Source organism: Sorex fumeus, unplaced genomic scaffold (assembly GCF_029834395.1).
Source record: "Sorex fumeus unplaced genomic scaffold, SorFum_2.1 ptg000034l, whole genome shotgun sequence".
Classification (NCBI taxonomy): domain Eukaryota; kingdom Metazoa; phylum Chordata; class Mammalia; order Eulipotyphla; family Soricidae; genus Sorex; species Sorex fumeus.
The window spans coordinates 14,811,986-14,884,074 of record NW_026606091.1 but is presented as its reverse complement, the minus strand read 5'-3'; positions in this window follow the sequence as shown (position 1 = coordinate 14,884,074).

Genomic DNA, 72,089 nt, shown 5'->3' with positions numbered 1-72,089 from the left:
ATTTTAAATGAATTACATATGTTTCTTACATTATCCATCATAATATTACTCATGAGATTCATAGCATACTTTATCAATTATTTTTTAAAACCTGAGAAGTATACATATTAAGCTGATGACACAATAGTCACTTAAATTTATATAACAGATGTGTTTCTAACTTTAATCTGTATATTTTTCAAAAGTAAGAAAAAAATGTAACAAAAATGCATCAATCTCTGAAATGTTTATGTGAAATATACAGTTTCCTTTATGTTGATTCATCTGGATAATGATATCAACTCTTCATTCCTCTGTCTTATATTAAATATTAATATATAATATAAGAGCAAAGCAACGAGGAGGCAAGATTCTTTCTCTTAATCTCTCTCATTATAAACTGCCATACTGCTTAAGAGGATTTATTTATTCTGATTTCATCCAGGGAAATAAAAAAAAAAGGGTGGGACACATGCCTTATGCACATGGGATTCTAATTTTTTCTGCAGCATCACAGTAAGCAAACCAAGTGTCTTTGTTGTAGTCTGAGTGGACTCTGCGCACAGTTGGAACGATTTCAGATGTTCAGACACTCCAGGACCTGAACAATGCTTCATTCTCAGGACCTAGTATTCAACAATCTAACTGTATTGGCTGAGTATCACTAATAGTGAGCACCCATATTACTCCTGAGCACTACTTGGTAGGACAAAAATAAAAGCTATGTAACTATGTATTTATGTATGTATGTATCTATTTATCTATTTATCTATCTTATCTACCTATCTGTTGTTGTTTAGGTATATTTTGGTATTGCAAAAGTTTTCTTTAGTGTTTGAAAATTTTCCTAAATCATTCTAATGTCTCAGTTGAAAAATACTCTGGAAAATTGATATGTACCAATAAGAGACTGAAAAATAAAGAATTAACTCCTTGTGACCTTTCATGGTTCAATCACACACACACACAGAGTATGGTCAATTCTTTCTAATGTTACATCGAGTAACTTCCTTGCTAGATGTTGGTTCTGTTTTTAAACCCCTATCATTCATATTGGCATATTTGATACACTAAATACAGTAATGACAACAGGTCTCATTTCCCTGACCCTGAAAGAGCCTCCAATCCTTGGAAAAAGAGGAGTAAGAGGCTGCTAAAAATCTCAGGGCTGGGAGGAATAGACATTAATGGCATCTGCTCGAGTAATTCAACGATGAATGGGATGACCGTGATACAGTGATCATTCATATTTCAGTCTCTGTATTCAACATTATATCAGAATTATATCTCAATTCTCATTACTAGACTCTGCTATAGTTTTTATTTAATCTAGCATTTATACTTCCCTATTATATTAGATAGGAATTCCCTGCTCAAACTAAACTGGAATTCATTCATCTCCATAATCTATATGGTTCATTTCGGGACTCAGTGCAAGGCGACTTTAGAAGTTTATTTTAAAAGGCTTCAGAAGGTTGTTTAGTGTATTCAATATACCAAACCCATGACTATCTTTACAAAAAATATAACTACCATATAGATTAGGAAAAAAGACAGTCAACCCTCTAGATGAACTTTATACCATAGCATTATGTAAAGGGGTTTGTCATTAAAGTAGACTATGTGGTTATTTTAACCATGGACTAAAAAGTGCTACTGATAAATAGCAATAATTTTACCTCAAGAAATATGACACTAAATGATCACTAAAATTTACTGTAGAAAATAATGTTTGGTTACTTTTTTTCAAACAGTGCTTCATACATAAAAGATTTTTTAAAGCCTAGTTAAATGTTCCTGGCAAATTCTGATAAAGAGCATAATTTCAAAAGCACAATATTGTATTTTGGAACAGTTTACTGATCAAATATTACACAATGGCACCACTAACATCACTGACTGAGTGCTTATGACATTTGCATTCAAAATAAATAGCTTCATATCAAAACTTGAATCATAGCTGGAAGCCAAATTAAACTGAAGGACAGCTTGCAAGAATCCTTAAGTTATATATTCTTCCCAATTCCCTCTTAGAACTGCCTTTATCATTTTAATCCACATAATAGTTTCCACCATTATAAATTTATTAACCAGATTATTATTCATATGCATGGCATGCATAATTATAATTGATTTGCTGAAGGCTCGTTTTGCTGCTTCTATTAATTATGATCCTATGGTTCTGAATAAATCAGGGAGAAGGGGAGAAATACCTAAACCAGAAGAATATAGTAAACTAAACCAATAAATTGAGTTACACAGATGACACTCCCTGATGCTGTCAGGGAGATAAGTTAATGATATTTTGAACATCAGTCCTGAATTAAAAATTTAACTAGTAAATTTAACACTCAATGATTCAGTCCTTTTCTCTCTTCCAGATCAGTTTCTAATAATAAATATCCAGACCACAAAAAAAGGAACACAAGGACTAAAATATGGCAATAAAAAATGAATAGTATAAATTATGATTCTCAAGAAATTTAATAAGACTTTTCAATTAAAGCAAGATGAATTTTTCTCTTTAATTAAATAAATAACCTCTATCAACCCCCACACCCACCAAACACAACACAACAGCAAAGCCCTTTCACTAGCTCTTTACTGTTGCTCACTTTGAAAGATAAAACTCAACCAAATAATCATGATAGGAGAAAACCAATATATCCTAAAAAACTGCAGGGAAGATATTTGATAATGTAGTGAAGTCATTTTTTAGAGTATGTAGCCTTTGATCATGAAAGGCAATTTTTGAAAAATGCCTAATAGTTTTCAGTAGTTTTAAAAAGTGAGGGTTGTTTGGGAATATTAAGTAACACAGCAGTTCTAAATGCAGGTTTCTGAACAATAATCTCAAAGGAATACATTGTATTCATTGCATTATAGCCCTGGGCCATCCCTAATTCACATTTTCAGGGACTCTTTGAAATATAAATTCTCTCACTTACATAAAAAGATTTGGGGCTGGAGCAATAGCACAGCGGGTAAGGCATTTGCCTTGCATGTAACCGACCCGGGTTCAATTCCCAGCATACCATATGGTCCCCTGAGCACCGCCAGGGGTAATTCCTGAGTGGAGAGCTAGGAGTAAACCCTGTGAATCACCGGGTGTGAGCCAAAAAGAAAAAAATAAAATAAAATAAAAAAATGAATAAAATAAAAGATTTACTTGCATTGGAAATCAAATAAAAGTAGTACATGTTTCAAGTTTCTTAGGAAGCCCTAGGAATCTTCAGATAAATATTTTGGTAAGGAAAGTTTTAGAACTGCTTCAGAATCTCCACATTCACAATAAAATAAACAAAAAATCTTTGTAGTAGTTTTTCTACTCATCCATATTGATTGTTTCAGAGTAATCATTAATTGTATACACTGACACAGTCAAAAATGACTTCATTTAGAACATAAATTATATCGTGACATCAAAATCAACAAAATAAGTAAAAATTTGCAATTTTACTCTTCTGTGAGGTTCAGTGGTTTAGAGGTTTTTTTCACTATTTTTATGCTACATTTTTTTTATCATCTGAGATAATTGAAATAAGTATTTTAATGACATTCTCATAGAATTACCCTCGTCCCTATTTTCACTTGGTGGTGCTTAGTTCCCCTACCCCCACAGCCCTATCCATTGACTCTCTTCCAGGCCCCAGGTACAATTTCCATTTACATTAGCTTCCTGAGTCTGTCTGTGATGGAACTCTAAAAACAGCATTCCAAATTATATCAACTTTCTCACAAGAAGGGATTTGTATGTAGATAATTAATATCCAGACATAATATGTACATATATGCAATATAATGCCATAATTTGGAAATCATTGAGATACTAGGATCGTAAATTAAAGTTTAACAATGCAGCAACAGTGGATTAAACTATCACTATAAGATGATAGGATAATACTATGGAATTCAGTCCATTAGCCTTTTATATATGTGTTTGCCACGAAGCTAAAATATCTACCTGCAAATATGTCTAGCTAATGACTGATTTCATGAAAGTGACTCTGGTATCTGGGTGGAGATTGCTTTTGAGAAATAGTACTTGATTTAGCTAAATGTCCCAGTTGCCAAACTATAAATTCCTGTAAGTGATACTAGCTTTGATTATCTTGTACCTATTAGAACCCACTTGCCCTGACTTTTATAGGGGACCAGTACATATGTGTTGAATAAATCCATTAACAAATTAATAATATTCCATAGTGTCACTGCAGGGCATAATACAACTTAATATTGAACATAGTAGGTTTTACTTTTAAACCGGGATCGTGTTCGATAAATTTTCTATTAATCGTAAGTCACACTACTGATATACTATACACATTAGAGAAAATTGGTATCTTAAGCAATAGATAAAATGAAAGCAAAAATTTGACAAGCATTTTCATGATACATACATATGCATGCATTTTCCGTTTCATAAAAACTATCCTAAGGTATAAAATATGTACAACAAAATCAATATAGTCCAAATAAATCGCACATTAGCATACATTTAAATATCATAATTTGGTCCATTTTGCACAATTCTAGTTTGCTAAAACATGTTACATGGTAAATTTCAACTCACTACTCCAAAGAGTTCCAAATGGAAATTTTCTGCATGATAAAATAACATAAAGAAACAAGGACTAATGTAATCACTACAGGATATCTACTTTAAAGATCATATATATGTAAATGCTTGAGAAAACATTGCTATTAATTCTGGAAAAAGTTGACTGCTGTCTATAATTTAATGTTTAAAAATTCAACAGAAAGCATTTTAGGAGAATTTAAATAAAAATTAAAGTTGCTGTATATAAAATATTTTTAAAGAAGTGTACTATTGAATTTAATATGAAAAAGTGATAAACATCCATAAACTGTCCACCATTAATCTACTGATTATACTACTGACCGTTCTACCGTTCTACTAAATAATTTATATAAAGATATATTGTACTTCATTAAGTATATCGCCTTTATTATTTATTACATATGTGCACTCATGCATATGTACAACTAACACAAAATCTCACACTTTTTTTTTTAGTTTCTGAGTTCACAAAACAGTTAAAAATTCATAAAATAAAAAAAAAGCAAAACAGAGGTAAGAGAAAAAAAGCTTTGTCCTAAAGTCAATCTTAGCTGGAATAATAACTGAACTTCATATATGATCTTTATTTTTCAGGTTTAGATAAAGTGGAGATAATAAACACTATCTATTCATCCAAGCTTGGCAACTTAGCAGTCAGAATTTCTACTATATACACAGATTTCTACATTATATCTCTTCTTTGTAAATATTCAATAAGACCCTTTTTACCACCCAGAGAAGGGGAAATGTGTATATTAGTTTTCTTTATCAGGTTATTTTAGATATTAACTTGGCTGGGCCATGGGGACACACATATTGGTTAAACATTATTTTAGGTACATCTATGGTATTTCTTAATGATATTTATATTTTAATCAATAAACTAAATAAAGCAAATTGTTCTGCCTAATGTGGGTAGGTCACATCCCATCTGTTGGAGACCTGGAGAGAATAAAGATGAAGCGATAGGAATTTACTTTGGTTTTGAATGGAGAGGTCTGTCTTCTGCAATTAGACTGCAAGTGACTGACTTTATAAGCTTTCTGTTTCTCAAGTCTTTGGCCTTAAGCTAGTAGTCACACCATTCTGATTCTCAGTCCTTCAGACTCAGCCTAGAAGTATGTCACTGATAGTCTTGGATCTTTAGTTTGTTGAGGGCAGAACATGAGACTTTTTAGACTTATAACCACATGGAGTATTTCCCTAAAATAAATCTCTTGGTAGATAAACTAAAAGATATAATATATGAAGTAAATAGAGATGATATATAGATATAATATCATCTCATATATTTATACATACATGAGTGTAAATGAAATGAAAAATAAAAATAGATAAATGTAGACTAATTTGGAATTAATTTGAGAAAGGTTGTATGATGAAGAGAGTAAAAAGCAAAGAAGAGAAGTAGTAGAAGGATATTACTAAGCAGTTTTGAGTAACTAAGCCCAAGGACACCAATCACGTAAGGAATCCTTTAGGACATGTTTCAATATCTAAGAATAATATATCATGTTTGCTGCAGAGAGGAAGATAGGGGCCCTAGTAATGTGTTTTGGGGAAAACGTTGTCTAAGACTAAACCAGCTCAAAGGCAAAATGACCTTTGACACAAGAGACCTATCTCAGGATCCCTGATGATCACTGAGAAGCAGAATTCCAGTCCAAATTATGGATAGCTCCCCAAGAGTAGAGTCCCCAGGAATTCAGGGGAAAAGGCTGCGATGGGAACTCACCAGAAATTTAACTTCTCCTTGGAAAAGTTTCATTAATTTCTACTTGTGTAAAGGATTTGGAACAAAGCCCCATGAACAAAACTATACCTAAAGTTCACTCATTCCGCACAACATGTGGATGACCTCCGCCCCAGATTTCTGGAGGTGTCTTGGACTCAGGCTGAGAGAGGAATTAATCTTTTCAGGAATGAAAAGTCAGTTCTAAATCTTACCCAAACATCAGAGTCCGTTGTCTTTTACACACACACACACACACACACACACACACACACACACACACAATTTAGGAGGTGTCAAATCATGAAGTAAAACTATCTTAGTTAGAGATTATGAGGAAGAGAAATTATAATGTTCCTAGATAACACAGGCTTCTCCATAGTTAGAGAGACCTGAGAGTACACATCTCAGGTGAAAATATCCATCACACCCCAGAATGGGAGGTGTTCTGCTTCCCTTTGTAGAGCTGGTTTTAAAGGTTTTCTTCCTAAATCAGAGTTCATGCTAAGACACTACCAAGAAGAAGTGCTTGAAACTTCAGGTGGTCCACCTTGGTGTACTCACACATTTTGTTCCTGCTGGAACTTCTCTGCAGACCAGTGCTGGTGATAGTTAGACTCGTTAGACTCAGTTCCTATGTGTGGCAAGTGCTCTGACCATAATACTTTTAGCTGCATTTAGCTTTTAATTTAGCTTTCAATGCTAGTGGCAGAGCAACCTCTTAAATTCCATATTGGTTTTATTGCTTCCCTAGAACACAGTACCAGCCTACTGTATCCCTTTCCCTCTAACTTCCTACTTCAAAAGAATAGTTTAAGATAAAAATTACCTCCCCTTATTAAGATCGACCTGCCTTTGGTTTGTAGAACTTCTATGCTACTAGAAAAAATTTACTGTTGGAAAAATAGAGAGAACCGGACCTTTCAGTTGAAGACCATCTAACTGCTAGATATTGTTGTTATCTATAGGTGAACTTTATTGGACCAAGGATCTTTGAGGAGAGTCTGGAGCACAGCATTTGTAAAATACTGGAAATACAATAAAATTTGTTGGAGTACACGGAGCTTAGGTATATCAGATTGTACCCATCACAGTGCTCCCGAGTCACTCCCATTACTTTGTCAGTCTGTAACCACTTCTATGCTCTCTTCCCCAACCAATTTGTAAGGTCTCATCCTTCTTAGACACTGAAGCTGTACTGTAAGTTAATATTGCCTTTCTCCTCTCCTTATGTCTTTTGAGCAGTTTACTTTAATGCAATGCCCTTTTGTGTAGATACAGGAAGACAATTAATTAATATGTTCTGTAACTTAGGAATTGATTGGCTTTGAATATTATTCACTCCTGGGCATCTGCCTTCTCAACTTAAGCCTCAGTTGCCCTCACTTCCTAGCACCCCAAGGGCAGGGTCCCGACGTGGGACTGGATGGAACCAGGGCAAGCCGGTAAGTTATGTGCTACCCTGGCATCGCGATGGGCCAGGCCAAGGTGCCACGATTCTTAACTATAAGTTAAGAGGTTGATCATAGGCAAATGATGTCATGATCCAAAAATAACGACGAGACTAGGGCCCTGCTGCTAGGAATAGGAAAGATATCTGGCCTGAGCACTGCAGTCTGAGATCGAGATGGCCCTAAGAGAGCAATTCTATAAGCTCAAAGTATTTCTTACTGTGTCCATACAAAATGATTAATATTATGTATGCTTATATGTTGGTTGGACAAGGAGAGGAGAAACACGTCCTAGAAGCAGTTTTCCTGTGTGTCCTGACTAGCTTGGATGAGACTGCTTTCTCCCCTTCAAACTGTCTTCAGTAAATGATTTCAGTATATTGAGGCAGTTTCCCCTTTCTCTCAGAACCCTGGCTGGTCTTAGATATGCAGATCTCAGGTGCTAGCCAGGCTGGTCTTTGGGATGCAAATCAAGGTGCTTGCAGCTTGTGAAAGTGCTTGTGAAAGGTTTCAGTTTGGCTTTGTATCCTCTGAGGCCAGTATTACCAGCCTGCGATGTAAGGAAACAATGTGGATGTAAGGAAACTATGTATGTTGCTGCCTCAATGTTCTTTCTGTAACTCCTTTTGATGACATCACTATATTGCGCCCTTTAGAGGTACTATGATCTATATAAGGGAGATTTCAGGGCTCTCTGGGGAGACACGTGCACCAGAGAACCTGGGAAGATGGGGCTGAGGACAGAAGCTGAGAGAACAAAGGCGCACGTGCTCGAGGATTTCTGAGGCCTCCATGACATACATCTCTTCCATGTAATAAACGGCTACTAAGACCAACCAGCTTGGCCTCGTTTCCTTCCTTCACCTGACCATCGCCATCGACCTCCCTGGAGAGGGGAAATGGCCTGACCGCTGCCCCTTTTATTTTTTGTGTGTTTACACAACGGATCATGACATCATTTGCCTATGATCAACCTCTTAACTTATAGTTAAGAATCGTGGCACCTTGGCCTGGCCCATCGCGATGCCAGGGTAGCACATAACTTACCGGCTTGCCCTGGTTCCATCCAGTCCCACGTCGGGACCCTGCCCTTGGGGTGCTAGGAAGTGAGGGCAACTGAGGCTTAAGTTGAGAAGGCAGATGCCCAGGAGTGAATAATATTCAAAGCCAATCAATTCCTAAGTTACAGAACATATTAATTAATTGTCTTCCTGTATCTACACAAAAGGGCATTGCATTAAAGTAAACTGCTCAAAAGACATAAGGAGAGGAGAAAGGCAATATTAACTTACAGTACAGCTTCAGTGTCTAAGAAGGATGAGACCTTACAAACTGGTTGGGGAAGAGAGCATAGAAGTGGTTACAGACTGACAAAGTAATGGGAGTGACTCGGGAGCACTGTGATGGGTACAATCTGATATACCTAAGCTCCGTGTACTCCAACAAAAATTTATGATAAAAATTCTTCTGGAGAAAGTGTCTTTCCAAATAACAAAAATTAATTAGAATATTAAGTTCAAATATATATAATTTTCAATAAAACTGTCAAAACACAATAAGAACGAGACAAACAGTAAGCAAAATAAGAGGAAATTGTTATATCAAAAATATAAAAACAATATGCATAATATGTTTAAAAATAAGCAGGAATGGCAAACAAAAGTAGAATTAGAAAAATATGTTTCTGGATAAAATTGAAAATATATTTACATATATAAACCAAGGCAGTGAACAGAAAGTACAGCAGATGCCTTGCACACAGCAGACCCAGACTCAATCCCTGGCACCTCCTGTGGTCTGCAAGTCTACCAGGACTGAAGTCTGAGCATCAAGTCTGAGTTAAGTCCTGAGCTCAGCCAGGTTTGGCCCATAGAAACCAAAGAAACCAAGACAAAAGTATATATAAAGCAAAAGTCAAAATAAGAAATGTAAGGATTTGGTTTCTGACCAATTTGAGTACCTAATGGAGTAACACCAATGGAGCAGAATGGATTAGCTTTTCTTTTTTACCTAAATTATCAAAAGAAACTAGAAAACATGCTAAAAATAATGGATTTTGAGGTTCTTGCTTTTAGGAAATAAGGAAAAATAATCATTGAGAATCAAGATAAACCCTAAAATTCCCTTAGATAGTTTCTTAAAGAATTTCCAGCCATAATTCAAGAAGAAAGATAAGAGAATACTGAAAAACTTCACTTTCAATATCATTTTGAATAAAGATACTGAGGGTAGTATTCTCAGGACAGAACGATAGACATGAGAGTTTCACATAAAGACAACTTTGAACGGTGACTGATTCAACTTCTTTGGGAAATAAAAACATGTAGAGTTCTCAAAAGTTGGATTTAAATTTCTAAAAGAACCAATAATACCATTTTGGGGATATTCAACCCAAGGGTCAAAAACCATATTTCAAAAAGACTTTTGTGCCCTTATACATATTCTAGCATTATTCACAATAACCAAGTTATGTAAACAACCCAAGTATACAGGAACAGATGGCTGAACAAAGAAATTATGGTATGTATACACTGTAGCACTATCCTCACATTGTTAATCGATTCACTTGAGTGGAAACCAGTAACATCTCCATTGTGAGACTTGTTGATACTATTTTTGGCATATCAAATACACCACAGGGAGCTTTCCAGGCTCTGCCATGCGGGTGGGATACTCTCGTAGTTTGCTGGGACCTCCAGTGTGATGGAGGAACCGAACCCAGGTCGGCCATGTGTAAGGCAAACACACTACCAGCTGTGCTATTGCTCTAGCCTGGGTATAAGTAATTTGAAATTATTATTACTTGATTTTATGATTTCCCTGGAAGATATATATATATATATACATATATATATACACATACATATATATATCACTTAAATCACTTAATCACTTAACTTCCCTTTAGTCGTCGAGTTGCTCAAGCGGGTGCCAGTAACATCTCCATTTGTCCCTGTAGCATGCTAGTGTAGCCCAATGGCATCTGTTTGCTCTGGAAATATGAACTGCCTCAAACCGATCGTACATACTCTTGATGAAGAAGTCTGACCATCTGGTAGGTGGACGGCCACGCGGTCTTTTGACATCCCTTGGAATCCAGTCGGTAACAGCTCTAGTCCAGCGGTCATCTTTAAATCTCATTACGTGACCAGCCCATCTGATTTTTGACACCTTGGCAAACGAGACAGCGTCCCTGATTCTTGATTGACAACGGATGTCAGAACTCCAGATTCTTTCTCTCATTTGAGTGAAACGTGATATTCCAAGCATAGCTATTTCTATTCTTCTTTGGGAGACCTGAATAGCATTCTCATCCTGGTTGCGTAGGGCCCAGGTCTCTGAGGCATACGTTAATGCAGGAAGAACAGTGGAATCAAAGAGATGTGCCCGGAGCCGAAGGTTCTTCGTCCTCTTACCTATTTCTTCAACGTTCTTGTAGGCGTTCCAAGCTGCTCTCTTCCTCCTGCGCAGCTCGGGTGCCAGGTCATTTGTCATGTTGACTTCTCGACCTAGGTACACATAGCTGTTGCATTCAGAGATGGTCGTTCCGTTGAGAGCGAATGGGGAATCAGGAATGAGGCTGTTTCTCATAAACATTGTCTTTGTAAGATTCAGCTGTAGTCCTACCTTTCCACACTCACGGTCAAAGTCGGCCAGAATTTGTGCCGCTTGGCTGATGTTTGGTGTTATTAAAACAATGTCATCAGCAAAGCGGAGGTGGTGTAGTTGCCAACAATCTATCTTCACTCCCATTCCTTCCCATTCCAGTCATCGCATGATGTTTTCGAGGGTGGCACTGAAGAGTTTTGGTGAAATGGTATCACCCTGCTGAACCCCTCTCTTGACATCAATGATTACTTCTTTGTAGAATGGTGAGATCCTGGTAGTGAATACGCAATACAGCTCACGGAGGAACTTGATGTATTGGTCTTGAATGCCCTGATTGGCTAGGGCTTCTATGACCACTTCCGTCTCAACAGAATCAAAGGCCTTCTTTAAATCAATGAACGTTAAACAGAGCGGCTTCTTGAACTCCTGAGAAACCTCAATGAGCTTGGTTATTGTGTGAATATGGTCGATGGTGCTGAATCCTTTTCAGAACCCTTCTTGCTCGCATGGTTGTCCTTCATCTAGTGTTCTACCAATCCTATTTAGGATGACTCGAGTGAACAACTTGTAGATGACAGACAATAGGCAGATCAGGCGATAGTTGCCAATGTCATGGATGTCTACCTTCTTGAACAGTAGTACGGTCCTGCTGGTTTTCCATTGGGACGGAACCTTGCATTCAGACAGGTAGCGTGTGAAGAGCCGAGCCAGTGTATTGATGAGTACTGACGGCAGGTTCTTTAGGTGTTCAGGTCTGACCTTGTATGGGCCGGGTGCTGTTTGTTTCTTTACCGACGAAATGGCGTGTGGATATGGTCGATGGTGCTGAATCCTTTGCGGAACCCGGCTTGCTAGCATGGTTGTCCTTCATCTAGTGAAGAGCCGAGCCAGTGTATTGATGAGTACTGGTGGCAGGTTCTTCAGGTGTTCAGGTCTGACCTTGTATGGGCCGGGTGCTGTTTGTTTCTTTACCGACGAAATGGCGTGTCGGATTTCGGAAGGGAGAACATTGGGAACGATATTTGCATCCTGTGGAATTTGGTATTTTGGCAAGTGGACATGGCTATCGAAAAGATTTGAGTAGAAGTCATGTATAATCTTCTCCATTGCCATTCTGGAGGATGTGATGGATCCATCAGGACGTTGGAGAGCAGTCACATTGGTCTTGTATTTGGCAAAAAACAGGCGGGTGTAACGAAGACTTTTCCCAGCTTCTGCCGCATCTACCAGTACTTCTGCTCTTCTCTCTTTGAGGTCTTCCTTGATCGCATCTCTGCACTGCTTTGCAAGCTTGGACATTTACTTGCTGTTGCCTGAGGCATGCGCCAAACCACGCTGCCGAATTAGCTCAAGAGTTTTCAAAGACAGGGATTTTTTGTGGCTATCTCTCTCTTGGCGTTCCTCGCACATTCATGGAGGTGCTGAACCAGTCGTTCGTATTCCTTGTCAATGTTGTCAACAATGGCATCTTCCTATGTTGCCGCAATAGTGCCAAAGAGTTCCCAGTTGGTGGTCGTTCTGGGAGTTCTATTTTTGAACTTTGCAGCCCTTTCTCCCCGCTCGGTAAAGTAGAATTTTGCACGATAGAGACGGTGGTCCGATCCTGTTAGAAATTTTGGGACAATAGAGACATGGTCAGGCAAAACCGTCAATTGAATATGTTGTGGTCTATTTCTTTGTGGAATCGTCCACCGGGACACTCCCATGTCCAACGTTTAGATTCTGCCTTCTGGAACTGTGAGTTACCATGGATGGTCTTGGTCGACATGATGAACTAAGACAGTTTCTCACCTTGTTCGTTCCATTCTAGGCCATGGGTCCCGATGTGAAGTTCTCTGCTGATCTTCTCGGTTCTATCTTGGCATTAAAATCACCCACGATGATCTTGTAATAGGTGTGGTCTTCTTTATAGTACTTCTCCAGCTCCATGTAGAACTTCTCAATTTCTCTTTCATCATAATGAGATGTTGGTGCATAGACAAGGAAGACAGAAACTGCTGGCAGTGAGCCACATCTATTCAAATGTAAACGTCTGATTCGGGTTGTTAGGCATTCTAATGAATCAATGCTCTTGGCCAAGTTTGTGTTGACAAGGACACCGACGCCTCCGACACCTCTTTTATCGCATGTTCTGAGGAACAATTCTTCTCCAGTGTCGAAAACGGCATGGTGAGATTCGTGCCTTCTTGTCTCAGTCAGACCAATGATGTCGTACTTGATCATTCGCGCTTGTACCATCAGGTCCTCGATGGATGTATCTGATGCTAGCGTACGTGCATTGAAAGTACAGACGATCATTTTTGTCTTCCTTCGTTGTGGCAGCCTAGTTCGGCCTTGAGATTTTGTTGGCCTCTCCTTTCTCGTCCTTCTCAGTGCTGCCATGTCGGTGAAGCCTTCAGGGTCAGGTGAATGAGAACAGTTGTAGTTACTGGTTTTGGCATATCGGATACACAATGGATAGCTTGCCAGGCTCTTCCGTATGGGCGGAATACTCTCGGTAGCTTGCCAGTCTTTCCGAGAGGGATAGAGGCTTTTGGGGCAACCTCTAATCACCCTTGTAGGTGTTACCATATTGGAACCCTATCCAATATGGTACGACAATTCCGGAAGATGGGTATTCAGTGTTTTATGATGTGTTGCGCGGCCACTTTGTGGCCGCGTGGGTCCAGAAGGTATCCTGGAGTGTGGTGACGACTGGGTAGTGTAGGTAGTGTCCAAAACCTCCACTGAAGAGCATCAAACCGATCATTCATGGTCTTAACAAAGAAGTTCGACCAACTCTTAGTTGGGCATCCAGGTGTTGTTTTGACTCCCATGGAATCCAATCAGTAATGGCTCTAGTCCAGTGGTCATCTCCAAATTGCATTACATGTCCGGCCCATCTGATTTTCCACACATTGGCAAACAGAATCTGTGATCTTTGATCATCATCGATGGAGGTCAGAACCACAATGAAATATTTCTCGGTTATAAGAAAAGATAGAAGCATGCAATTTGCGGCTGAATGAACAAAGCTGAAGGGTATCATGCTGAATTAACTCAGTCAGAAGGAAAGGGACAGATACAGATGATCTCTATTATATGTGGAAAACAATATGAAAAAACAATAGGGGAACAACAAATGGCCAGATATCAAAACTGGAGATAGAACTGAGTTGAGAAGATAGAGGGAACATAACAACTTCTGGGAATATTAGAGGAGAAAAGTGGGCTTTCTGCTGATGGGTGTGGTCTTATAACAACATATTAATAGAACTGTCATTTACTAATTTTGTAATTCAGTGTGCCTCAACAAAAATGGGATTAAAATATTTTATATTGATTTTTTGATATGTCAAAGTATGAAAATCTATACCTTTAAATAATTTGATTTTTAATTAGATTCACATTTAAATATATTAACTTAATGTGATATTTAAATGAAAATGCTTTTCATATTGAATTGATAATTTAATGTAAGAAGGGTAAAACATTTTGTCCAAGGCAAATGGGCTGGAGCAATAGCACAGCGGGTATGGCATTTGCCTTGCACACATCCAACCCAGGTTTATTTCCTCCGTTCCTCTCAGCCCGCCAAATTACTAAGAGTATCCCACCTACATAGCAGAGCCTGGCAAGCTCCCCGTGGCATATTTGACATGCCAAAAATAGTAACAACAAGTCTCACAATGGAGACGTTATTGGTGCCTACTGGAGCAAATTGATGAACAATTGGAGGGCAGTGCTACAAAGCAAATATGAAACAAATACAAACTTAAGTAGTTGTATTAGTAGAAAGAAAATTAATCCTTGAAGGTAGAAGTGCTTCCAGAAAATGTCAGTATGATAATATTATGGGCTCAACTTTTCATGAGGGTATATTAAAGGTTAAACTTTCATTTTTTTCATTTTTTATAATTTTATTTATTGCATCATCATGAGGGCAGTTACTAAGCTTTTGGGTTTAAGTCATGGTCATAAATTGAAACACCCATACCTTCACCAGTGCCCATTCTCCACCACCAAAATCCCCAGTGTACCCCCATCCCAAACTCTCCCCTTACCTGTGGGGCAGATGATTTCCACATTACTCTCTCTCTACTTTGATCATAATCAATATTTTGACACCAGACCCGCCATTATTATTTGGGATTTTACCCAAAAAATAAGATCTGCTGAAAAGGCAACAGTAGACAATTTGTTTTCTATTGCTGGTTAAGAATAACATATGATGTCGCATGGCTGCAGTAGTGGCCACTTGATTTTGAAATTATGAAATTTTAACACTTAAATCTGGAGGGATTCATACCAAAACCTGCTGGGTTCCAAATTTGTTCCTGAGTTTCTGGGATCATGACCATTTAGCAGCTTAATCAGAAGTCAGAAAGGCCGTTCATGGGTGGGGACTCGGGTTCTCGTTGGGATGGTGAGGAAAGGGCTGGCTCCAACCACATCCCTTGAGGCCCCACGTGTCTCATAACTGAGGGCCCAAAACTGACTGTCCAATGGCCTCTGGAGGATGACAGCTACTGAACCACCTAGGGGGAGCAGGTGGAGGGACAATACCTTTTCCTCCATGGAGTGGCCCAGAGACAGTAACCTACTGCCGGGTCCCTACGCATTTCTGCCAAAAGCCACTGGGTTCCGAGATTTGTTTCTGAGTCTCTGGGATCATGGCAATTAAATGGCTTGATCAGGAGCCAGAGAGGGCGTTCATGGGGGCAACTCCGGGTCTCCTGGGGTGGGAAGGAAAGGGCCTGCTGCACCCCCATCCCATGAGGCCCTGTGTGTCTCATCAATGCGGGCCCAGACAGTCCAGTGGCCTCTGGAGAATGGTGGCTACTGGGCCTACAGGGGCATCAGGCCAATGCATGAAACCTATTCTCACCTGGGGTGGCACAGCGCCAGTAACCTGCAGGGACCAGACGCATTTCTGCCTAAAGCCACTGGGTTTCAAGATTTGTCTCTGAGTCTCTGGGATCATGGCCATTAAATGTCTTGATCAGGAGCCAGAGAAGCTGTTTGTGGGTGGTGACTGAGGGTCTCGTTAGGATGGGGAGGAAAGGGCCGGCTCCACCCCCATCCCATGAGCCCCCACGTGTCTCGTCACTGCAGGCACAAACCTGACTATGTGATAGCCTCTGATGGATGGTGGCCACCAAGCCACCAAGGGGGAGCAGGCAGAGGGACATAATTCTTCCCCTCTGCGGTGGCCCAGCAACAGTAACCTACTGCGGCGCCTGGACACATTTCTGCATAAGCCCCTGGGTTTTGAGATTTGTTTCTGAGTCTCTGGGATCATGACCATTAAGCAGCTTGATCAGGAGCCAGAGAGGCAGTTCATGGGTGGCAACTTGGGATCTCATTGGGGTGGGGAGGAAAAGGCCAGCTCCACCCCCATCCTGTGAGGCCCTGTGTGTCTCATCACTGTGGGCTCAGACTGTCCCATGACCTCTGGAGAATGGCGGTCACCGGCTGCCAGAGGGATCAGGCCAAGGCACGAAACCTATTCCCACCTGGGATGGCCCAGTGCTGGTAATCTACTCCAAAGACCAGACACATTTGTGCCAAAAGCCGCTGGGTTTCGAGATTTGTTTCTGAGTCTCTGGGATCATCGCTGTTAAGCAGCTTGATCAGGATCCAGAGAGGCAGTTCGTTGGCCGCGACTTGGGGTCTTGTTGGGGTGGGGAAGAAAGGGCCGGCTCCACCCCCATCCCATGTGGCCCCACATGCCTCATCACTGTGGGCGCAAACCTGACTGTCCAGTGGCCTCTGGAGGATGGCGGCCACCCGGTCGCCAGGGGGAACAGGCCAAGGCACAAAACCTATTCCCACCTGGGTTGGCCCAGCACCAGTAAACTACTGCAGGGACCAGACGCATTTCTGCCAAAAGCCTTTGGGTTTCGAGATTTGTTTCTGAGTCTCTTGGATCATGACATTAAGCGGTTCGATCAGGAACCAGAGAGTCCATGCCTCCAATTATATAGCTGAGGCCAAGGTGGTTTGTGGGTGTGACTCCCACATACCTAACTTTTGGCCACTTACTTTCTTGGTATAAACTTTTCCCCAAGTTTTTGGGTTCTGGCCCAATGCACAGCAGCAATTTTGGGGTATGTGGAAGTCTGAAGGCATCATCAGGCTACTGATGCACTTGCCTCACAGGTACAGACTGACCTGCTGGCGGCACCATATCCCCGGAAGGTTAAACTTTCAAGCACACAATAGAACATACTCTAACATATATAGGAAAATTTATCAATTAATAAAAATCATAAAAATACACTAAGAAGAGGCTGAAATTATTTATAAAAAATAAAGTACTATTACAGAATATTAACAGTTTAAAAATAAAATATTCAACTTCATGATCATGATATTGGAAAATAAGTGAATAATAGCAAATATTTTACTATCACTGTCCACTGTCCTCCTGTTGTTCATCAATTTGCTTGAGCGGGCCCAGTAATGTATCCATCGTGATATTTGTTGTTACTGTGTTTGGCATATTGAATATGTCATGGACGGGTAGCTTGCCAGGCTTTGCCATGTGGGCGAGATACTCTTGGTAGCTTGCCAGGCTCTCCAAGAGGGGCGGAGGAATCGAACCTGGCTCGGCCAGGCCGGCTGTGCACAAGGCAAATGCCTTACTGCTGTGCTATCGGTCCAGCAAATATTTTAAGTACAACTTTTAAAAAGTGATCAATTACTATATTTTCATACATTAAATTCGAGTTTAAATTTCATAGCTGAAGACCTGAAAATAGTTATCGATTATTGTATATAATGATAAATAGAAAATACTCATATGTATATTAATTTTATGATGGTTTTGGTTTGGGGGTATATCTGGGTGTCCTCAGGACTTACTTTTTATTTTGTGCTCAGAAAACACTCCTGGCAGGTACAGGGGACTATAGAGAATGCCAAGAATTGAACGCAGGTTGGGCACCAAGTGGACTAAGTGTGTAAGTGCCTTACCTACCATACAAGGTCTCCAGCGCAATGTAGTAATTTTAAAATATCCGTATAAAATAGTTGGTGACTAAGAAGATATGCATTTGAACATAGTTAAAACACAAACAATATAAAATAAAAAGTAAACAATTATTTTTATGTGATTTGATTGTTGGTATGTCAATAATTTTATATCAACAATTTATATAAAAATTGATAGAATGTTGTTAATAGAAATAAGGGACAAGATTAGAAAAACTAAAAATAACACTTTGACAAGAATGATAATGTTGAAAAAAATCAAGCAAATTTGATCAAATAATCAAAGTAACATAAATTTATTTACCTACAAAATTTAAATATATTAAAAAGTCCAAAGATCTGAGCAACTTTTTGACTATTAGGAAACATCAAAAAAATTAAAAATTAATAAAAATATAGTAAACAAAAACATGAATTAGAAAAGCAGTTTTATAGATATGTGAATGATCATTAAGGAACTGATGAATTTGCAAGGAAAAAAGCCATTGATTTTTTAATGTATAAATTTCATTTCAGGTCTGACCTTGTCTGGGACGGGTGCTGTTTGCTTCTTTACTGACGAAATGGCGTGTCGGATTTCGGAAGGGAGAACGTTGGGAACGACATACCCATCCTGTGGAATTTGGTATGTCGGCAAGTGGACATGGCTATCGAAGAGATTTGAGTAGAAGTCATGGATAATCTTCTCCATTGCCGTTCTGGAGGATGTGATAGATCCAGCAGGACGTCGGAGAGCAGTCATCTTGGTCTTATAGTTGGCGAAGGACAGGCGGGCGTTACGAATACTTTTCCCGGCTTCTGCCGCATCTACCAGTACTTCTGCTCTTCTCTCTTTGAGGTCTTCCTTGATCGCATCTCTGCACTGCTTTGCGAGCTCGGACGTTAGCTTGCGGTTGCCTGAGGCATGCGCCAAACCACGCTGGCGAATTAGCTCAAGAGTTTTCGAAGATAGGCGACTTTTTGTGGCTATCTCTCTCTTGGCGTTCCTCGCACATTCATGGAGGTGCTGAACCAGTCGATCGTATTCCTCGTCAATGTTGTCAACAATGGCATCTTCCCATGTTGCCGCAATAGTACCAAAGAGTTCCCAGTTGGTGGTCGTTCTGGGAGTTCTCTTTTTGAACTTTGCAGCCCTTTCTCCCCGCTCTGTGAGGTAGAATTTTGCACGAAGGAGACGGTGGTCCGATCCCGTTCGAAATTTTGGGACAACAGCGACATCAGTCAGGCAAAACCGTCGATTGAATATGATGTGGTCTATTTCGTTGTGGAATCGTCCACCGGGAGACTCCCATGTCCATCGTTTAGATTCTGCCTTCTGGAACTGTGAGTTACCATGAATGGTCTTGGTCGACATGATGAACTCAGACAGTCTCTCACCCTGTTCGTTCCATTCTAGGCCATGGGTTCCGATGTGAAGTTCTACACTGGCTCGGCTCTTCACTCGCTACCTGTCTGAATGCAAGGTTCCATCTCAATGGAAAACCAGCAGGACCGTACTACTGTTCAAGAAGGGAGACATCCATGACATTGGCAACTATCGCCCGATCTGCCTATTGTCTGTCATCTACAAGTTGTTCACTCGAGTCATCCTGAATAGGATTGGCAGAACACTAGATGAAGGACAACCATGTGAGCAAGCAGGGTTCCGCAAAGGATTCAGCACCATCGACCATATCCACACGATAACCAAGCTCATTGAGGTTTCTCGGGAGTTCAATATGCCGCTCTGCTTAACGTTCATTGATTTAAAGAAGGCCTTTGATTCTGTTGAGACGGAAGCGGTCATTGAAGCCCTAGCCAATCAGGGCATTCAAGCCCAATACATCAGGATCCTCCGTGAGCTGTATTGCGGATTCACTACCAGGATCTCACCATTCTACAAAGAAGTGATCGTTGATGTCAAGAGAGGGGTGCGGCAGGGTGATACCATTTCACCAAAACTCTTCAGTGCCACCCTCGAGAACATCATGCGACGACTGGAATGGGAAGGAATGGGAGTGAAGATAGATGGTCGGCAACTACACCACCTCCGCTTTGCTGATGACATTGTTTTAATAACACCAAACATCAGCCAAGCGGCACAAATGCTGGCCGACTTTGACCGTGAGTTTGGAAAGGTAGGACTACAGCTGAATCTTACGAAGACAGTGTTTATGAGAAACAGCCTTGTTCCTGATGCCCCATTCGCTCTCAATGGAACGACCATCTCCGAATGCAACAGCTATGTGTACCTAGGTCGAGAGTTCAACATGACAAATGACCTGGCACCCGAGCTGCGCAGGAGGAAGAGAGCGGCTTGGAACGCCTTCAAGAACGTCGAAGAAATAGCTAAGAGGACGAAGAACCTCCGGCTCCGGGCACATCTCTTTGATTCCACTGTTCTTCCTGCATTAACATATGCCTCAGAGACCTGGGCCCTACGCAAACAAGATGAGAACGCCATTCAGGTCTCCCAAAGAAGAATAGAAAGAGCTATGCTTGGAATATCACGTTTCACTCAAATGAGAGAACGAATCCGGAGTTCTGACATCCGTCAACGATCAAGGATCAGGGACGCTGTCTTATTTGCCAAGGTGTCAAAAATCAGATGGGCTGGTCACGTAATGAGATTTAAAGATGACCGTTGGACTAGAGCTGTTACTGATTGGATTCCATGGGATGTCAAGAGACCGCATGGCCGCCCACCTACCAGATGGTCAGACTTCTTTGATAAGATCATGAACGATCGGTTTGAAGCCCTCCATGTTCCCGGAGCGAAGAGATGCCATTGGGCTACACTAGCACGCGACAGGGACAAATGGAGACGTTACTGGCGCCCGCTCGAGCAAATCGACGACTAAAGGGAAGTTAAGTGATTAAGTGATTAAGTGAAATTTCATTTCATTTAATGTATAAATTTCAAATGTAAATCATGTAGGGGCTGGAGCGATAGCACAGCGGTGGGGCATTTGCCTTGTAAGTGGCCAACGCAGGCTCAATTCCCAGCATCCCTGGGCACTGCCAGGAGTAATTCCTGGGTGTGGAGCAAGTAGTAGCCCCGTGCATTGCCAGGTGTGACCCAAAAAGAGAAAAATGTAAATCATGAAGAAATTCCTGTACTATATAGCAAAATTAGCAATATTCAATTTGAAAGCACTTTAGGAAATGTTCAATGATACATCTGTATGCATTGCAAAAGATCACGATAAAAACAAATTTATAATTATATATATAAAAAATTAAACCCTACCAAATTAAATCAACTACATTAAAAGTGTCTGACATCACAGTATATATCACAATCACGATCATCCTGTTGTTCATCGATTGCCTCGAGCAGGCACCATTAATGTCTCCTTCGTCCTAGCCCTAAGATTTTAAAGTGCCATATTCCAGGCTCTTTCAGGCTTAGGAGAATTGTTACTGGTATTTGGCATATTGGGTACAACACGGGGAGTTAGCTAGACTCTGCCATGTGGGCAGGTTATATTTGGTAACCTGCCAGGTTGTCCAAAGTAAGAATGAGATAATAAGATGTCGCACAGCCGCATTTGAGGCCACGTGCTTTGGGGAGCTGGGTTTAATAGTCTCTGGGTCTTGGCCGTTGATGGGATTACACGGCACCAGGGGGTCAGTTGGTGGGTGTGACCCCAGTCTACTGGAAGATGGAGGATCTGGGTGGAGGATGCACAGCCCTGATCCGAGCAGGCTTGGAGATCTCAGCCCTGGGACCTGCATGCCTTTGATCCTCTGCCAGTACGTTCATGCGTGTGGAGAGTGGAGAGCAGAGCTCTGGCAGCCGAAACCTCCAGAACCAGCCACAACCATGCTGAGACTATTCTCCACACGCATGAAGGTACCAGCAGAGGAACAAAGGCATGTGGGTCCCGGGGCTGAGAACTTCAAGCCTGCTCGGATCCCGGCTGAGCATCCTCCACCCAGATCCTCCATCTTCCAGTAGGCAGGGGTCACACCCACCAACTGGCCCTCTGGCGCCATGTAATCCCATCAACGGCCAAGACCCAGAGACTATAAAACCCAGCTCCAGGAAGAGAAAAGTGCAGAGTCTCCTGCCCTCACACCTGGCTGTCCTCTTCGGGGTCCCTTGGAGGGGGCGGTTGAGTTTTCTTCCCCACCCTGATCAGAGCTCCAGCAGCCGAAGTCCTCCAGAATCAGCCACAGTATATATATTTAGTAAATTTTTGCTTTACTTTTAAGAAATTAATTTATATTAATTAAATATAAGATTTCCAGAAAATCAATAACTTTTTAAAATATGCTCAGAGTAGCTTTAAAATAAATAGATATTACAATGCTCATAGAAAACTGGCAATAGAAATGCATATTTTAAACTAATAAAATAATGTATATTAAAATATAACTATCATAACAAGTATTGAATTGAAAAGGCAAAACTACAATATGATTCTTAATATATGATATAATAATGAAAAAATCCAAAATAAACTCTAAGTTATTTTGATAAAATTTTGTCGCAAATTTGCTGAATACTAAATTAATATATTCAATTAATGCTAAATTGGTATAAAATTGGTAAACTCTAACAGGAGATTTTTTAAATATTCTTTAACTGTATTTTCTCAAATTTTATACTACCATAATTACTGTCTATAAAAATTATCAGATATGTTAACTAAGTTATTTTATAGTATTTCAAATGACATAAAATATAGTACATTAACATAATGCAGTAGTATTGTATTACGTATATTAATTACTCGAGTGGGCCCAGTAACGTCTCCATTGGAGACTTTGTTGTTACTGTGTTTGGCATATCAAATACTCTCGGTAGCTTGCCAGGCTCTCCGAGAGGGGCAGAGGAACCGAACTCGGGTAGGCCATGTTGGCCGCTTGTAAGGCGAACGCCCTACCCGCTGTGCTATTGCTCCAGCCCACGTATAATAGTGATATAAATATTAAAATTTTAATTAACAGAGTCCTAAATAAGATTGAAAATTGCAATCCATCAATGAACTTACGTAAATAAATCAGTATATGTAACAATCATAATGATATTGAGAATTATAAAATTAATCAACCAACTCAATGATGTAATGATATAACTGGAATTCAGATTTTGTTGATTTTGTTTTTGAAGAACTTGATAAAAGTAAAAACTATTCCAAGATACTTTTTTAAAAATTTTTTTTTTATTTGTTGAATCACCGTGAGAACAATAACAACGTCTTTCAGTTCAAGTCTCTGTCGGTCATACAATGATCAAACACCTGTCCCTTCACCAGTGTACATTTTCCACCACCAAGAACCCCAGTATACCACCCCTCTCACCCCCCTCACTTGTGTGGCAGATTTCCACTTTACTCTCACTCTTTCTCTCTACGTTGATCACATTCAATATTACGACAAAAGACCCACCATTGTTATCTGGAATTTTCCCCAACATTCAGACCTCCCAAAAAGATATCATTAGAAAAATTGTTTTCTAATGTTGATTATGAAGAGCATATGGTGTTGTGTGGCCAAATAGCGGCCACGCAAATTTGGATTTCTATTATTTTAGTAATAAACCTAGAGGGATTACTGCCAGAAGCCCCTGGGTTCCGAGATTGGTATGTGTGCCTCTGGGTTCATTGTTGGTCAGAAGCTGGAGGAGGCGTTTGAGGGTGGCAACCTGGAGCATTGTCATGGCAGGAAGTAGGACCGATTCCACCCCCCATCCCATGAAGTCCCACGTGCCTCATTAATGCAGTCATATGACTGGCTGATCATTAGGTTCTAAAAGATGCAAGCCACCATGTCGCTGCCTCAGAGGGGGACAGGTGGAGGGACAGACACCCTCCCCCTCCCAGGGCGGCATAGCACCATAGTTAAATACACAGTCCAAATGTATTTCAGTTGGACATTATCTTTTTTTTTGCTCGGATTTTCCCACCACCACTCAAGCCTCATTTTCAGGGAGAAATGCCTTATGATTTACTTTCCATTGATCACTTTGCATATCAGGAAATGTCACGAGGCCACATAAGCGGCCACACAATTCTGAAAAATTGTCCTGGTACCTGCATGCCAGAGCCATGCTTGTAGAAGCTCATGGTCACCAGGATTCCATCTGGAGAAGTCGGGGAGACAGCACCTACCACATCTGGGACCACCCAGTGATATTGGCTCTGTTTGGGGCCTGGAGAATTCTCTGGGAGCTGTTGGACCCTCTAGCCAGTTTTTTTCTTTGCTGCTGTGTACTGTAAGTTGGTGCAGGGGGGCTAGTTGCGGGTGTGACTTCCACAATCAGAGGTTGCCTCGGTGCCAGGGCGGCCCCATTGCAGTTTGAAAAAATTGTTCTGGTACTCGCATGCCAGAGCCATGCTTGTAGAAGTTCATGGTCACCGGGATTCCATCTGGAGAAGATGGGGAGACAGCACCTACCCCATCTGGGACCTCCTGGTGATATCGGCTCTGTTTGGGGCCCTCCAAGACACTTTTTAATAAGATGGAAAACCTTTGCCTTAAGAATTATGGAATTTAATAGTGAAATATTTGTAAGGGTTGGATAATTGACTAATTCTCAGCAATAGAGAGTTAATTAAAACACATAAAAATCTATTAATCATAAAAATTGTAGTATCCAAAGGTGGGAAATACATTAAAATATCAGTATATAGTGTTGAAAGAATTGCTAAACTTCAGGTAAAAGATGAAGCTCAGTATTTGCCTTACATTATGCATAAGAATTTAAGTAGGTTGATTGAAAACAAATAGGAAAGCCAAAATAAAAATGAAATAGAATCTTCTCTTATGTTTGTCAAGAACCTCACTTTTTCATTATCCCCATCTATAAATACATGATCCCATGATCCATTTCTTCCCATTAGAATTTTTTTCTCTTGATCAAAACATAAATTCTATGAATTTTAAAAAATTGTTTTCTGGAAAGTATGATCCTTCTTTCCAATTTCCAAATCCAATTTATTATTTAATTTCTGCTTCTTGAAAAAAGTAACACGCACCTACTTCCTTCTTACCAAGAAGCATCTTTTTTTTAATTCAAATTTCTTTAACTACTTTCACTCCAAATTTTCCAGTGTGTGTTTCAGACAAATTTATTAAAGAAAATCAAGTTGAATAGTCAAACCAGTATAAAGATCAGTACTAACTGAGCTGTCAGTTAAAGATCACAGTATCATAATCTGAATTAACATAAAATTTGGATAAATTACATAATCAAAAATGAATAACTGTTAAATAAAAAGGTTTGCATAACTTATTTACCCATAGAGCCCTTGATTTGAGGATCACCTGGGATCCTTTTTGGAATACTTTTAATAACATATATTTTGCATCTAGGAGACATATGATGAAAATAATGCCTGTTTTGCTCTATTTACTAGGTAATCAGAATATTTTTGTATATTTTGTAGTTATGGGTAAATATGTCTTGTGAGTTCTTTGTCTCCATTACAAGTTTTCTTCTCAGAAGCAAGTTTAATACTAAAACTTAAAATTTGAGAACATAGGGAAAAATATTATTTACATTTTTGTTTTTAATTGAAAAATTACATTAGGGCCAGAGAGATAGTATAGGGGTTAAGGTGCTCACTTTGCATGTCTCTGCCCCAAGTGAAATTCCTGGCACCAGGAATTCTGAACAGTTTTCTGAACACTTCCAGGAGTGATGCCTAAGCATTGACTCAGAAGTAGCTACTGAGCACCCCAGGTTGTGTTCTAAAAACCAATATATAAAGAAAAGAAAACAAACACAATAAATATACTCTGTAAATTCGTTTTACTGAGTAGGAGATAATTCTTAGAATGTTTTATGAATTCTAATTCTTAGAATTTTTTTTTAATGGACAAAGAATGATTTATAGAATTTTTTACAGGTTGAGACTGCAGTTTTATGGTGTGACCTATACCATCACTATTGCAATGCTGGGTTATAAAGTATTATTGAAATAAATGGCCTAGTTCATTACTTATTAGACCTGTATATCCTTAGACTATCAATATATTTGTGATGTATACAATTACAGTTTGGTAGAAATTAATTAGCTATTCTAAAGTTATTTTGAAAGTTATTAGGCAACTATGTATTATGTGTTTATACTGGAATTTGTATCAATCATAAGAAATTAACCAGATATTTAAAAAGCTTTGCCTTAATATTTACATATGTAACTGTTTCATATATAAATACTTGAAGAAATAAAATTCAAAAATAATGATAAAAATATTAAATATCTAAAATAAGCATACTATTAAAAGTAATTGAGAAGTTAAAATTACATCATAAATAAGTTTTGAGTCATATCTCTGAGAGTTGAGACAGTACCTTTAAATGCTGGAAAACAAAATTCTTATTTTTTATTTCTATTTTAGAGAATGCGTAAGTATTGCAAACATGGTTATATTTTTTGTGAATAGTGATATCATTTTTCAAATTTGTGATTATCAGGTATTGTATAGTATGCTATCCAAACAAGGAGTCTATCAGACCTGAAATCAAGAATGATAAGACCCTATTTTGTTCATCTGAGACTTTCTGATAACTATTGTGTAACAAATTCATAGCTAAGTTTCATAGAAATAAAGTTTCCATTATGAAGTTAAGGAATATTTCTTACACTAATGTCTCTATGTACGTATGTACTTCTTTTTATCTACCACTAGAAAAATTCACATGAATGTTTTACTTTTACATAGAACTTTGTAAACAGGTGGGAAAAATTCAGGAAGATAAAAGATACAGTAACTATTACCTGCTTGTGCTTATTAGTTTCAAATCTTTAAAAGTCAAATACTTCCTTTCCATTTTGTATGATTCTAAAAAAAATTCTTTAAATAATGTTCATGTATATTAACTGATTACTTGACAACTGCAAAAAGACGTTGAACAATTAGAGCAGCGAATTTGTGCCTGCTGACAGGGCATGATTTGGAAAATGGGGACAACAGTGGGGGGAAAGTCACACTAGTAGTGGCAATGGAGTTGGAACATTGAAATCCTATAGCAATTGTATTATGAAAAACTTTGCAAACCATGGTGTTTAAATAAAGGGAAAAAAGAGACATCCACTTGAATATGGGAAGGTAAAGTTGCCCACTCAATGCAGAATATACAAGTAACCAGCGCTGTATTTATGCCATCAAATAACAAAAAACACATAAAATAAATTATAACTAATATTGTATGTTCAACGCATACTAAAACCAGAAACACATTAAGCAACTGTCAGAGGGATATCTCTCGAATTCATTCATTCCATAACTCAGTAAACATACAGTGAGCTCTATCATGTTATAAAGATTAATGATAGCCATACTCTCCAAGATTCATAATATAGGGACAAAGAAAGTTTATATCCTTGTTCCTTTCATTTTAAAACATATTACTTTATCCTTATGTGGTGACTCATCAAACAAACACTGTCAACCACTGTCCTCCCATTGTTCATCGATTTGCTCGAGCAGGCCCAGTAATGTCTCCATTTTTTGAGACTTGTTGTGTTTGGCATATTGAATACATCACAGGTAGCTTGCCAGGCTTTGCCATGCGAGCGATATACTCTCTGTAGCTGGCCGGGCTCATATAGTTATTTAATAATACCCAAAATAAATAAATACATAAATAATATTTTACCATCACATTGAATCATCACGTATTGGACAGGTATCAGCAGGTATCAGCAGGCATTGGTATTAAAAGAAAATTTAAGTTTTATAATTCTATGAGCACATTTTGCATGGATGAGAACATGAATGCCTTGTGGAAAAAAAGTCCTGTGGAAATTTTTTGTTATTTCTTTTTGAGAAAAAAAAAAAAAACAACGGCAAAACAAATTATACAATGGAAGGAAATCAGATGGCAAAAATTATTGTAGCACACAAAATGAAAATAGAGGATCTGAAAAATGTGAGGAAGAAAATCAAATGTGAAATGTAAAAAAATAAGATTTATTAGACAAAACAATTCATATATGGAAATTGATAGTTAAGGAACTAATAACCAAAACCTTGGAGGTAAGAAACTTTATAGTATGAGTTAGAATTTTAGGTACTATGAAACTACTGCTGTAGCAATAGCTATGATAAAAGGGAGACAAATGAGATCTCTACTTAAGTCATTCTTGACACATTTACAAATAAAATTTAAGAAAAATATTTATACTATTTGATTTTATTTTTGACAAGCAAAAAAAAAAAAAAGAGCTTCTCTGCTTGCTCCCACCACCACGGGTGACAAAGGGATTCTAATCAGGAGCCCCACCCTACCCTGCCCTGTCTGCTTCCATCAACCACCCAGGGATCGAATTGTGCACAGGAGACCCACCCTACCCAGATAAATACCCCACTGGCAGACTTCCACTCTCGACACTACTTCCACTACCCAGCCGTCGCCACACTCCAGGATGCTTTCCGGACCCGCGTGGCCGCTTGCGGCCGCGCGACACATCATAAGACACTAAATACCTGTCTTCTGGAATTGTCGTACCATATTTGATAGGGTTCAAATATGGTAACACCTACAAGGGGGATTAGAGGTCACCCCAAAAGTCTCTATACCTCTCGGAAAGACTGGCAAGCTACCGAGAGTATTCCGCCCGCACGGAAGAGCCTGGCAAGCTATCCGCTGTGTATTCGATATGCCAAAACCAGTAACTACAACTGGTCTCATTCACCTGACCCTGAAGGCTTCACCGACATGGCAGCACTGAGAAGGATGAGAAAGGAGAGGCCGACAAAATCTCAAGGCCGACTTAGGCTGCCACAACGAAGGAAGACAAAAATGATCGTCTGTACTTTCAATGCACGTACGCTAGCATCAGATGCATCCATCGAGGACCTGATGGTACAAGCGCGAATGATCAAGTACGACATCATTGGTCTGACTGAGACAAGAAGGCACGAATCTCACCATGCCGTTTTCGACACTGGAGAAGAATTGTTCCTCGGAACATGCGATAAAAGAGGTGTTGGAGGCGTTGGTGTCCTTATCAACACAAACTTGGCCAAGAGCATTGATTCATTCGAATGCCTAACAACCCGAATCGGACGTTTACATTTGAATAGATGTGGCTCACTGCCTGCAGTTTCTATCTTCGTTGTCTACGCACCAACATCTCATTATGATGAAAGAGAAATCGAGAAGTTCTACATGGAGCTAGAGAAGTTCTATAAAGAAGACCACACCTTCTACAAGATCATTGTGGGTGATTTTAATGCCAAGATAGGACCGAGAAGATCAGCTGAAGAACTTCACATCGGAACCCATGGCCTAGAATGGAACGAACAGGGTGAGAGACTGTCTGAGTTCATCATGTCGACCAAGACCATTCATGGTAACTCACAGTTCCAGAAGGCAGAATCTAAACGATGGACATGGGAGTCTCCTGGTGGACGATTCCACAACGAAATAGACCACATCATATTCAATCGACGGTTTTGCCTGACTGATGTCGCTGTTGTCCCAAAATTTCGAACGGGATCGGACCACCGTCTCCTTCGTGCAAAATTCTACTTCACAGAGCGGGGAGAAAGGGCTGCAAAGTTCAAAAAGAGAACTCCCAGAACGACCACCAACTGGGAACTCTTTGGTACTATTGCGGCAACATGGGAAGATGCCATTGTTGACAACATTGACGAGGAATACGATCGACTGGTTCAGCACCTCCATGAATGTGCGAGGAACGCCAAGAGAGAGATAGCCACAAAAAGTCGCCTATCTTCGAAAACTCTTGAGCTAATTCGCCAGCGTGGTTTGGCGCATGCCTCAGGCAACCGCAAGCTAATGTCCGAGCTCGCAAAGCAGTGCAGAGATGCGATCAAGGAAGACCTCAAAGAGAGAAGAGCAGAAGTACTGGTAGATGCGGCAGAAGCCGGGAAAAGTATTCGTAACGCCCGCCTGTCCTTCGCCAACTATAAGACCAAGATGACTGCCCTCCGACGTCCTGATGGATCCATCACATCCTCCAGAACGGCAATGGAGAAGATTATCCATGACTTCTACTCAAATCTCTTCGATAGCCATGTCCACTTGCTGACATACCAAATTCCACAGGATGGGTATGTCGTTCCCATCGTTCTCCCTTCCGAAATCCGACACGCCATTTCGTCAGTAAAGAAGCAAACAGCACCCGGCCCAGACAAGGTCAGACCTGAACACCTGAAGAACCTGCCGTCAGTACTCATCAATACACTGGCTCGGCTCTTCACTCGCTACCTGTCTGAATGCAAGGTTCCATCTCAATGGAAAACCAGCAGGACCATACTACTGTTCAAGAAGGGAGACATCCATGACATTGGCAACTATCGCCCGATCTGCCTATTGTCTGTCATCTACAAGTTGTTCACTCGAGTCATCCTGAATAGGATTGGCAGAACACTAGATGAAGGACAACCATGTGAGCAAGCAGGGTTCCGCAAAGGATTCAGCACCATCGACCATATCCACACGATAACCAAGCTCATTGAGGTTTCTCGGGAGTTCAAGATGCCGCTCTGCTTAACGTTCATTGATTTAAAGAAGGCCTTTGATTCTGTTGAGACGGAAGCGGTCATTGAAGCCCTAGCCAATCAGGGCATTCAAGCCCAATACATCAGGATCCTCCGTGAGCTGTATTGCGGATTCACTACCAGGATCTCACCATTCTACAAAGATGTGATCGTTGATGTCAAGAGAGGGGTGCGGCAGGGTGATACCATTTCACCAAAACTCTTCAGTGCCACCCTCGAGAACATCATGCGACGACTGGAATGGGAAGGAATGGGAGTGCAGATAGATGGTCGGCAACTACACCACCTCCGCTTTGCTGATGACATTGTTTTAATAACACCAAACATCAGCCAAGCGGCACAAATGCTGGCCGACTTTGACCGTGAGTGTGGAAAGGTAGGACTACAGCTGAATCTTACGAAGACAATGTTTATGAGAAACAGCCTTGTTCCTGACGCCCCATTCGCTCTCAATGGAACGACCATCTCCGAATGCAACAGCTATGTGTACCTAGGTCGAGAGTTCAACATGACAAATGACCTGGCACCCGAGCTGCGCAGGAGGAAGAGAGCGGCTTGGAACGCCTTCAAGAACGTTGAAGAAATAGCTAAGAGGACGAAGAACCTCCGGCTCCGGGCACATCTCTTTGATTCCACTGTTCTTCCTGCATTAACATATGCCTCAGAGACCTGGGCCCTACGCAAACAAGATGAGAACGCCATTCAGGTCTCCCAAAGAAGAATAGAAAGAGCTATGCTTGGAATATCACGTTTCACTCAAATGAGAGAACGAATCCGGAGTTCTGACATCCGTCGACGATCAAGGATCAGGGACGCTGTCTCATATGCCAAGGTGTCGAAAATCAGATGGGCTGGTCACGTAATGAGATTTAAAGACGACCGTTGGACTAGAGCTGTTACTGATTGGATTCCACGGGATGTCAAGAGACCGCGTGGCCGCCCACCTACCAGATGGTCAGACTTTTTTGTCAAGATCATGAACGATCAGTTTGAAGCCCTCCATGTTCCCGGAGCGAAGAGATGCCATTGGGCTACACTAGCACGCGACAGGGACAAATGGAGACGTTACTGGCGCCCGCTCGAGCAAATCGACGACTAACGGGAAGTTAAGTGACTTAAGTGATTAAATGATTTTATTTTTGGCTTATCTTTGTTTTCTTGAAACCTAGCTGAGATCACACTATGGAAGGATATTGTTTCAAGTCTCCAAACGAGACAGACTGAGAAAAGCATATTTTGATTCAACAGAAATTTTGAAAAATTCCCCAAATGGATCAGATACTAGATAAAATATTATCTGGGAGACTAGGATGCACATTAGTTACAAAAGATATTTAGATACAGTTTATGTATATATATATATATATGTATTTATATAGCATTGTAGGTTACATTATATAGTGTGCTTATATTCAGGTTCAGTTTGTCCTTTGAATATATAATTAGAACATTCTAAGATGTATCAATTATATATATACATACATGTATATATACATATTTACATATACATGCATATTTGGCTTAAAGGCCACACCTGGTGATGCTTAAGGGTTACTCCTAGCTCTCTGCTCAAAAATTACACCTGGCAGTGCCCGGGGGACCATATGAATGACAAGGGTTGAACTTCAGTTAGTTGCAAGGAAAGTTCTCACTGAACGATATCTCTGACCTATATTTTTATAGAAAGAATTTGGCTAAGTTAACCTTGAAGACAGGCTTAATGAAATATCCTCTTTATATAAAGAAGCCTGATAAATTATCTTACTGTATGAAGGTGGACCATTTATCAAACATATACACATTTATTTGACTTTTGCAGTGTCTCATTTTATTTATTTTTCGTTGAACAACCTCCTTGTAGACTCTTATTCTTATACTGACTCTTGAAAATGTATACTTCAATGAAAAAGCCAAACATAGAGTTCTATATTTTAATAGTTTAAAAGCTATTTTTATATGGAAACTTGCAAACAGTTAAAAAAACATTTATAAAATAAATTTAACATATTTTTCTTTTTGTCTTGTTCAGTGGATTACATCTTCTATTTCTAACAGTAACATGCACGAATTTAGATTTAATAATAATTTTTACCATATTATAAAATAAGAGGCATTTCATATTGTGGAAAATTCAGCTTTATTGATCTATGATTAAAGTTTGCACAAGTTAAACATGGAAAACATGAGAAAAGTCCATGTGTAAAAAATTCTGCTATATCTATAAAGGAAAAAAATATCAGAAAACATTTTTTGCTCATTTATACAATGGATTATGACAAAGAAAAGTGAAAACAGTTCCTTGTTATTCTGAGAAGACCCATTGTATTTATTGGGTTTGGCATATCGAATATGCCACGGATAGCTTGCCAGCCTTTGTCGTGTGGGCGGGATATTCTCGGTAGATTTCCAGGCACTCTCAGAGGGATAGAGGCTTTTAGAGTGGCCTCTAATGGCCCGTGCAGGTGTTTCCATGGTTCAAACTATATTTGAACCCCATCAAATATGGTGTGTGTAATCCCTTGGTCGCCAGAGATTGGTTAGGAGCAGGCAGAGGATCTCTGTTCCTGGGTGTCATTGAGCCTGGAGTCCAAGGTCACAGAGTTCTGCTTACCTGGTTCTGTGAGGCTTCACTCATGCGTGAGTCTCGGCCGAAGTGTCCAGAAAGCATCCTGGTGCGTGGCTGCGGCTGGGTAGTGGAGGTAGTAAATAAAATGTGTCTCTTCCCCTGACCCTGAAAAAGCCATCAATACAGCAGCATTAGAAAGAATGAGGAAGGAGAGGCTGATAAAATCTCAAGTCTGAACTAGGCTGCGAAAAAAAAAAAAAAGGACAAAAATGACTGTCTGTACTTTCAAAGCATGTACTCTCTCTAGTTTCAACGCCGGCATCAGAAGCAACCATCAAGGACCTAATGGTACAAGCGCGAAACATCAAGTATGACATCATTGGTCTGATGGAGACGAGAAGGCATCAATCACATCACACAATTTTCGACACTAGAAAAGAACTGTTCCAAGGAATATGTGAGAAAAGAGGCGTTGGTGGTGTCAGTGTCTTGTCAACAAGAACTTGACCATGAGCATTAAATCATTCGAATGCCTAACAATCCAAATCAGATGATTACACTTGAATAGATGTGGCTCACTGCTGGTAGTTTGTATCTTCGTTGTCTACACACCAACATCCAATTATGATGAGAAGAAATTGAGCAGTTCTACATGTAGCTAGAGAAGTTCTATAAAGAAGACCTCACCTTCTACAAGATCATTGTTGGTGATTTTAATGCCAAATAGTACCAAGATCAGCTGAAGAACTCCACATTGGGACCCATGGCCTAGAATGGAACAAACAGGATGAGAGACTGTCTGAGTTTATCATGTTGACCAGGACCATCTATGGTAAGTCACAGTTTCAGAAGGCCGATCTAAATGTTGGACATGGGAGTCTCCCAGTGGATGGTTCCACCATGAAATTGACCACATCATATTCAATCGATAGCTTTGCCTGACAGAAGTTGTTGTTGTCCCAAAATTTCAAATGGGATCGGACCACCATCTCCTTCCTGCAAAAATCTACTTTACGGAGCGGGGAGAAAGGGCTCCAAAGTTTAAGAAGAGAACTCCCAGAACGACCACTAACTGGGAGATCTTTGGCACTATTGCAACAACATGGGAAGATGCTATTTCCTCATTATTGATAACATTAATGAGGAAAACAATCGACTGATTCAGCACCTCTATGATTGTGCGAGGAATGCCCAGAGAGAAATAGCCACAAAAGATGCCTGTCTACAAAATCTCTTGAGCTAATTTACCAACATGGTGCAAACCTCAGGCAACTACAAGTGAACATCTGAGCTCGCAAGCAGTGCAGAGAAGCGATCAAGGAAGACCTCAAAGAGAGAAGAGCAGCAGTGCTGGCAGATGTGGCAGAAGCCAGGAAAAGCATTCACAACACCCACCTGTCCTTCGCCAACTGCAAGACCAAGATAACTGCCCTCTAATATCCTGATGGAGCTATCACGTCTCCAGAAGGGCAATGGAGAAGATTATCCATGACTTCTACTCAGATCCCTTCGATAGCCACGTCCACCTGCCCACATACCAAAATCTGTAGGATGGATGTGTTGTTCCCAGTGTTCTCCCTTCTGAAATCTGACACCTATTTTATCAGTAGAGAAGCGGCAGCACCCAGACAAGGTCAGAACAGAACACCTGAAGAACCTGCTGTCAGTACTCATCAATACACTGGCTCAGCTCTTCACATGCTACCTGTCTAAATGCAAGTTTCTGTCCGAATGGAAAACCAGCAGAACGTTATACTACTGTAACAAGAAGAGAGACATCCACGGCATTGGCAACTATCGACCAATCTGCCTGTTGTCTGTCATCTACAAGGTGTTCACCTGAGTCATCCTGAATAGGATTGGCAGAACACTAGATGAAAAGAAACCATGGGAGCAAGCCAGGTTCCAAAAGAGGTTCAGCACAATCAATCTTAATCCACACGAAAACCAAGCTCATTGAGGTTTCTTGGGAGTCCAAGATGCCACTCCGTCTTACGTTCATTTATTTAAAGAAGGCCTTTGAATATGTTCAGACTGAAGCAGTCATCAAAGCCCTAGCAAACAGGGTGTTCAAGCTCAATACATCAGGATAGTCTGTGAGCTGTATTACGAATTCACTACCAGGATCTCACCATTCTACAGGAAAATGATCATCAATGTCAAGAGAGAGGTTCTGCAGGGTTATGCCATTTCACCAAAACTCTTCAGTGCCACCCTTGAGAACATCATGCGATTACTGGAATGGGAGGGAATGGGAGTGAAGATAGACATTCGGAAACTACACCACTTCTGCTTCGCTGATGACATCATTCTAATAACATCATGCATTAGCAAAGCAGCAAGAATGCTGGCCTACTTTGACCGTGAGTGTGGAAAGGTCAAACTCCAGCTGAATCTCACGAAGACAATGTTTTTGAGAAAGAGTCTCATTCCTGATATTCCATTCACTCTCAACGGAACAAACGTCTCTGAATGCAACAGTTATGTGTACCTAGGTCGAGAAGTTAACATGACGAATGACCTGGCACTGTAGTTGTGCAGGAGGAAGAGAGCAGCTTGGAACATCTTCAAGAGCCTCAAAGATATAGTTAAGAAGATGAAGAATCTCTGGCTCCAGACATATCTCTTTGATTCCACTGTTGTTCCTCCATTAACACACACCTCAGAGACCTGGGCCCTACGAAAACACAATGAGTATGCTATTTGGGCCTCTCAAATAGGAATCAAAAGAGCTATGTTTGAAGTATCATGTTTCACTCAAGTGAGAGAAAGAATCTGGAGCTCCAAACTCTGTTGATGATCAAGAATTAGGGATGCTGTCTTGTTTGCCAAGGCATCGAAAATCAGATGGGCTGGACATGTAATGAGATTTGGAGATGACCACTGGACTAGAGCTATTACCAACTGGATTCTGCGGGACATTGAAAGATCATGTGGCTATCCACCTACAAGATGGTCAGTCTTTTTTGTCAAGACCCTGAATAATCGGTTTGAGGTTCTTTGTGTTCCTACCTAATATGAGCAGACACCACTGGGCTACACTAACACACAACTGGGACGAATGGAGATGTTACTGGCACTCCCTCGAGCAAATTGATGAGTAATGGGATAACAAGTGATCAAGAGATCATATTCTGAAAAATTATTAAAAAACAATCTAAACTTTAATATACTTATTAATTAAATTCTCATAAAATTTTCTCATGTCAATATAAGTACTTCAATAACTAAGAAGTTAAAATTTGAACCATAAATATTAATAGATTAGAACTAGTAAATTGATCAATAAAGATACCAAATAATCAGAATAATTTTTGAAATTTAGATATATTCTCTTTACAGGTTCAAGTTAAAAATACAGAATGAAAGTTCTTTTGACTTCAATTTTGAAAAAAAAGAAGCTGATTGGAATATTTAAATAATTACTCAAGAAAAATTCATAGTCCTTAAATATTTCTTTTAACAGACATTTGAATGAGAATATGCTCACTAAAGTGATTTAAAATATGTTTTTCTATTGTCTTCCAATATAAAAAAACAGTGGTACAGAACCATAAAAGAATTAAACTTCATAAAATCTGACATAACACTAGATTATAGCATCACACATAACTACAAGAAATCAAGGGTGCATGTAATCAGCAATATAGGTCTTGTTACTGAAAATTTGTCATGAATTTAAAGTTTTCAATATGGAGAGGACACACACTAATATATCTATAAGAAGCAGGGCATCATGGTTTTCTTTCTATATCAAGGGGCACATACAGCTGCTAATTACTCTGTCACTAGGTGTAACTAATGCTCATCATGACTGTGAGATGCTGATTGCCTTCTGAGCCTTGCCTCAATGTCATGTCAAACAAAATTACAGTGGCAATGTACCAAAACTAATTAGGCCGTACTGACCTTAGCAGTGGGCAGTTCTCATCGATCTCATCCCAAGCTTGTTAGAATTTTGAAAAATGAAAACAAAGTAGAAAAATATTTCTGCTTGCTACGAGCCCTTTCACATCACCCATTCATTCCAAGTGACATGAAATTAATGAATCCTCTATGAAAGGGGGTAACATTAAGAAAAGAAATAAGAGGGAAATCCTTTGAGATAGAGTTTTAATTACATCTTTTAGTCCAGGCTGCTATAACAAAATACTATAGAATGGGTGACTTCAATATCAAATATTTATTCCTCACAGTAAAGAAGGTTGAAAGTTCCAGATTAAAGTTTTTATATTTGGCCATATATATATCCTTATATATCCTTTGGCCAGGATGTTCAGAGTTGAGTTTCCCTTCTCATATGCAGAGTCACCTTAAAATAACTTCACATGGCAGAGACAGATCATCCAAGTTAACTTTTTCTACGGGTACTAATGCCATTAGTGAGATCTTCACCCTCTGGTCTAATTAACCTCTCAAATCCCACATCCAACTACTACTTTATTGGGGATTAGGATTCAACATACACATTTTAGAGGGATACACGCATTTAGTACACAGCAATGTCAATTCTCACATAAATGTGTGTACTCTATAATTTTTAAGTATTTAATTAATAGAAACAAAATAATGTTGGTAAAAATACTCCCTTAAATAAGCATTAAATGTGTCAGGGTAATTAAAAAATAAAAGTCATTAAAGTACAGATTCATAATGAAAATCTAATGCCAAACTGTATGTTTATTTCAATAATTTATATTCAATAATGTAAATATCTAATACTTCCTGAGATATTACATGAGCAAAAGAATAAACACTTGCTTTGCAATGATCACTTCCCTATTCATATATCAACAACAAAAAAGTTCATTCATTATATACCATGACATGTATGAGACATTCAGTTATCGTTTCTCTCTCATTAGTTACATATATTTGTCAAGCTTTGGTATTTATTTTCTAAAATGTATTTTTATTCTTCTTTCTTTTGTTTTGTTTTTTAGTCATACCGTGTAGTTCTCAGGAATAATTTCTGTCTGTTTACTCAGGGATCAATCTTGGCAATGTCCAGGGGATCATTTGAGGTGCAGGGGATTTGAATCAGGATTAGTTACATAGAAATTCAAGTGCCTTAACTATTTTCTTTAATTATTTTAAAATTTTCATCGAATCTCCGGGAAATACAATTATGAAGTTGTTCATGTTTGGGTTTCAATCATACAATATTTGAACACCCTTCCCTCCACCACTGTAAAATTCCCACCTCAATTGTCTCCAGTTTCCTCCCATTACCTATCCCCTGAGCCTGCCTCTATGGCAGGCACTTTCCTTCTCTGTTTCTTCCTCTTTTCCTACTTTTCACATTATGGTTTGCACTACAGGTACTGAGAAGTTATCATGTGTGCCCCTTTATCTACTGTCAGCACTCAAGTCTTGTCCAAAGTGATCATTTCCAACTATCCTTGTCCTTATGGTTCCTCGTTTACCATAACTGCACTCCCCCCTCCATGCCATCACTTGTGGCAAGCTTCCAACTATGGAACAGTCCTCCTGGGCCTTGGCCTTAACTTCCTTTTAATCTCTCCAACCCACACAGTATTATCCTGTACTGTTAATTACTAAGTCAGATTCTGGAATTCTTATTATTTGTTGACTTTATTATGTAAAGTCAAGTTTCTAATAAATTAAAACTTCACTTAATACTAATTTTAAATATATGAAAAATGTAAAACAAATATAAGAGAATATTAAATATGTTGATTTATATATCTATCCTTTATAGTATGTGAATGGAGAAGAAAACTGCTTCAAAGGTAACCAAACAACATCCTACAGCAATGGAGCATTTTAATAAGTACATTTAATTTTTGAGCCATAAAATATTAAATAAAATGTCACACATAACTGTAACATAAACACTAAGCTTCTGAAGGCAAACAGTTTTCTTTTCATTATATGACAACATTGGTTTATGATAGTTCACTCAAATCTAATCCCAATAGTAGAACACAAAAAATACCTCCAGAATACTTAGTAGATCTTAGCAGTGTTTATAGAAATATAAATATAATGATATTGATATGTCTAAATACAACTCAGTAGTGGTTATGTATTTTATGATATCAACAATTTTAAAGGTAATCAGTGTGAGATATTAATGAGAAAATGTGTAGAAAGTATTTGTATTCCACATGTAAAGAATAAAGATCTTAGTTGTTAAAACTTCATTGGTATAGAAATAAAAGAATATATTATAAAGTCTTATTAAGTCTATAAAAGAAATAATTATGTAGAAACATAAACAAAATTATGCGAAGTAAACTATAGAATGAAAAATTATAGGCCTTAGAAATGATACATTCATCCTCACATTCTTCCCATGTTAGTATCAGTCAAAAATTCTGTTGGTTAAACATTTTTTTGTAGGCTGGAGCAATAGCACAGTGGGTAGGGCATTTGCTTTCACGTGGCCAACCATGTTCAATTCCCAGCATCCCATATGGTCCCCTGAGCACTGCCAGAAGTAATTCCTGAGTGCATAAGCCAGGAGTAGCCCCTGTGCATCGCCGGGTGTGACTAAAAAGCAAAAAAAAAAAAAAAGAATTTTTTTGTTTCTTTGCTTTGTATTGTTCAGCCATATCTGTCTGTACTCAGGACCTGCACCTGGCAATATTCGGGGGACCATAGTGGATACCTGGAATCAAATTTGGGTCAGCCTTGAGTGAGACAAATGTCTTATCTACTATAGTATCTCTTTGGCTCTCTTATTGTTTTTTGTCTAATATTTGTTGAATGGAATAGCAGATTGATGCTGTGATCCTAAATTTTTTACATCTGCTCAAACAGTCAAGAATAGCAAAGTTTTAGGGCTAGAGTAATAATAGTAATTGCCTTGCAAGTGACCAACACAAGTTCGATCATGTGTGTCCCATATGGTCCCCTGAGAACCTCCAAGGAATAATTCCTGAGTGCAGAGCAAGGATAAGTTATGAGCATCACTGGGTATGGTCAAAAACAAATTAACAATAGCAAAATAGTTAAATATCACAAAGAAAAGAAGGCTTGCTCTACAGAACATCATATTTAATATGAAGATATAGTAACTAAGATATTGAATAACTGGTCTAAAATGAACTACAAAACAAAAATATCAAAATAGAGGGCCAAAAATAGATTGACACATATAAAATGTATCTTATTATACTTGGGTAAATAAATTATAAGTGATTATTTCCGTAATAAGCCAACATTTGTGGTCACTAAATATATTATAAAAATGAATATTAATCCCTACTTTCAAACTTCAGGTCTCCAGTAAGCCCTGTTAAACTGTAGATTGAATTAATATAAATTTTATAAGCATACTTTTGATAACTTTTAAAACTTTAGGCTAAAAAAGAGTTTTTTAACTGCCTAAAAAGTCCTGGTCCTTGGAAGAAATAAGCAATAAATTGATCAAGATTATTACTTAGGCTATGAAAAGAAAGCACTCTCATTCCAGAGTAGGAAAATAGCTTTTTAAAATAAAATTTAACTTGCAAATAACTTTAAACAACACAATTAGCCAGGAATAAAAAAAGCATGATAATTGAGATGAGTAATAGGGGTTCACTATAGCATCAAGCTTCACTTTACGATAATTTTTTAAGGCTAAAAATGAAAAGAAAATTTAGATGTGTTAGTGAATAAACACAGTGAATCTCATTTTTCTTTAGTGAAATATATAGAACCTGGCTGAAAGAGAATAATATTCATTAACATCTTTAACAGATATAAAAACTATCACTTTTAAGCATGCCTGAAAATATATAGAACAATTGAATCTATCAAACTTTGCAATGAAAACTGTAAAATGGTACAACTACTTTGTAAAAGTTAAACATATAACAATTCACTGACCCATCAATTTTACTTCTGGTTCTTATCCAAGATATATAAACATATATGCCTACCAAAAATGTGTGTGAACTGTTCACATCAATATTAAAATATCTCCAAACTGGTATTGTAATATTCATGAATCAAAGGCAGGAATAAATTAAAAAAGGATATAAGCTATAGAGATTGAACAGTGTTATGACAGTTGCATTTTTGGAGGTAGTCACTGGGCTTGAATTCCCACCACTGCACATGATCCTCTGAGCACTTACAACCATTGATGTCTGAGCACAGAACATATGAGAAAGCTCTTAGCACTCTGAGATGTTCCCCAAAAGAAAAATCCAAGAAAAAAAGTAAACAAATAACTGATTCTTTTGAAATAAATATGAACAATGATCTCTTTCACAGCAATATGTTACTCAAATAAATCTTACACAGAGTAACACAAACAATATGAATCTAATTGTATTAAGTTCTAGAATAAGTAAAAACAAATCAATTTTACAGGTATTAGAAGTGTTTACTTCCAGAGATAGACAATGAATTGAAAATAAAGGAGGTAAAATTTTTTAGTTAATAGAAATGTTGTATTTCTTTATTAGGATGCTAGTTATATTTAAAAATACAGTTTTTCAGATCTCACTAAATATATTTGCATTATATATGAGATAATTAAGTTTAGAACAAAATATTGAAATAATAGGGATAGTTCAAGCACTTTTCTATAGGTTTGTAAAGTAGCAACTAAAATATAAGAAAAAGAATAAATATAAGAAAAAGGATAGAGATTAGAATGGCTACAATCTAAATTATGATTCTAGTTTTTAGATTTGTGATGAAAGTCAGAAAACAAAATTGAGTAAGATGTCTCAATTTTTTAATTAATAAAAATGACAATACTAGATACAATTAACAACAGCTTAGATTTACTAATAGACAGCACAATAAGCAAACAACACATAAAATCCAAGTAACAATGTCAAAAAAATCTAAGTGTCTTATGACATATGGTGAAATATCATAATACCATAATATATAAGTTTAAATATATGATATATCATCACATGTCATAATAAATTCTACTTATAATCAAACACATGTTATTTCTACTGAAAAACACTTAAATTTCCAGGATTATCTGTAAAAGCCAAAATCACTTTTGCACGTGAAGTGAAAATGAATTTCTTAGCCCTCAAAATACAGAAGAAATTATAAGAAACAAAGCTGACAGATTAAACATAAACCTTTCAAATTTCAGTCTTGTGAAAACAAAAACAAAGTGATAATAATTAGGACATGCAGCGGTTTAAAAATTATCAGAAAAAAATGAGACCTCTTATACAAACTGTAGCACTGTAGCACTGTCTTCCCATTGTTCATCGAGTTTCTCGAGTGGGCCCAGTAATGTCTCCATTGTAAGATTTGTTGTTACTGTGTTTGGCATATCGAGTTCGTCACGAGTAGCTTGCCAGGCTTTGTTGTGCAGGCGAGATACTCTCAGTAGCTTGCCAGGCTCTCCGAGAGGGGCGGAGGAATCAAACCCGGGTCGGCCGGGCCAGCCTCATGCAAGGCAAACGCCCTACCCGCTGTGCTATTGCTCTGGAGTGATAGTACAGCAGGTAGGGCGTTTGCCTTGCAAGCGGCCATCATATATGCCAAACACAGTAACAAGTCTCACAATGGAGGCTTTACTGGGCCCTCTCGGACTTATACAAACATATTTTATAAAACATTTTTATTTATTTTAACTGAATCAGTGAGATACAGAGTTACAAGGTTATTCATGATTGAGTTTCACTTATATATTGTTCAAACACCTGTCCCTTCAACAGTAAACATTTCCCACTACCAATATCCTTGTCAACCATCCCCCACCTGCCTGCATCTATGGCAGGCACTTTCTTCTCTCTTTTCTCCTCCTCCTCCTCCACCTCCTTCTCTTCCTTTCTCTCTCCTTTTGAGCATTACGCTTTGCCAAACAGACATTGAAGGTTATCAGGTATATATCTTTATCTACATTAAACACTCAGTTCTTGTCCAGAGTGATCATCTCCATCTATTATTGCCATACTGGTCCCTCCTCTATCCAACTGCCCTTCTCCTCACAACACCTGTTACAAACCTCCAACATTAACCAGTCCTCGTGGCTCCTGTTTCCCTGACCTTGGATATTAGTCTCATACTATTTTTTAATGCCATAAATTAATTCAGTTATTCTATATCTGTCCCTCTCCTTCTGGCTCATTTCATTCAGCATGAAATAGAACATAGAGAGTTCTATTTAAAGTATATTCTCTCTATGTTCATATGATACTCTCCATGTCCATCTAAGTATACTGAAGGTTATAAAAAAAACTAATATAAAACTAGGTAAATAGGGTCAAATGTTACCTCAATAGACTGAGGTTCATGTGTGGGGGACTCTAGCAAAGCGTGGTTACCTGAGCCCTGCCAAGGGCAATACTCTAGCACATAATATGCTAGTAGCCGTGTGCTTGGGCATTGTCTCAAATAAAAATAATAATAATCCATTAGTAGAGTAAAACATGTTTGAGTATTTTTTTCTTATGTGGTATAAATAATTGTCAATAAAAACACCAGGAGTTAATCAGTAAGGCATAATTTCACAAAATTATTAAATTGATATAATTTTTAGGAAATTGATCTACTAATACAGAGTAAGTGACATTATAATTGTTCACAAACACTTTGGGAATTATTGTGAGTCTTTAAAGCAAACATCCAATATTTGTACATAATTTGTACTGTTCTGATTCTAAGATTCTAAGCCTAAAATTTTAGGCTAAGGGAATAATTCAAGAATTTCAAATGGCCTGCATGAAAACATTCCTTACATCATCAATATGTAAAAAAATATAAAACTTTTGAGAATGTATTTATAGAGTCTGGTGCATTGAAATGACAAAATTATCTATAGTTATTAAAATCCCAATTTTAAACATCATTTATTATTCAAAAAAATTTAAGAGCAAAAAGGATTAGTTAACGTTTAATCTATACTATGATAGTAATTATGTAAAACAGTATTATGCATGTGGAAGATAATAAACACAAAATAAATACTTACAGAACTATTCCTGAAATTTTAAAGATGTTATTCTTTGAGAAATTACTTTCATAACTATAAAGTCTTTTAATAAGAAAAAAATTAATGATCCAACCTTTACTTTTCTATATCACTGCAAACTTGCAAAGTGCATAGCAATGAAAAGGATAGAAACCATTAGAATAGAGAATATCATTGACCTTCTGCTTATGGAAGAATAAACTGACCTTCTAGATAAAATAAAGACAACGACTATGTATTAACTAAGTAACTTTGCTAAAACCTGCCAAAAAAATGAAATAAGAAACAGGCACAGTCCTCACTGACCTTCCAGGTACCTGTGACACAGTATAACTATGAGTCCTCAAATAAAACCTGCAGTCTATTGTACCTGACAGCAAGGTTTGCACTTTCATTATGCATATAATGTCTAATAGATCTTTTGAAATCATTACCTGTCAAGAGAGGAAAAGAAAGGCAGAGTAAAAACCTTGAAGAATAGAGTTTGTCAAGGGTCAAAGTAAATGGCAATATACTTTAATAAGCAATAAGCTCCACATTATCTCTGGGTGGCCGAGACACTCAGTGGACTGTGGTATCATGTATTGAACCACTGAATAACTTCTAAGTGGCCCAGATACCCTTCCCTGATGTCTCTCTATTCATAAGTTTATATGTAATTTTTTAAAGATAATATCACTATTACTTAAGTGATATATAATTGTGAATACTTCTGAGGAAGCAAAAGCTTTAAATGTATTATATATTCATTAATTTTGTATGATCTATTGGCAGAGCCTGGCAAACTACCCGTGGTGTATTCAATATGCCAAAAACAGTAACAATAATGGGGCTCATTCCCCTGACCCTGAAAAAGCCTCCAACATGACATCGTTGGGAAAGATGAGTAAGGAGAGGCACACAAATTCTCAGGGCTGGCACAAATGAGACGTTACTTGCACCCACTCGAGTTGATTCATTAATAGTAATACTGAGGTGATGATGTGTGTTGTTTTTTTGTTGGTGATTGGATTTACATGGAAGTAGAAAAAAATATATTGAAAAGTAGAAGTGAGAGAAACTCATCAGCAAGAAAAGAACTTAGTATAGACTAAATTCTTCTCTTATTTAATGATTTGCAGGGTGGAGTTGTGGGTTTTGGAGTCTGGCGGTGGTCAGGAGCTGTTCCTAGTTCAGGAATTTTCATGGTGGTGCTTAGATATAATATCATGTTTTCAATTTTTAATATCTAACAAATGTGTGCCCAACTATAATATAACCACAAAATAGATAGCATGAAATAAAATTTTATTAGTTAATAATAAAGTGAAATATTTTAAATTTAAATACCTCAGAACTTTAAATAATAAAACAGTGAAACAAACATTTTCTTGGTTCTCAGAACAAGTCTGGTTATAAGAAAATGGGATGTGGGACTTGTAACTGAAAACTCCAGACTCAACAGAACTGGGAATGGTTGACCTCCCCTCATCTCCCCCTATTCCTGGCAGCTTGGCAGTCACACCCACAAAGCTGCCATTGGCACTATATAATCCCATCAATGGCCATGATCCAAAGACTCATTATAAATCTCTTGGAAGAGAACACAAATTGATATGCCATTGCTATGCCGCTGCACTCTACCCAGGCTGTTGAATTCCAGGCAACATAGAGGGGGGTTGGGTGCCCCTCTTTCTGCCCCAACATACTCAGTCTCAGCAGCCGAAAACCTCCAGAACTCACCTGCTGCCATGTTCATGGCTGCTCTCCACATGCTTGATGTGCCTCTCCAAGGGGTAAACCTATTCCTGGACAGCTCATACTTTACACCACCAATATACCAAGAGTGGTTCACCACATTTGGTGGAGGTTAAAGTGGAAGGCAACCAGAACACAACACATGCCATAACCATGCCACCAGACCCCATGCCAGGTTGTTTCATTTGGAGCACCACAAAGGAGGCAGGTGAGACCTCTACCCACCCCAAGGGACCTAGCCCTGGCAGCTAAAATCCTCCAGAACTTACCTGCTGCCATGCTCATGGTCGCTCTCCACACAATGGGGCCAACCCTCACCCATGAATGAAGCTATTCCTGGACTGTGCAACTGCAAACTCATACTTCACACCACCCATTATCCAAGAGTACCACACACATTATCCACATTATCTCTGGGTGGCCGAGACACTCAGTGGACTGTGGTATCATATATTGAACTACTGAATAACTTCTAAGTGGCCCAGATACCCTTCCCCGATGTCTCTCTATTCATAAGTTTATATGTAATTTTTTAAAAGGTAATAGCACTATTACTTAAGTGATACGTAATTGTGAATATATATATATATATATATATATATATACTATTACTGCTCTTCTCATAGAAATCTAAATAATAAAAGTCAACCCAATAAGAAAACCAGGAAGAATTATAAATACAATATAATGAAAACTAGACATGTATGATTCTCTCAGAAAAGTGATATATTAATGGCTATCTGTACTTAGGAAGAAATATTTTAATATCCATGGAAGGCAGGTAGATACATGACTGTAACTACCTGTATATGGTAGTGTTTACATATTTGTGACATTTTAACATGTATTTTTCAAGAAAAAACTTATTTATTGAACTTTTTTTTCCCTATATATTCTTATTTTCCTATTTTTGCTGCCTCCCCTATTTTATGACAGTTTAGCAGAAATTTTGGAGGGGAATTAGACTCTCTAGATTTGGGTAAACTAAGGTTTTTATTCCAAAATAGTGGATACATGATACGGGAAAAGTGAATATGATCTTGACCAAGATATGTAAGAGCCTTTATTCATGCATACTTAAAGCTACAACCAAAAGCATCTTAGTTGCACGTATATTATAAGGACTTAAAATAATATTTTAAAAAATACTTATCTCAGTGCTAAGTGCTGAGTGGGTTTTGATTAATGTAGGTTATTTATAATATTATCATATTAATGAATGTTATATCCTTCAACATTAAATAGCTAGTACAGTATAAGGTTTTAAAAAACTTTTCTGAGGGCAAATACAAAATATTTAGACTTTGTGGGTAAAGGTAAAGGTAAAGGCCCTCCCGTTGATCGTCAATTTGCTCGAGCGGGCCCAGTAACGTCTCCATTGGAGACTTTGTTGTTACTGTGTCTGGCATATCAAATACTCTCGGTAGCTTGCCAGGCTCTCCGAGAGGGGCGGAGGAATCGAACTCGGGTCGGCCATGTTGGCCGCGTGTAAGGCGAACGCCCTACCCGCTGTGCTATCGCTCCAGCCCCTTGTGGGTAAAAAAGGAAAAAAATAGTCAAATAAATTACATAACTACTTAAATAAATTTAAGTAGTTACAAACATAGTGAAATATAATTTTAGCTCACTTGTTACTAATAAAAGCAATAAATAGTAAAGCAAATCATATCCAGCAGCCATCATTGCCAACCCCTAACAGAATAATGAAACAGAAAAAGAGTAAAATAAATGCATCTCATTTCCCACTAATTTTAAGAAGTAGTCTTAATTAAAATGAAGAATGACCTGGAAATTGCATTTATATTTATAATTATTATTCTTTAGAACAAAATTGTGTTTCTACAGAAGTAATCTTAATTGTTTGGTACTTTTGTCTTCTAACAAACCCTAAAATATGAAGTCTTTAAATTTCAATGGAAACATTTTATGAGAGAAATGTAAGAGAAAAAATTATAGAAGAAATATTTGAAAAATATTTTGTTTTCTTTTGCCATTCAAAACCTGATGGAAACAGTGCGTAAAATTACCTGTACAGATACCATAAATCTAATGTTGACTTTATTAAAGTACCTTTTATTATTCCTCAGCTGTGGTTAAAACATTTTTCTAAAGCTGAGAATAAGTATCAACAAAACAAATGTGCAAACAGACATATATGTATCCTTCCCCATGTAACCCAATTACCTAGAGGAATTATGGAGGCCAATGTCAGAAGTCTGTTGCTTTCCATCTCCTCACTAATCACACTGTAGGTTGACTCATTGGGCCACCACCTTGAGGCAGTTCTTGAGTTCTAGGTACCACACAAAAGAAATCCCAGTATTCAAGAAAAAAAATAGTCAAAATGATCTTCAAAAACAAAAGTAAAGGTCCAGTTGGTTTTACCAGTAATTTCTACATAACCATTACAATGACCTTTTACCTATCCTACTGAAGTTCTTCCCAAAAGTTGAAGAGAAATCCATTACTTCAATTAAAGTTAAATTGTTAGCTTATAGTAACCTGGGAAAAGAATGTTATAAACAGAAGTAAATGAAAAGTCCTTAACCTTTGGAAAATGAATTTTATTAAGGATAAACTCCATGAGGCCAAACTCATAATTAAAGCTAAGGGCCTGGGAGAAAATAAGAGCATGTCCTATAATGTTTTGCTCTGAATTTCATAAGTAAAAGTAAGATACTTTTGTTTTCTGACAAAATTCATAATCACTGATGACAAAACAGTGACAAGATCCAATTTCTGTTTAGACTAAATTCCTCAATAATGATCCATTTCTGGAAATAAATTTTGATATCATAATTCAACAAAGAATATAAACAAACTGTATCACCAGAATGAGAATTTTCTTCAGTATGGCACTTATTTTAATTTTACTTGCTTTTATAAATGCATTTTTATTTAAAAAATGAGTTTAGACATTGGGAGATTAACTCAAAGTGTTAGAACACATGTCTCACATTTGTTTTTGAGTTAAATCCTTATAATTTTTCTGCACTCTAAGTAATAGCCAGTGTAACTCTTGTGGTTCCTCAACATTGTTGGCATGGTTCTGGTTGCACTCAATGCTGTTGAGTCAGAAATGTCACATCAACAGCCGAATAATATTTCTCATTTGACAACTATCTCTAAGGATGACCCATGGGCTCCTAATAATTATTTGAGAACCTCACCCACAACAAATGCTTTCAATTCAAAAACATATTTAATCACTCTTTATGAAAACCAACAAAGATATCTCTAATTTGTGTTAGATTTCAAGTTATGTCTGAGTCGCCTATATTATAACAATGGTCCAGGTATATTAAAAAGTGGCTACCATCCACTGAAGAAATACAGATATTTGAGAATACAGAAAAAAATGTTTCTGAATAATCCAATACAGTACCAAGCTTTAATACATGCAGTAGCCCTGTAGCACTGTCCTCTAGTTATTCATCAATTTGCTCGAGCAGGCCCAGTAATGTCTCCATCGTGAGACTTGTTCGGCATATTGAAAGCCATGCAGATGAGATCTTATTATTATTACTGAATATATTAACAATGATGATTAAAGAGTAAATAGCTAAACCAAGGGTGGCTTCTTGGAATAAACATTATCAAAAAATCTATATGTGGACCAAAGTAACTCATTTTCCACATATATAAAGTTAGAAGGTATACGTTCCTCTATCTTTAACTCTTCTACATGTATAAGCACTTGTAAATTCATTGCTAGTTTAATTTCACACATGTGTCACAAACATTTGAGAAATTTAACAATCCATATCTTGAAACTCATGATAATTATCTTTTATATATATTTTTGGCCTACTTTGAATCATTTGCTACCAACCAGGACAAATCAAGGCATCACAAAATTAGATTGTTAATCAATAGCATAAAACCATGAAGCAGCATAGCATGGATTTCCAATGAAGTCTAAGAGAAAAGACAAAAGATAGGGACATAATTCAAACGCTGGCTTTGTGACTTGCAACTGCTATGGACACACCACTCCTGAATCAAGTTAAATTTATTTATTGTCTTATTTATTTCATTTCTATCTAGGGTGAAATTTTATCTCAAGGAAATTAACTGACCTGGCCATAAAGGAAGTCAGAACTACTGGGACTTCAGTGCAATTGAAGCTAGATGAGAAATTACCTGAAATATTGGGTGACTGTTGACAATTGCAGCTCAGGAAAAAAACACCATGGGCATTTGGTAATAAAAAGGAAGAAAGCAGTATGGATGATAAGTCTAAAGAAAGGCTCAAAGGATATAGAAATCGCATCCAGAGGGAGTGATCAGTGAAAACTTCTTAAAGAATGTTGAACATGGACATGAAAAGCCTCTCTGGATAAGAACTGCTGCTGAAAATAGGTAAAGGAACAAACATGATCACCTTATAGTATCTGTATTGCGAACCATAATACCCAAAGTGGAGGTGGGGGGAGGAAAGTTCCTGCCTTAGAGACAGGATGCTGGGGAGGGGTGGCAGGAGAAAAACTAGGACATTGGTGGTGGGAAATGTATACCGGGGGAGGGATGGGTGTTGGAACACTGTATGAGTAAAACCTAACCAGGAATAGCTTCGTAACTTTGTAGCACTGTCTGTAGCACTGTTCTCCCCTTGTACATCAATTTGCTTGAGTGGGCACTAGTAATGTCTCCATTGTTATTACTGTTTTTGGCATATCAAATACATCACAGGTAGCTTGCCAAGCTTTGCCATGCTGGCAGGGTACTCTCGGTAGCTTGCTGAACTCTCCGAGATGTGCGGAGGAATCGAACCTGGGTCCGCTGCATGCAAGGCAAATGCCCTACTGGTTGTACTATCACTTCAGCCGTGCAACGGTGTATCTCATGGGAACTGAATAAAACAGTGGGGGAGAAGACATTCTAAGGAAAAATAAGCCTTAACAAAATGGTAATGAGAAGGGCACTTTGAACATTTAGTCATACAAGTTGAAAAACATGGGGCATAAACACAGCAGAAAAAAAATGCCTGAATTCAGTCACACTAGAAGTTCATAATTCAAAGTAAGAAAAATATTAATAAATTTTACAAGAAAAAAAGTAGCTTGTGAACAGATTACAAAAATATCCAAACTTAGATTTTATGTTTTTAATTTTGTTAAGAAACTAAGTATTTATCTTCCCTATACTCTTTTATTTTTAATATTTATTATTTATGTGTTCCTCTCGGAGAGCCCAGCAAGCTACCAAGAGTATCCTACACACATGTCAGGGCCTGGGAAGCTACCAGTGGCATATTTATTATGCCAAAAACAGTGACAGTAACAAACCTCATTCCCCTAACCCTGAAAGAGCCTCCAAAATGGCACCATTGGGAAGGATGAGTAAGGAGAGGCTACTAAAATCTCAGGGCTGGCATCAATCTAGAAGCTGCTGGCGCCCCTTAGAGCAAATCAATAAACAACAGGATGACAGTGATACAGTAATATTTATGTAGGTAGTTATAGAACTTGATTAAATCACATTATAGGTTGATTTTTCAGGAAAGCTAATATAATTGCCAATGTTTTAAATGAATATGTTCATTATATTTGGCAAAATACTTTTTATAGTAAGAGCCTATAGATCACATTTATATTTCTAAGTTTTTCAAGTAAAGAGATGCTAGGTTAAAGTTAGAATTAGTGGATCTTAAAGTAAACATTAAAATAATTTTCTTCTTAAAAAATTAAATTAGAATTATGGATTTCTCTGTTTTATACCATACCTTTAGAACTAGCCCTATGGCCTTCAAATGTTGCTTGTATTCAGTTAAACTATTTTTTAGACTTATAAATTGAATTATTTGGATTAGATATCCATTAAGGTACCTTCCAATGGAATATATTAAAATTCTATAAATGTAGCCTTTAAGGGAAAATTTTCATGCACAGATTAATATTTGTAGAACACAGGCCATGTCTAGACATCTTGAGAAGGTAAATCAATTTACTATCAAATATCTACTAACAAAGCCAATCACCCTTGTGATTTCAACAATTTTTAGTCTGAACTATTGACAAAGAAAGCCCATATGTAAATACAGGGAAAAACATTTATTTTATAAATGAAATACCAGAGTTTGATCCTCAACCTTAAATAACTTTGAATATGTAATTTGAATTTAATGAGATTCATTTCTCACTCCCAATTATGGGGACTATGATACAGCCAATATATTTTAAGTTCCTATTTTCTTTTGAAGCCATTTTCCTCAATTATTAACCGAGTTTACCATTTCCCTTTTTCCATTTTTGCAGAATTGAAGATAAAGCTTGTGAGTCATTTTTCACTTTGTAGTTGAGTTAACTTCATATGTTTGATTGATTTTAGTATTTGTGAAGAACATATCTCATCAGTGAATCAGTGTCTTAGAAACACAATATGTTTTTCTATGCAAAGTCAATTTATTTCTCATTTTGGATGTGAGAAAATGGGAAATTAAATATCCTATTCAGGTTGAAAAGTCTTAACATTTCTTCAGTAAGTTCATTCTGAGAAGACATAGAGGATTCTCCACACATTTTATTTTATTTTTTTAATTTAATTTTATTTTATTGGGCTGGAGCTATAGCACAGAGGGTAGGGCGTTTGCCTTGCATGCAGCCAACATGGCTGACCCGAGTTCAATTTCTCAGCCCCTGTCGAAGAGCCTGGCAAGCTATTGAGGGTATCTTGCCTGCACGGCAAAGCCTGGCAAGCTACTTATGACATATTCGTTATGCCAAACATATTAACAATTGTCACAATGGAGACGTTACTGGGCCCGCTCAAGCAAATCGATGAACAATGGGAGGACAGTGACAGTGACAATTATTATTTTTTAAAATTTTTATTAGTGAAAAATCATGAGGTACAGTTGTGAACTTAGACATTTTTGTGCTTGGATTTCAGTTATACAATGATCGAGTACCCATCCCTCTATCAGTGCCCATTATCCACCACCAAATATCCCTCCAATCCCTCCATTCCCCCCATCCCACCCCACCTCTGTGGCAGGGCATTCCCTTTTGTTCTCTCTCCTTTTGGGTGCTGAAATTTGCAAAAGAGGTATTGAGAGGCAATCATGTTCATCCTATAGTCTATTTTCATCATGCATCTCCCATCGTGGGAGAATCTTCCCAACATTACTTGGTGTTCCCTTCGCTATCTGAGCTGTATTTTCCCCTAGCATGTGCGGCTGGCCTTCAAGCCATGGAGTGAACTTCCTGGTACTTATCTCAACTAATCTTGGATATTAGTCTCCGATTTTGTTTCTTTATATTCCCCAGATGAATGCAATCTTTCTATGTCTGTCCCTCTCTTTCTGACACATTTCGCTTAGCATGGTACTTTCCACTTGTATGTAAATTTCATGACTTCTTCTTTTCTAATAGCTGCATAGTACTCTGTTGTGTAGGTGTACCAGAGTTTCTTTAACTAGTCATTTGTTCTCGAGCACTTTTTTTTTCCAGATTTTGGCTACTGTGAACAGTGCAGTAATGAACATAGAAGTACAGATGTCATTTTGATTATACTTTATTGCCTCTTTAGGATATATTCCCAGGAGTGGTACTGCTAGGTCAAATGGGAGCTCAATTTCTAATTTTTTGAGAATTCTCCATACTGTTTTCCAAAAGGGCTGAACCGGTCGGCATTCACACCATCAGTGAAGAAGAGTTTCTTTCTTGCCACATCTGCGCCAACATTGGTTGCTTTTGTTCTTTTGGATGTGGGCCAGGCTCTGTGGTGTGAGATGATATCTCATTGTTTTGATCTGCATCTCCCTGATGATTAGTGATATAGACCATTTCATCACCCCATTTTTAATGGAGTTGGATATTTTTTTCTTGTGGAGTTCAACCAGTATTTTCTATATCCTTGATATTAACCCCTTGAGGGATAGGTATTGGATGAATATCCATTCCCACTCTGTAGACTTTGTATTTTGGTCCCTGTATCGTTTGAGGTGCAGAAGCTTCTTACTTTAAGATAGTCCCTCTGTCTTTCTCTCTTTTCACTTGCTTGGCCGATGGCGTGTCATCTCTGAAGATACCATTCTCTTCAATGTCATGGAGGACTTTGACAACCTTGTCTTCAATGTACCTTATGGTTTCCAGTCTGATGTTGAGGTCTTTATTCCATTTTGATCTTACTTTTTTACATGGTGTTAGGTACAGATCTGAGTCCATTTTATTGCATGTACCTGTCCAGTTTTGCCAGCACAATTTGTTATAGAGCATTTCCCTGCTCTACTTCATATTTCTTGCTCCCTTATCAAAGATTAGATGATCATATGTTTGTGGGGAGATGTCAGTATATTCATCCCTGTTCCATTGGTCTGCAACTCTGCCTTTGTTCCAGTGCCATGCTGTTTTAATTATTACTGCTTTGTAGTAGAGTTTTGGATTGGGGCGTTTGATTTCTCCCATTTTCTTTTTCCCAAGAATTGCTTTAGCTATTCATTGGTGATTATTGTTCCATATGAATTTCAGGAGTGTTTGCTCCATTTCTTTGAAGAATGTCATGGGTATCGTTATAGGGATCACATTGAATTTGGGAAGTATTGCCATTTTGACAATTTTAATTCTCTCTATCTATGAGCAGGGGATATCTTTCCATTTTCTCGTGTTCACTTTTATTTCCTGAAGTAGCGTTTTGTAGTTTTCTTTGTACAGGTCTTTTATTTCCTTAGTTAAGCTGATTCCTAGGTACTTGATTTTCTGGGGCACAATTGTGAACAGGATTGTTTTTTTCATGTCACTTTCTTCTCTCTCATTATTTGCATATAAGAAAGCCATGGGCTTTTGGGTATAGATTTTATAGCCTCCAACTGTACTATAGAAGTCTATTGTTTCTGAATGGTTGCATTGTCAAGCTCTGGGGACTTTTCACCAATGATTTGTTTAACCGTGACGTTTTCATTGGGATTGTTTTCCTGAGCTTCTGGTACTACAATGATTCTAATGTTGTTCCTCTTAAAATCATCTCTTATGACTCTGATTTGTTATAGAACTATTTTTAGGTCCTTTGACATTGTTTGTTGTTGCCTGTTGACTTGGTGAAGCTGATCTTCCAGCTCACTAATTCTGTCTTTAGTTGCAGCCATTCTACTGTTGAGGACACAGACTGAGTTTTTTTATTTCATCTACAAAATCTTTTATTCGTGACATTTATGTGCGTAGCTTTCCAATTTCTGCTCTCATTTCTTTCTGTATTTTCTCTATTGTTTCTTTCATGTCCTCCTTTGATTTACTGGATATCTGCCTCACTGTTTCATTGAGTTCATTGAACGTCTTCATTACTTCATATCCGAATTCTTTCTCAGAGAGGTTCCTTATGTGAGTAGCACCTATGGAGGCTTCTGGACTCTTTTTATCGCCCTCCCCTCGTCGTGGGGATTTGCGTTGTTTCTTCATGTTGGTGAGAAGGTATGGAGACTGAGATTTCACACTAGATTTCTTGTATGACTAAACTACCTTCGGCCGCATGAGCATTGGCCAGCCCAAAACCAGGCCATGCCCACTTCTGAAGAGACCACACTCACTTCTGAAGAGGCCACGCCCCCTACTGGTACCTGGTGTCAGTAGGGGCTACAACCTGGGGGAGGAAGAAGACTGGCACAGCTATGGGGACAAAGAGGACGAGGTTCAGGGATGGTGAGCGTCCTAGGGTCCTAGAGGACTTCTGGGGCTCATTCGCGGGGAAAGCCAAGTCCCCTGTTCGAATGACTCAAATATTTTATTTTCAAATTTATATTACCTCTAAAATTTTACTTGTAGCACTGTAGCACTGTCCTCCATTGTTTATTGATTTGCTCGAGTGGGCACCAATAATGTCTCCATTGTGAAACTTGTTGTTACTCTTTTTTGCATATCAAATATACCACGGGAAGCTTGCCAGGCTCTGCCATGTGGGCAGGATATTCTCAGTAGTTTGCTGGACTCTCCAAGAGGGATGGTGAAATCAAACCTGGGTCACCTACATGCAAGGCAAACGTCCTACCCAATGTTCTATAGCTGTAGCCAAAATTTTCCTCAAGTTAGTTATTATTAGTAGTTTGCAAGTAAACAATGAGTTATTATTATTAGTTTGCAAGTAAACAATGACAAAGCAAAAATAATTTGGAGACTCAGACAATGGAGTTTTGAAACTCAAATTAAAATAATTATTGGTCATTTGGAAGGTAAATTACAATAGTACAAAATATACAAAACAGCATTCTTCTTTGTTTAATTGTATTTATTTTGCCAAGCCAGTGCCATGAGCTTGGCAAAAGTTAAAAGATTTAAAAAATACCCACATGAAACAAAAAGCAAATATATTAGAAATTACAAAACTATGATACTAATCACACTAATAATGTCTATATTTGCCTTTATTCTCTCTAATATAGTCAAGAAAATGTTCAAAAATAAAATATTTATTTTCTGTAAACCCATCTACTATTTATATGTATAATTTATCTATTTAATTAACAATTAGAAGTTTCATCAGATAGCTGGACTTTTTCCAAAACACAAATTTCACCTCAGTTCTGACTTAACTTTAGCTCTCTTAAGTGCATCAAAACATAGTTAGCACTTATTAGAAGGCAACATCATTCTCTGTGCATACTCCCTAGACTCAGTGAGTAACAAAATAAAGTCTTTTAGCCAACTTCATATAGAAAAGGGAAAAGGTGAAATCAATGGAACAATAAAAACTGCAATCTCTTTTTGTCACATTTTATGACCTCATCACCAGCAAACTCCATAAGGTCATCACTCCTTGTATTAGTCTGTTAACAGTCTGGGCACAATCACTGCTACCTTTTGAACTTCTCTCTCTCTCTCTCTCTCTCTCTCTCTCTCTCTCTCTCTTTCTCTCTCTCCCTCTCTCTTTCTCTCTCTTTGTCTCTCTCATAATATTGTTTTTTTATTTCATTGGATCTTCCTACAGGTCCTCCCACCTTTTTATTATTAAAATGAACCACAAAGAAGAATTCTATCATAACATGTAATAAAAGCATTCAAGGTAGTTTCACACATGGTCCTCCAATACCACCATTCCAGCTGTTCTGCTGCCCGGTCAAATAAATTCTTCATAGTTTACAGTTAATATAGTAAACCAAATGCAAACATTTTAATGATAGTTAGCTGGTCACACTTCCTATGGTGATTTTTAACACATAGAAAAATATACTTTTCTGATCTAAAAGTACAAAAATACATAGTTTAAAATACAAATAATGCAGCACTGAAATATATACCTTTTTTCAAAAAATATTAGTCTTAAATGAAAGCAATACATGTTCATCTATTTTGTTTATATTAACTGGATTATAATCTCTAGTTTATAGCTAACATGGAAGATTATGTTTTGATACAGGATCAAAAATGCTCTCTGTGACATATTTCAACATTTATTTTGACTCTATTTCTCTAAGATCTGATCATTTAGAAATTTGTCTTCATGAAATATTTGAGAATTAGGTGGAAATTTTAGCTATGCAGAAACTATGAAATTCTTTCATAATTGTGCTCATTAAATTTATCATGAAGATATTTATATTCTCCTAATACCCACTATTGACCCTTTTATCCTCTGCTTCTGCGCTACTCTCTTTCTGCTGATCAAATCTCTTTACTGAGTTTGCTTTCTCTTATCTTTATCATTTTGGTAAGGACATGTATATTTTAGTTTTTGGTGAGAAAAAAATGTCCTATATCTTGACATTGCCAAATACTAAGTTTCATTCAAAATTTACATTTCATAGTCTAATTTTTCAAATATTCTTTACTCAACACTCAGCTGAATGTAACTACTCACCTGACTCTCCATAATCGGTTTCAGGTTTTTATTTTTGCATCGTCATATGCTTTGCCATACAATTTGAAATGACCTCACTTGTGTATATAACTTCCTTAGATGGTTCTCTCAATTTTTTATATATTTCTAAAATAATATTTATACTTTCCACTTTAACCCGAATTTTGAAATTAAGATGTATTTTTAAACAATTTATACATTTACCTAGATGCAAATCTTTCTTCCCTATTGTATGAAAATAAGTTTTAACTTATCTTCTCCTTAGCTATAAGCTTTTAAATTTAAATAGACTTAAATATCAAGTGAAGCTGGGTTTTATAGTCTCTGAGTTCTTGGCCGTTGATGGGATTACATGGCTCCAGCTCCCTGAAGAGAACAGTGCAGAGTCTCCTGCCCCCACTCCTGGCTGTCCTCGCGGGGGCCCCTTGGAGAGGAGCGGGTTGAGTTTTCCTCCCTGCCCCGACCGGGGCTCTGGCAGCTGAAGAACTCCAGAACCAGCCACCACCATGCTGAGACCACTCTCCGCACACATGAAGGTACTGGCAGAGGAACAAAGGCTTGCGGATCCCGGGGCTGAGATCTCCAAGCCTACTCGGATTGGGACTGAGCAACCTCCACCCAGATCCTCCAAATTCCAGTAGGCGGGGGTCACACCCACCAACTGGACCCCTCGGACTGTGTAATCCCATCAATGGCCAAGAACTCAGAGACTATAAAACCTAGCTCCCGTAAGCACATGGCCGCATTTGCGGCCACGCAACATTTTATTTTCTCATTCCTACTTTGGACAAACTGTCAGACTACCGAATGTAACCTGCCCACATGGCAGAGTCTGGCAAACTCACCGTGGCGTACCCAATATGCCAAATACCAGTAACAATGATGGGTTTCATTCTCCTAAAGAGCCTTCAATATGGCACTTTCTTAAAAATCTCAGGGCTAGGACGAAGGAGACATTACTGGGGCCTGCTTGAAGCAATCGACGTATAACAGGATAGTCATGATCATGATCAAGTGAAAGACATGGAATTTTCAAACTTAAAGTCTACAACTCATCTTTTTTATAAAACTTTGTATTCTTCCCTCATTCTTTGTTTACTAATAAAAGAATATCTTCTTCCTACTCCTCACTGTGATTTTTCTCATCCTTTTCACCAAGTTTCAGCAGTATTTCTTTTTTTTAATTTTGAATAGTGGAAATATATTTAGGTTATTAAATTTTTGTCTTAACAACAACAAAACAGGGTTTTTAAGTCTCAAGAAGATGAATTATTTAGGGATGACATTTCAGTCTAGCAGGTCGGGCTGTTGTCTTGCATCCAGCCCTCCAGGGTTCAATCCCCAGCATCCCACATGGTTCATGAGAATTGTCAGGAGTAACTCCTGAATGTAGAGCCAGATGTAATTCCTGAGCAACTGCTGGATATGGCTCCAAAATAAAACAATACAAGACAAAACCCAAGAAAAATCAATAACTTAAATAAGAGACACACTGGATTGGCTTAATAAATATTCTGCTGTATTCAAAATACTTCCTGCATTCAAAAATCCTATGTGTTTACTGTTTCTTTTTTGAGAAACAAGAAAAAAATATGTGCAAATATTCACATAAAGAATTGAACTGAAGTGAACAAAGGTACAATGTTGCAATGTTGTAGAGTACAAGGAATATTCTAAAAACCAAGCGCAAGGAAGGCCCACAATTTACTGTAGTATTATCCTCCCAGAAAGAAATATTCAGAGACTAGTGGAATAGTCCCGAGAAGAGACGAAATATCCCTGATACTCTATCCATTTGTAGTATAATTTAATGAATGTAATTTGGAAAAGATAAATGGGACTAGCTAATTTATAAGTAAAGACACTAGCTAATTTATAAGTAAATTCTTTATAACATTATTTTCTGAAAAGTTTTAAGTCATTATGCCACATTCTTATAAATATTGAGATTCAACTTTTTTAGGGAAAACACATCATGGCCCTATTGGAAACTGCGTTTCTTTAGACATCACTCCTAAAACAGAAGTAGGTCTTTCTCTTGGTAATTCCATTGCATGGCAACTTGGTATTAGGACTTTTAATCCTACCACACTTATCATTACTTTAAGAAAGGATGTTTGATAAATCGCACTTAAAAGTTAAAAATTGGAAGAAATCAAGACTAGGCAATAGTTTAAATAAGTTAAGATATACCCATTTCGTTTACAGTACAGAGCCGTTATAATATTTCTTATGAAAATTTGAATTTTAAAAAGCACTGTCCTAGCACTGTCCTCCTGTTGTTCATCGATTTTCTTGAGCAGGCACCAGTAACGTCTCCATTCTGAGATTGCTGTTACTGTTTTTGGCATATTGAGTACATCACGGGTAGCTTGCCAGGCTTTGCTGTGCAAGCGGAATACTCTCAGTAGCTTGCCGAACTCTCCGGGCTTTTAAAAAGCAAAACGAAATATTTCAGAGTTACACGTTTATAAACTATTTATAAACAGAATAGGAATCTGGTATATAATTAAAATTTTTCCTAAATCATAATCAATTTGCTTCTAAGAAGGGCAATAAAACATAGAATTTAATTTGAAAGAAAAGAGCTGATAATATTAAAATAAATTCATATTGCATACAAGCATTCTTGAGAATTAAGTGACCATATCTAGTCACTTGCAATTTCACCTTGCAATTTCAAGGAAGGTCTAAACTGATTTTAAGCTTGGTAGTAAAATTAAAGCATGGCAGGTAGGAATGAAAATAAAAAATTTAATCATGTTTTTTAACATCATTGTAACCCTAAAGAAATATGAGTTTGCATGAATTTATTTATTGTGTATACATTATTCTATTTCTGGTTTAAAAGCATCCCCAAAAGCTAACACTACTTAAAGCCACACACTGAAATTGTGTAGCAGCAGGAACAGCAGCAGCGATGACAATGGAAGCAGGAAAGTAAAAGGCATAAACATTAATTTAGTTCACTAGTAGTCCCATTATCATCACTGTAATCTTCAAAGTTGGATCACTCCATGGTAGCTTCAGATTTAGTGCTAGAATCTTCTCCGACTAAATTGAAGAAATCAGCTAATATCATCTTCTGAGCAGGGAAATTTATTCTGTGTAATTTGATGTAAAAGAGCCTTTATACTTGTGACCATTATGCCCTTCCACATTAGAGCAATAGCAAGATACACTGGAGAGCCAAGGGGAGTTTTACAAGCCAGGCTGATTTATTGGCACCACAAAGAAATAGAGAAACTGGCAACCCAGGACACTGTATGATGATGATATTTCCAAACAATTTTCCTAGGTTTTTATGTAGTTCCAAAATTGGATTTTTATACATTGAACTCAAACTAATACTTATGCTGATGAGGAACAATGCTAATAGTGGATTAAAGAGTCTCTTAAAGATGCTTGCTTTCACTTTGAATCTGACCTTGAGCGATTTTGACTCCAATAAGCAAGTCCTGAAGTAATTGCAATCTGTACATCAAAGCTTAAAAGTAGGAAGCATACTCTTTTATACTTTACCTTAAGTCATCACGTTCAGTGAGTCCCAAGGTCACCACATTTGTTGGGTTTCATTATCATTAAGATAAAATCAACAAGAGTGCGGAGATAGCTCAATGGACTTGAGTGCATGTTTGGCATGCAGAAGTGAAGGTTTGGTCTTTAGCATTGTGTGGTTCCTGAAGAGCACTTAGAGTGACCCTGAGTTCTGAGCTCAGCATAGACCATGAGTACAACCAGGTGTGGCCACAAAGCAGTAATAACTCAAAGTACGAGGGGCTGTGGATCTAGCTCAGCAGCAGAACAGAGCAGAGCACTGGTTTTATATTGCAGGACATGTAAATGCTATTGCGAACACTACAAGCATTTAAAAATATAGTAAGAAAAGCAACATTCATAGAGTGGCCTCTTTATTCTTTAGGGTCTGGTCTCTACCTAATTTAAGAGCTCCCTTCTTGTGCGACTGCTCCCTTTTTACTCTGCCGTATTCCAATGGCACTCACCCACAGCTGCTCAACCATGCATCTTGATATTAAAGTCTATAGTAATTCAGAACTTTTCCTCCTCAGCCACCTTTGCTGTGTGCCCAGAATTTTTTTTTGTTGGTTTGCTTCTTTTGTTTGGGGGTTTTGGTTTGGTTATCCAGCCACACCCAGCAATGCTCAGGATTCACTCCTGGGTGCTGCCAGGGCTTTACCAAGGGCTTTCTGCATGCAAAACACACGCTCAGCCTGTCCTCTCTCTAGCCCTGTTTTACATTGACTTCAGTTGCTGATGTACTTCAGAATTAGGTTAGGTTAAGTTTTATCATTTGTTAGATATTTTAGTATCTTGTACTTTTTCAGTGTAGCACTTTTTACAATTGTTTTTATTTATTAATGTAATTACTGGACTTCTAAATACCTATTAACTCTATTCCAACCCACTAAAATGTAAATTTAATGAGAATAGAGGCAGTGCCTATGATTCTATTTTCAGTTTGCACTTAGCATAATGGTTAGGTTCAAGGAAACTGCTACTTTAAGTGATATATATATATGTATATATATATGTATATGTGTATATAAAATATCTCATAATAACTTGAAGACATTCATCTTTAGCCAATTTTATTTGTTTTTGCTTGTTTTGTTTGTTCAAAACCTCATACTCAAACGACATTGAATGAAAAAGCAATATTTGAAAACTGTTATTCTTCTTTACAATATTCAGTGTCTAAATGATGGCTCCACATGTACTCAGTTTGTATAGATTGCCTGAGGTTAGTGATGTCAATGCCAAGTCCTTTTCAGCTCCCAGCAAGAAATTTTGACAATAATCTGACATGATTATTAGGAGTCTTTATGCATAACCTCTGATGAACTGCAGTACCCTCTCATGATTTGCTCGAGTGGGCCCAGTAACGGATCCATTGGAGACTTTGTTGTTACTGTGTTTGGCATATCGAATACGTCACGGGGAGCTTGCCAGGCTCTGCCACTCGGGCGAGATACTCTCGGTAGCGCGCCGGGCTCTCCGAGAGGGGTGGAGGAATCGAACTCGGGTCGGCCATGTTGGCTGCGTGCAAGGCAAACGCCCTACCGCTGTGCTATCGCTCTAGCCCTATCATGATTTAAAAAAAAAAAATTAACCATTCTTTGTTTTAGATGCTTAATATAAGAACAAAAGAAATGCCTTCCTGAGTGAGTAAACTCAGAGATTTCTTTTTTTTTTTTGTTTTGTTTTTGTTTTCCATTTATTTTATTTTATTGTTTTTTACAGTTGTAGATTTACAATTTTTTGTGCTTTGGTTTCAATTATACAATGATCAGATACCCATCCCTCCACCAGTGCCCATGTTCCACCACCATGGATAATATCCCTCCCACCCCCATCCCCCCATCCCCCTGTCTCTGTGGCAGGGCAATCCCCTGTGTTCTCTCTCTCCTTTTGGGTGTTGTGGTCTGCAAAAGAGGCATTGAGTGGCAAACATGTTCAGTACATAGTCTACTTTCGACATGAATCTCCCCTCTTGGGAGGATCATCCAAACATCCTTTATTTAGTGCTCCCTTCTCTATCTGAACTGCCCTTTCCTCTAGGATACCTGCTGGCCTCTAAGTTATGGAGTAATCGTCCTGGTGCTGATCTCAGCTATTCTTGGGTATTAATCTCATACTTTGTTACTTTATATCCCCCAGATGAATGCAATCTTTCTATGTCTATCCCTCTCTTTCTGACTCATTTCACTTAGCATGATACTTTCCATGTTGTACCACTTGTATGTAAATTTCATGACTTCATCTTTTCTAAGAGCTACATAGTACTCCATTGTGTAGATGTACCAAAGTTTCTTTAACCAGTCATCTGTTCTTGGGCATTCAGGTTTCTTCCAGTTTCTGGCTATTGTAAAGAGTGCTGCAATGAACAAACAAGTGCAGATGTCACTTCGACTATACATTTTTGCCTCTCTGGGATATATTCCCAGGAGTGGTATTGCTGGGTCAAATGGGAGCTCAATTTCTAATTTTTTGAGAATCGTCCATACTGTTTTCCAGAAGGGCTGAACCAGTCGACATTCCCACCAACAGTGAAGGAGTGTCTCTTTCTCGCCACATCCACGCCAGCATCAGTTGCTTTTGTTCTTTTGAATGTGGGCCAGTCTCTGAAACTCAGAGATTTCTATCTTCAGATTTAAAAGTGTTTAGCAGGGAGTACAAATTAATCTTAATCTATTTATTATTTGCTCGTTTGTCTCTGTGTTCTATCAGACCCAGAAACATGCAGAGAATGGATTTTTCCTCAAAATTTCTGTATCTGAAGGAAACTGGGTGTTCATGCATCATCATAGCTATTAAAACTAAAGTCTACTCTTATAGAAGGACTCACTCAGGCATTTCCATATGGATAAAATTATTTTTATGATGACTCTGGAATATAATGATAGTCATGGAAATGGGTTCCAAGGAAAAACTTTGAACTACTTAGCTCCTAAAAATACTTAAACTTTTTTTGAACCATAGATATAGTAAATATGTTAAAGTGCTTGCCTTATACATATCTGACTTTTGTTGCAATTCCTGGAACCATATATGATTCTCAGAGCACCTTGAGATTCACTGATGAGTACCCCTGAGAATACAGTCAGGTATAGCCCCTAAGTGATATCTGAAATGGCCCAAACTTCCAGCTACCAAAAAATCCAAATAATTTTACTAATAATCATGTCAACTGTCAAAATGAGTTGAAATAATAAATGGCTTTGTCAATTACTTTTTATTTTAACACTAGAACAAAACATTTGCCATTCAAGATCTAAAGACATAAAAAAATGATATTACTCTAGGCATTCCGATTATACTACAAAGGAGTTAATAAAGAAATCATTTTTTTGTGATATGCTATGTGCCACAATGAAGCAACATTATATTAACGACATTGTAATACATTTATCCAGGAAACATTTAATATTGATTATATACTGCGAACAAAATATATATTTTTCAATTAAAAACAAAATTCCATAAGAAAAAACTCAATAATTTTAAATTTTAAAAGGACAACTTGGTTATTTTATGTACCATAAATCAACGTCCTGTGTAATCAAAAAAGGAAAAATGAAAGTCTGTCTAAATTAATAATATTTGAGCAGCCTATGTATATTAATCCAATCTAACAGGTTTTATTACTGTGCAGAAATTTTCTCAAGGCTTAATATCTCTTGTATAAAACAGAAAGGATGATTGGGAATGATTAAAATTATAATTGAGGAAAATATTCATTTCAACTATAAATGAAAACTGCTAATGAATGAACAATGAATGACCATAGGTTCTGTCATTGCTCAGTAATCATATTTAACAGAGAAATATATTTCAGACTAAAATAAGCTGAAATAGAACTGGAGATAAATTAAAAAACACATAGGTACTCTAACTTCTAATTAGGTGCCTTGAAGCAGTGATAAATTTCACTAAATAAAATTGCCCTTGCTACTTAAGATTTACATCAAGATGATATGGTCAAAGAACTCTAGACTTTCATACCTGAAGAATACAAGTACCTTTTGTATGTTACAAAATACTTCAAGGCAGTGTTAAAATTCAGAAAAATAATAATCACTAAAATGACACAGATATATGTAAGACATGGTCTGTGTTTATAAATGTGATATCAGGCATGTACTTAATATCTTTGAAAATAGTGCAATAAATTAAATTGTTAAATAAATCAAGAAAATATAAATAATCATAATAAAGCAGCACAAATTTAATGTTAAATCATAAAATATATATGTGAATATCAGTGAATGACAAACTCTATAAAAAGAATTTAGTCCATGAAGAAGAGAGATTATATGACTAAAAATTTGCAAAATATAATTTATTCTGGAATTACCTACACCCTAATTCGGAGTGTATAATTCCCTTCTTTTACTTTCTGAGGTTCCCTCTATTATCCTTTTCTTCTTTCTCTTGTTTTTCAATTAAAACTTTGCAGTTTCAAAGTAGATAAATGAAATGCATCAAGCATGATATCAGATATTTAAAAGAATGATAATATTTCTGGTACTTGGTTCCAAAAATTTTCTTTTGTAAGTTTTCTTTTATCATTGCCAAACAGTATTGCATATTTGAATTAGTTATTCATTAACACTTTTGTGTAGGGCTACCTATTAGTTTGTATGTGTAACAAAATTTTCACTTAATTTTAATCCAGTTTGAAATGTCATAATGTAAATTTTAACTAATCTCAAAAAAGTGCATGTTCAGAAAGTAATTGTTTGCTAGTAAAGCATACATTAAGAATAATGAAATTTACCCAAGCACAAAAAATTGTAAATCTACAACTGTACCTCATGGTGTTTCACTAAAAATAAAAAAAAAATAAAACTAAATAAATTAATTAATTCATTAAAAAATAAAAAAGAATAGTGAAATTTGTACTTTCTTTGATTTTTAAAGTAAAATTCAATTAGTTTATATTAATGGCACCATACCAGAAAACTTTCACTTGCTGCATGTTTTTTTTTCTAATATGAAAAATACATGGACTCTATATAGAGTTTTCTAATGCTTTGATGTAACAAAATCTTGTCAAGAATAAAAGTGATGGTAAGAATAACCTCTGGTCGATTGCCTCGAGCAGGCCCCACTAATGTCTCCTTCATCCTAGCCCTGAGATTATATTCAAGGCTCTTTAGGAGAATGAGACCCATCATTGTTACTGGTATCTGGCATATTGGGTACGCCACGGGGAGTTTGCCAGACTCTGCTGTGTGGGCAGGCTACATTCAGTAACCTGCCAGTTTGTCCAAAGTAGGAATGAGATAATAAGATGTCATAATAAGATGTCTTTTCCGGGAGCTGGTTTTTATAGTCTCTGAGTCTTGGCTGTTGATGGGATTACACGGCGCCAGGGGGCCAGGTGGTGGGTGTGACCCCTGCCTACTGGAATTTGGAGGATCTAGGTGGAGGATACTCGGCCCAAATCCGAGTAGGCTTGGAGATCTCGGCCCCGGAACCCGCATGATTTTGTCCCTCTGCTAGTACCTTCATGTGTGTGGAGAGTGGTCTCAGCATGGTGGTGGCTGGTCCTGGAGGTCTTTGGCTGCCGGAGCCCTGGTCGGGGCGGGGAGGAAAGCTCAACCCGCTCCCCTCCAAGGGATCCGGGAGAGCGAGGACAGTCAGGCGTGGGGGCAGGAGACTGCACTGTTCTCTTCCGGGAGCTGGTTTTTATAGTCTCTGAGTCTTGGCCATTGATGGGATTACACGGTTGCCAGGGGGCTAGTTGGTGGGTGTGACCCCCACCTACTGGAATTTGTAGGATCTGGGTGGAGGATGCTCGGCCCAAATCCGAGTAGGCTTGGAGATCTCGGCCCTGGAACCCGCGTGACTTTGTCCCTCTGCCAGTACACATTTTTTACAATTGTTTTTATTTATGTGATTTCTGTGATTGTCCCTCTGGTCAGTCACATTTAATCAGAATAGATCAGGTTTTGATACAATAAGATTATTTAAGTTTAATAGCTTAAAACAAAAGTAATTTGTCTTATCACACCATTTATTTTGATTTTATGTTTTCTTATAGCCTACTATCTAAACGATCACCATGGCAGAAAGAAGAAATCACAGAAATTCTTATATTTATTTTTAAGTGACATTATCTTGACATAACATATGTTATACATTTCTTTTACTAAAGTAATATTATCACAACTAATTTCAAGGAAACGGACAGAATATATTCTAGCTCATAAATAGAACAAAGCAAATCTCTAAGTATACTCATGCCTACAGGCTCTGAAGTACTTAGAATTATATTGTAATAAGATTATATTTTCCTATGAGGACTTGAAATGTACCTAAAAGTATGACTAAAACATTCCTTCATAATTTAAGGCAAAATACAAAGTTACATGAGACAAGACAGTATGAAATCATATCTGAGTTTCTTCATTAATTTAGACTGCTCCTACTGCTGCTAAAGACAAAAGCTATGATGACAACGACGATGATGATGATAAAGGTTTCAAAGTCCGAGGAGTATTGCATGACTTCACTACTTTTCTCCTGGTATTTATTTTTGAGTAGGTGATAATAAAAATTCACCTGATTTACAGAAAAGGATTCAATAAAGCAAGCTCAATAAAACATGCTCAATCAAGCACGTAACTCTGGGAGATGCCTGTGAAAATAACTGGCTATAAAATAAATGCTGAGATAATTACATGAGAAACCTCATTTGAGGAGTTCATTAAATATCCTTCATTTAAGAGTTGTGAGATATATGCCCAAAGTGATGATTTTAATTTAAAACTAGATTCAAGGTTTTTTGAGCAAAACTTATGGCCAGAACTATCTCAAAAACAATACAAACAATATATATTCATTTAAGTCAATGAGTAACACTACTGACACACTTTTCACAAATCCGAATATGTATGCAAAAAGACTAAGTACAAATAGGTATCATAATTTAACAAAAGCATACATAACATGAAAGTATATTTTCACTGAGCACTAGTTAGATACCAACCACCAGTCAACCACCCTATGTGGGGATAAAATCTCGCTTTTAGTAACCTTATATTTACTCAACATGAAGAATATTTTGAGACCAAAGCTGTGTTGCAGTCTAATTCTAAATGTAAAGCATCTATTTATGATACCATATCTAGATTATAACTTGACATATTATTTCATTCTGGGAAAAATATAAGCAACTTCATTAGTTAAGATAATGTTGATTCTTCTATTCTCAAAAAATAATCTCTAAATATATACAGAGGTCTCCTTGGTTTAAACCAACTTGTCACTGGCTCCTTATGAGGAATAATGCACTTGTATTTTACAAGTATTCTAAGTGTGAATTGAAAAGATTAACAGTTATTGCCAACAGGCACTTTCTGTCCATATTTTAACATAATAATAGTTATCAAGGAGGCACAGGGTCCTAAGATAATAAATGACCATTCTTTACAACAGATCTATAAACAGGATCAGGATTAATGAATTTGCTGGCAGCTATTGGTTTTAATTAGCCCAAGTTCAACTGCAGCAGAATCATAACTGTCCCAAAGATTTGGAATTGTGTAGATGTAGATACCAAGAAACTATTTCTCTTAATTTAATAAAGCAATTGATTAGATTTATTTTTTAAAACCATCCATTCAAGTATTTTTTAAAAGCTTCATATTTTCTTTTTTTTCTGATTCCACTTTTCATCTTTAATCATATCTCCTCTGTCTGTTTTCTTCACTACTGTCAATACCATCTCATTAATCTTGTCCTTTGCTTATATGAATGTCTTTATCTTGAGTATTTTCTCCTAGGTATGTCTATAGTTTTTTTCCCTTCTTTCATATGCTGAATCATAAAATTGAATCTTAGCTTTCTTTCTTATCTTGGGTGTCACTTCCTCCATAAAGTTCATTTATACTGATTTTTAAACTCCAATAATACGTCTTTTTCCTGAATATTATTTGGAAAATAATTCAAATGTCTGTAATTTTATAGCTTTTATTGGTTTTTCTAAGTAGACAGTGAACCTTTTGTTTGATTAATGGAAGCTACAGGAAAAATCTGTATTTTAATCACCCATTCTTGATGAAATAATAGCAGCTTGCTTATCAGGCTGAAAACCCTCTTATATGCATCAGCAATTGCCTGATCTTCAATTGAGTAGTCTCAGTGCTCCTTTGTTATGTTGCTTGTCCTCCCTTTCTTTTTGTTTGTTGTACTTTTTCTTTTTAAAAAGAATTGAAATTATATTGACATGCAAATATTAAGTTTATTAAAGTCAGTACTCACTGAAACCCAATCTCTCTTTTACAGTTCTAAATTTATAATAGCCATGAAACAAAAATTAGGAAAGTTGATCTTTGTATTATTTTATTTCGGGCTGGATCAATAGCACAGTGGATAGGATGTTTGCCTTGCACATGGCCGACCACGGTTTGATTCCTTCATCCCTCTTGGAGATCCCGGCAAGCTACTGAGAGTATCCCTCCAACAGGGCAAAGTCTGGCAAGCTACCCATGACATATTTGATATGTCCAAAACAGTTACAAGTCTCACAATGGAGACATTACTGGTGCTCTCTAGAGCAAATTGATAAACAAAAGGAAGACAGTGCTAATGGTGCAGTGCTATCTTTGTATTACTTTATTTTGGGCTGGAGGAATAGCACAGCAGGTAGGGCATTTGCCTTGAATGTGGTCAACCCTGGTTCTATTCCTCTGTCCCTCTCAGAGAGCCTGGTAAGCTCCCTGTGGCATATTTGATATGCCCAAAACAGTAACAAGTCTCACAATGGAGAAGTTACTGGTGTCCACTCGAGCAAATCGATGAACAACTGGAGGACAGCGCTTATTTTATTTCATCATTATTATCAAGCAAGAGCAATAGAACTTGAACACTTTCATCTCCTCTTTCATTCGTGATTGAGTTTAGGTCACGCAATTTTCCAAAACCTGTCCGTTACCAATGAACATTTCCCATCACCAATGTCCCCAGTTTACCTCCTGCCAACAAGTCCCTGCTCACAACTGCCTCTTATGACAGACACTTTTCTACTTTTCTTTTCTTCTCTCTCTCTCTCTCTGTCTCTCTGTCTCTGTCTCTGTCTGTCATTTTGTTTCTTTGTTTTACACATAACTTCTCATTTCAATTTTGCTATGTATATCTATTTATATTTCTACTCTTAAAAACTAGGCAGATCTTATGTGCTTCTTTGATGTGAAAATGAATGTATTAATTTTATTTTTAAAATTTTAATTTAAAAATTAAAATTGACAATAATTTAATTTGCACTGTAATTTACAACACTGTTAATGATAGGGTTTCATACATACACTGTTCCAACACTATATCCTCATCCTATACCCTCACACTCCCCTCCCTTCTCCCCCCACTATCCTCATCCTATACCCTCACACTCCCCTCCCTTCTCCCCCCACTATCCTCATCCTATACCCTCACACTCCTCTCCCTTCTCCCCCCACTGTGGTAAGCTCAGTTCTTTAGACCAGTTCATAAGTTTCTTGCCTTTGGGAATTTGTTTCTTTATGTCCCACAATGAGTGAGAATACTCTGCATCTGATCTAACCCTCTCCTGACTTACTTCAAAAAACATGATATTTTGGGGGTACATCCATATAGCTGAAAATTTCCTGATATTGTCTTTTCTTTACTCAAGTATTATTCCATTATGTATGCAACCTAAAGTTTCTTTATTCACTCATCTCCTCTCGGATACCTAGATACATGTTTTGTACTTTGTTTATAGTAAAAAAGTGCTGCAATGAACATAGGAGTACAAATCTCTTTTATGATAGAGTTTTAGGGTCCTTGGAGTAGATTCCAAGGAGTGGAATTGTGGATCACATATGCTCACTCAATTTCTTATTTAAACAAGTGTCTATATTGTTTTAAAATTTGTTGAATGAATCAATTGATAATTCAAACAGCAAGTGGAGTTTGACAACATTGGTTATTTTTGTTCTTTGTGATGTGTTCCTGTCTCGATGGTGTGCGGTAATATTTTATTTTTGTTTTGATTTATATTTTCCTGATTATAAGGTATGTAGAGCATTTTTCATATATCTATTGACCAGCTGTATGTCTTCTTTGAGGAAGTTTCTTTCCATATTTAATTCCCATTTTAGTGAGTTTTTTGTTTTATTTTTGTTTAAAAGTATATACATTTTAATATAAAAATATTTTACATCATGGATATTAATCTTTTGTTTGATGAACAATGGGATATTTTCTCCCAATCTGTGGACTGTCTTTTTTGTCTGATCCTTTTTTTGTTTGTTTATTTTGATTTTGGGTCATAACCAGGGATGTTTCTGGTTACTCCTAGCTCTGTGCTCAGTGATCAGTCCTGAAAGTGCTTGAAGGGCCATATGATATTCCAGAGATTGAAGCCAGGACAACTACTCTATGCTGCATTATCTATCACTCCAGCCCCTTAGTCCTTGCTCCTTTTTCAAAGCAGAAGCTTCTTAACTTGATGTAACTAATGTGTTTATATTTTCTGATATGTGCTTGATTCATCACATTAAGCATCAAAGATATCTTTAGATTCAATGCCTTCCTGCATATGTTTCCTTCAGTATCATTTATGAGTTTGGATATCAAGGTCTTTACTGCATTTTAACTGATATTTGCGAATTGTGTGAGAATAAGTTTGGATTATTTATTTATTTATTTTACATATGGCTGACCAGTTTTCTCAGTATCATTTGCTGATGAGACTTTCTTTTTTTACTTCATATGGTTTGCTCCTTTATCAAAGATTAACTATCCAT